Genomic DNA, 72089 nt, shown 5'->3' with positions numbered 1-72089 from the left:
ATGATGTCTGATGCTTGTGGATGTCTGATGCCTGATGTCTGATGCCTGATGTTTGTGAATGTCTGATGCCTGATGTCTGATGCCTGATGTCTGATGTCAATGCCTGATGTCTGATGCTTGTGGATGTCTGATGTTTGTGGATGCCTGGTGCCTGATGTCTGATTCCTGATGTCTGATTCCTGATGTCTGATTCCTGATGTCTGATGCTTGTGGATGTCTGATGCCTGATGTCTGATGCTTGATGCTTGTGGATGTCTGATGCTTGTGGATGTGTGTTGCCTGATGTCTGATGCATGATGTCTGATACCTGATGTCTGGTGCTTGTGGATGTCTGATGTCTGATGCTTGATGCTTGTTGAAGTCTGATGCCTGATGTCTGATGCCCGATGTTTGATGTCTGATATCTGATGCTTGTGGATGTGTGTTGCCTGATGTCTGATGCATGATGTCTAATGCTTGTGGATGTTTGATTCCTGATGTCTGATGCTTGTGGCTATCTGATGCCTGATGTCTGATGCTTGTGGATGTCTGAGGCATGATGTCTGATGTCTGATGCTTGTGGATGTCTGATGCCTGATGTCTGATGCTTGTGGATGTCTGATGCCTGATGTTTGTGAATGTCTGATGCCGGATGTCTGATGCCTGTTGTCTGATGCATGATGTCTGATGCCTGATGTCAATGCCTGATGTCTGATGCTTGTGGATGTCTGATGTTTGTGGATGCCTGGTGCCTGATGTCTGATGCCTGATTCCTGATGTCTGATTCCTGATGTCTGATGCTTGTGGATGTCTGATGCCTGATGTCTGATGCTTGATGCTTATGGATGTGCAGTGCCTGATGTCTGATGCTCGATGTTTGATGTCTAATGCCTGATGCTTGTGGATGTGTGTTGCCTGATGTCTGATGCATGATGTCTGATGCTTGTGGATGTCTGATGCTTGTGGATGTTTGATTCCTGATGTCTGATGCTTGTGGATGTCTGATGCATGATGTATGACACCTGATGTCTGATGCATGATGTCTGATGCATGATGTCTGATGCTTGTGGATGTCTGATGCCTGATGTCTGATGCTTGTGGATGTGTGATGCTTGATGCTCGATGTTTGATGTCTGATGCCTGGTGCTTGTGGAAGTGTGTTGTCTGATGCATGATGTCTGATGCTTGTGGATGTCTGATGCTTGTGGATGTTTGATTCCTGATGTCTGATGCTTGTGGATGTCAGATGCTTGTGGCTGTCTGATGCCTGATGCGTGTGGATGTCTGAGGCATGATGTCTGACACCTGATGTCTGATGCATGATGTCTGATGCTTGTGGATGTCTGATGCCTGATGTCTGATGCTTGTGGATGTCTGATGCCTGATGTCTGATGCCTGATGTTTGTGAATGTCTGATGCCGGATGTCTGATGCCTGATGTCTGATGCATGATGTCTGATGTCAATGCCTGATGTCTGATGCTTGTGGATGTCTGATGTTTGTGGATGCCTGGTGCCTGATGCCTGATGTCTGATTCCTGATGTCTGATTCCTGATGTCTGATGCTTGTGGATGTCTGATGCCTGATGTCTGATGCTTGATGCTTGTGGATGTGCGATGCCTGATGTCTGATGCTCGATGTTTGATGTCTGATGCCTGATGCTTGTGGATGTGTGTTGCCTGATTTCTGATGCATGATGTCTGATGCTTGTGGATGTTTGATTCCTGATGTCTGATGCTTGTGGATGTCTGATGCTTGTGGCTGTCTGATGCCTGATGTCTGATGCTTGTGGATGTCTGATGCATGATGTCTGATGCTTGATGCTTGTGGATGTCTGATGCCTGATGCTTGTGGATGCCTGATGTCTGATGCCTGATGTCTGATGCTTGTGGATGTCTGATGCCTGATGACTGATGTGTGATGCTTGTGGATGTCTGATGCCTGATGTCTCATGACTGATGTCTGATGCCTGATGCTTGTGGATATCTAATGCCTGATGTATGATGCGTGATGCTTGTGGATGTCTGTTGCCTGATGCTTGTGGATGTCTGATGCCTGATGTTTGATGCCTGATGCCTGATGCTTGTGGATGCCTGATGTCTGATGCTTGTGGATGTCTGATGCCTGATGACTGATGTCTGATGCTTGTGGATGTCTGATGCCTGATGTCTCATGACTGATGTGTGATGCTTGTGGATATCTAATGCCTGATGTATGATGCCTGATGCTTGTGGATGTCTGATGTCTGATGCTTGTGGATGTCTGTTGCCTGATGCTTGTGGATGTCTGATGCCTGATGTGTGATGCCTGATGTCTGATGCTTGTGGATGCCTGATGTCTGATGCTTGTGGATGCCTGATGCCTGTGGATGCCTGATATCTGATGCCTGACACTTGTGGATGTCTGATGCCTCATGCTTGTGGATGTCTGATATCTGATGCCTGATGTTTGATGTCTGATGCCTGATGCTTGTGGATGTATGTTGCCTGATGTCTGATGCATGATGTCTGATGCCTGATGTCTGATGCTTGTGGATGCCTGATGCTTGTGGATGTCTGATGCTTGATGCTTGTGGATGTCTGATGCCTGATGCCTGATGTCTGATGTCTGATGCCTGATGCCTGATGTCTGATGCCTGATGTTTGATGCCTGATGTCTGATGCCTGATGTCTGATGCTTGTGGATGTCTGATGCCTGATGTCTGATGCCTGATGTCTGATGCCTGATGCCTGATGTCTGATTCCTGATGTCTGATGCTTGTGGATATCTGATGCTTGATGCTTGTGGATGTCTGATGCCTGATGTCTGATGCATGATGTCTGATGCTTGTGGATGTCTGATGCTTATGGATGTTTGATTCCTGATGTCTGATGCTTGTGGATGTCTGATGCATGATGTATGACACCTGAAGTCTGATGCATGATGTCTGATGCATGATGTCTGATGCTTGTGGATGTCTGATGCCTGATGTCTGATGCTTGTGGATGTCTGATGCCTGATGTCTGATGCCTGATGTTTGTGAATGTCTGATGCCGGATGTCTGATGCCTGATGTCTTATGCATGATGTCTGATGCCTGATGTCTGATGCCTGATGTCTGATGCTTGTGGATGTCTGATGCCTGATGTCTGATGCCTGATGTCTGATGCCTGATGCCTGATGTCTGATTCCTGATGTCTGATGCTTGTGGATGTCTGATGCTTGATGCTTGTGGATGTCTGATGCCTGATGCTTGTGGATGTGTGTTGCCTGATGTCTGATGCATGATGTCTGATACCTGATGTCTGATGCTTGTGAATGTCTGATGCCTAATGTCTGATGCTTGATGCTTGTGGAAGTCTGATGCCTTATGTCTGATGCCTGATGTTTGATGCCTGATGTCTGATGCTTCTGGATGTCTGATGCATGATGTCTGATGCATGATGCCTGATGTCTTATGCCTGATGGCTGATGCCTGAAGTCTGATGGCTGATGTCTTATGACTGATGTTTGTGAATGTCTGATGCCTGATGTCTGATGCATGTCTGATGCCTGATGTCTGATGCCTGATGTCTGATGCCTGATGGCTGATGCCTGATGCTTGATGCTTGTGGATGTCTGATGCCTGATGTTTGTGGATTTGTGTTGCCTGATGTCTGATGCATGATGTCTGATACCTGATGTCTGATGCTTTTGGATGTCTGATGCTTGATGCTTGTGGAAGTCTGATGCCTGATGTCTGATGCCCGATGTTTGATGTCTGATGCCTGGTGCTTGTGGATGTGTGTTGCCTGATGTCTGATGCATGATGTCTGATGCTTGTGGATGTTTGATTCCTGATGTCTGATGCTTGTGGATGTCTGATAACTGATGTCTGATGCTTGTGGATGTCTGATGCATGATGTCTGACACCTGATGTCTGATGCATGATGTCTGATGCCTGATGGCTGATGCTTGTGGGTGTCTGATGCCTGATGTCTGATGCCTGATGTTTGTGAATGTCTGATGCCGGATGTCTGATGCTTGATGTCTGATGCATGATGTCTGATGCCTGATGTCTGATGCTTGTGGATGTCTGATGCTTGTGGATGTCTGATGCTTGTGGATGCCTGGTGCCTGATGCCTGATGCCTGATGTCTTATTCCTGATGTCTGATTCCTGATGTCTGATGCTTGCGGATGTCTGATGCCTGATGTCTGATGCTTGATGCTTATGGATGTGTGATGCCTGATGCTCGATGTTTGATGTCTGATGCCTGATGCTTTTGGATGTGTGTTGCTTGATGTCTGATGCATGATGTCTGATGCTTGTGGATGTCTGATGCTTGTGGATGTTTGATTCCTGATGTCTGATGCTTGCAGATGTCTGATGCTTGTGGCTGTCTGATGCCTGATGTCTGATGTCCGATGTTTGATGTCTGATGCCTGATGCTTGTGGATGTGTGTTGCCTGATGTCTGATGCATGATGTCTGATACCTGATGTCTGGTGCTTGTGGATGTCTAATGTCTGATGCTTGATGCTTGTTGAAGTCTGATGCCTGATGTCTGATGCCCGATGTTTGATGTCTGATATATGATGCTTGTGGATGTGTGTTGCCTGATGTCTGATGCATGATGTCTGATGCTTGTGGATGTCTGATGCTTGTGGATGTTTGATTCCTGATGTCTAATGCTCGTGGATGTCTGATGCATGATGTCTGACACCTGATGTCTGATGCATGATGTCTGATACATGATGCCTGATGCTTGTGGATGTCTGATGCCTGATGTCTGATGCTTGTGGATGTCTGATACATGATGTCTGATGCTTGTGGATGTCTGATGCCTGATGTCTGATGCTTGTGGATGTCTGATGCCTGATGTCTGATGCTTGTGGATGTCTGAGGCATGATGTCTGACACCTAATGTCTGATGCATGATGTCTGATGTCTGATGCTTGTGGATGTCTGATGCCTGATGTCTGATGCTTGTGGATGTCTGACGCCTGATGTCTGATGCCTGATGTTTTTGAATGTCTGATGCCGGATGTCTGATGCCTGATGTCTGATGCATGATGTCTGATGCCTGATGTCAATGCCTGATGTCTGATGCTTGTGGATGTCTGATGTTTGTGGATGTCTGATGCCTGATGTCTGATGCCTGATGTCTGATTCCTGATGTCTGATTCCTGATGTCTGATGCTTGTGGATGTCTGATGCCTGATGTCTGATGCTTGATGCTTGTGGATGTGTGATGCCTGATGCTCGATGTTTGATGTCTGATGCCTGATGCTTGTGGATGTGTGTTGCTTGATGTCTGATGCATGATGTCTGATGCTTGTGGATGTCTGATGCTTGTGGATGTTTGATTCCTGATGTCTGATGCTTGTGGATGTCTGATGCTTGTGGCTGTCTGATGCCTGATGTCTGATGTCCGATGTTTGATGTCTGATGCCTGATGCTTGTGGATGTGTGTTGCCTGATGTCTGATGCATGATGTCTGATACCTGATGTCTGGTGCTTGTAGATGTCTGATGCTTGATGCTTGTTGAAGTCTGATGCCTGATGTCTGATGCCTGATGTTTGATGTCTGATATCTGATGCTTGTGGATGTGTGTTGCCTGATGTCTGATGCATGATGTCTGATGCTTGTGGATGTTTGATTCCTGATGTCTGATGCTTGTGGCTGTCTGATGCCTGATGTCTGATGCTTGTGGATGTCTGATGCATGATGTCTGACACCTGATGCCATGCATGATGTCTGATGTCTGATGCTTGTGGATGTCTGATGCCTGATGCTTGTGGATGTCTGATGCCTGATGTCTGATGTCTGATGTTTGTGAATGTCTGATGCATGATGTCTGATGCATGATGTCTGATGTCTGATGCCTGATGTCTGATGCTTGTGGATGCCTGATGCCTGATGTCTGATGCCTGATGTCTGATTCCTGATGTCTGATTCCTGATATCTGATGCTTGTGGATGTCTGATGCCTGATGTCTGATGCTTGTGGATGTGTGATGCCTGATGTCTGATGCTCGATGTTTGATGTCTGATGCCTGATGCTTGTGGATGTGTGTTGCCTGTTGTCTGATGCATGATGTCTGATGCTTGTGGATGTCTGATGCTTGTGGATGTTTGATTCCTGATGTCTGATGCTTGTGGCTGTCTGATGCCTGATGTCTGATGCTTGTGGATATCTGATGCATGATGTCTGATGCTTGATGCTTGTTGATGTCTGATGCCTGATGCTTGTGGATGTCTGATGCCTGATGCTTGTGGATGTCTGTTGCCTGATGCTGTGGATGTCTGATGCCTGATGTTTGATGCCTGATGTCTGATGCTTGTGGATGCCTGATGTCTGATGCATGTGGATGTCTGATGCTTCATGCCTGATGTCTGATGCTTGTGGATGTCTGATGCCTGATGTCTCATGACTGATGTCTGATGCCTGATGCTTGTGGATATCTAATGCCTGATGTATGATGTCTGATGCTTGTGGATGTCTGATGTCTGATGCTTGTGGATGTCTGTTGCCTGATGCTTGTGGATGTCTGATGCCTGATGTTTGATGCCTGATGTCTGATGCTTGTGGATGCCTGATGTCTGATGCTGGTAGATGTCTGATGCATGATGTCTGATGCCTGATGCTTGTGGATGCCTGATGCCTGATGCTTGTGGATGTCTGATGCTTGTGGATGCCTGATGTCTGGTGCCTGACGCTTGTGGATGTCTGATGCCTGATGCTTTTGGATGTCTGATGCCTGATGTCTGATATCTGATGCCTGATGTTTGATGTCTGATGCCTGATGCTTGTGGATGTATCTTCCCTGATGTCTGATGCATGATGTCTGATGTCTGATGCTTGTGGATGCCTGATGCCTGATGTCTGATGCTTGTGGATGTCTGATGCATGATGTCTGATGCATGATGTCTGATGCCTGATGTCTTATGCCTGATGGCTGATGCCTGAAGTCTTATGCCTGATGTCTGATTCCTGATGTCAGATACACCAACTGAACAGTAGATGGCAGTGTCACATAAAAGAAGATTCCAAACTCAAGTTCTGCAATGTTATCTACAATTCCCCTATCAGAGTGACAGAGTGAATGTGGTTTACATTTTTAGGTCTCGCCTGGCTATCGCGTAAGCGAGCACCGCAGCGAGACTCTAGTAAGGGGCTCCCAAAAGTGCTCCCAAAAGCCGATTGCATGGCGAGCACGCGCACAATCACATGCATCGTGCCGCCATGCAATCCGTTTGGCATCCTACTTCAAAGGGTCTGCTCACCCGCCTGGAATGCGCTCCCCCGCCCCGCCAAGCATGCGCGCCACGCTCCGCCGGGCTTGTCTTGTTCGTCTTTTTAAACATTCACGTTATCATGTGCTTACAAAAGCCTGCATGTTCGAAATGGGTTTCTTTATTTTCAGAGCGAAGGGCTTTACGATGTACGTCTTTAACATTATTTAATGCCAACAGAGCGCGGTGTTTTTACATTTTTGTTTGTTTTTAGGTTGCCATGAGCACATAACTGCGCTGCACGCTAAGCTTTATATTAATAGCAGTGCACATACTTTTTGTAGTACAAGTTAGTCCTTTGCTTTGCTTTGTTTATTGTTTACTTTGCTATTATTCCAGCGGACATAATACAACTGAGCACACTGTCTGATGTCTGATGCCTGATGCTTGCGGATGTCTGATGCCTGATCCTTGTGGATGACTTAGGCCTGATGTCTGATGCTTGTGGATGTCTGATGCCTGATGTTTGATGCCTGATGTCTTATGCCTGATGTCTGATATCTGATGTTTGAAGCTGAAGCCTGATGCTTGTGGATGTGTGTTGCCTAATGTCTGATGCATGATGTCTTATGCTTGTGGATATCTTATATTTGTGGATGTTTGATTCCTGATGTCTGATGCTTGTGGATGTCTGATGCCTGATGTCTGATGCTTGTGGATGTCTGATGCATGATGTCTGACACCTGATGTCTGATGCCTGATGCATGATGTTTGTGGATGTCTGAAGCCTGATGCTTGTGGATGTCTGATGCATGATGTCTGATGCCTGATGTTTGTGAATGTCTGATGCCGGATGTCTGGTGCCTGATGTTTGTGGATGTCTGATGCTTGTGGATGTCTGCTGCCTGATGTCTGGTGCCTGATGTCTGATGCCTGATGTCTGATTCCTGACATCTGATGCTTGTGGATGTCTGATGCCTGATGTCTGATGCTTGATGCTTGTGGATGTCTGATGCTTGTGGATGTGTGTTGCCTGATGTCTGATGCATGATGTCTGATACCTGATGTCTGGTGCTTGTGGATGTCTGATGTCTGATGCTTGATGCTTGTTGAAGTCTGATGCCTGATGTCTGATGCCCGATGTTTGATGTCTGATATCTGATGCTTGTGGATGTGTGTTGCCTGATGTCTGATGCATGATGTCTGATGCTTGTGGATGTTTGATTCCTGATGTCTGATGCTTGTGGCTGTCTGATGCCTGATGTCTGATGCTTGTGGATGTCTGAGGCATGATGTCTGACACCTGATGTCTGATGTCTGATGCTTGTGGATGTCTGATGCCTGATGTCTGATGCTTGTGGATGTCTGATGCCTGATGCCTGATGTTTGTGAATGTCTGATGCCGGATGCCTGATGTCTGATGCATGATGTCTGATGCCTGATGTCAATGCCTGATATCTGATGTCTGATGCTTGTGGATGTCTGATGTTTGTGGATGCCTGGTGCCTGATGTCTGATGCCTGATGTCTGATTCCTGATGTCTGATTCCTGATGTCTGATGCTTGTGGATGTCTGATACTTGTGGATGTTTGATTCCTAATGTCTGATGCTTGTGGATGTCTGATGCATGATGTATGACACCTGATGTCTGATGCATGATGTCTGATGCATGATGTCTGATGCTTGTGGATGTCTGATGCCTGATGTCTGATGCTTGTGGATGTGTGACGCCTGATGTCTGATGCTCGATGTTTGATGTCTGATGCCTGGAGCTTGTGGAAGTGTGTTGTCTGATGCATGATGTCTGATGCTTGTGGATGTTTGATTCCTGATGTCTGATGCTTGTGGATGTCAGATGCTTGTGGCTGTCTGATGCCTGATGCTTGTGGATGTCTGAGGCATGATGTCTAACACCTGATGTCTGATGCATGATGTCTGATGTCTGATGCTTGTGGATGTCTGATGCCTGATGTCTGATGCTTGTGGATGTCTGATGCCTGATGTCTGATGCCTGATGTTTGTGAATGTCTGATGCTGGATGTCTGATGCCTGATGTCTGATGCATGATGTCTGATGTCAATGCCTGATGTCTGATGCTTGTGGATGTCTGATGTTTGTAGATACCTGGTGCCTGATGTCTGATGCCTGATGTCTAATTTCTGATGTCTGATTCCTGATGTCTGATGCTTGTGGATGTCTGATGCCTGATGTCTGATGCTTGATGCTTGTGGATGTGCGATGCCTGATGTCTGATGCCTGATGCTTGTGGATGTGTGTTGCCTGATTTCTGATGCATGATGTCTGATGCTTGTGGATGTTTGATTCCTGATGTCTAATGCTTGTGGATGTCTGATGCTTGTAGCTGTCTGATGCATGATGTCTGATGCTTGATGCTTGTGGATGTCTGATGCCTGATGCTTGTGGATGCCTGATGTCTGATGCCTGATGTCTGATGCTTGTGGATGTCTGATGCCTGATGACTGATGTCTGATGCTTGTGGATGTCTGATGTCTGATGTCTCATGACTGATGTCTGATGCCTGATGCTTGTGGATATCTAATGCCTGATGTATGATGCGTGATGCTTGTGGATGTCTGTTGCCTGATGCTTGTGGATGTCTGATGCCTGATGTTTGATGCCTGATGTCTGATGCTTGTGGATGCCTGATGTCTGATGCTTGTGGATGTCTGATGCCTGATGACTGATGTCTGATGCTTGTGGATGTCTGATGTCTGATGTCTCATGACTGATGTCTGATGCCTGATGCTTGTGGATATCTAATGCCTGATGTATGATGCGTGATGCTTGTGGATGTCTGTTGCCTGATGCTTGTGGATATCTAATGCCTGATGTATGATGCCTGATGCTTGTGGATGTCTGATGTCTGATGCTTGTGGATGTCTGTTGCCTGATGCTTGTGGATGTCTGATGTGTGATGCCTGATGGCTGACACTTGTGGATGTCTGATGCCTCATGCTTGTGGATGTCTGATGTCTGATATCTGATGCCTGATGTTTGATGTCTGATGCCTGATGCTTGTGGATGTATGTTGCCTGATGTCTGATGCATGATGCCTGATGTCTGATGCTTGTGGATGTCTGATGCTTGATGCTTGTGGATGTCTGATGCCTGATGCCTGATGTCTGATGCCTGATGCCTGATGTCTTATGCCTGATGTCTGATTCCTGATGTCTGATGCTTGATGCTTGTGGATGTCTGATGCCTGATGTCTGATGCCCGATGTTTGATGTCTGATGCCTGATGCTTGTGGATGTCTGATGTCTGATGCTTGATGCTTGTTGAAGTCTGATGCCTGATGTCTGATGCCCGATGTTTGATGACTGATATCTGATGCTTGTGGATGTGTGTTGCCTGATGTCTGATGCATGATGTCTGATGCTTGTGGATGTTTGATTCCTGATGTCTCATGCTTGTGGATGTCTGATGCATGATGTATGACACCTGATGTCTGATGCATGATGTCTGATGCTTGTGGATGTCTGATGCCTGATGTCTGATGCTTGTGGATGTCTGATGCCTGATGTCTGATGCCTGATGTTTGTGAATGTCTGATGCCGGATGTCTGATGCCTGATGTCTTATGCATGATGTCTGATGCCTGATGTCTGATGCCTGATGTCTGATGCTTGTGGATGTCTGATGTCTGATGCCTGATGCCTGATGCCTGATGTCTGATTCCTGATGTCTGATGCTTGTGGATGTCTGATGCTTGATGCTTGTGGATGTCTGATGCCTGATGCTTGTGGATGTGTGTTTCCTGATGTCTGATGCATGATGTCTGATACCTGATGTCTGATGCTTGTGGATGTCTGATGCCTGATGTCTGATGCTTGATGCTTGTGGAAGTCTGATGCCTGATGTCTGATGCCTGATGTTTGATGCCTGATGTCTGATGCTTCTGGATGTCTGATGCATGATGTCTGATGCATGATGTCTGATTCCTGATGTCTTATGCCTGTTGGCTGATGCCTGAAGTCTGATGGCTGATGTCTTATGACTGATGTTTGTGAATGTCTGATGCCGGATGTCTGATGCCTGATGTCTGATGCATGATGTCTGATGCCTGATGTCTGATGCATGATGTCTGATGTCTGATGCTTGTGGATGTCTGATGCCTGATGTCTGATGCCTGATGTCAGATGCCTGATTCTTGATGCTTGTGGATGTCTGATGCCTGATGTTTGTGGATTTGTGTTGCCTGATGTCTGATGCATGATGTCTGATACCTGATGTCTGATGCTTTTGGATGTCTGATGCTTGATGCTTGTGGAAGTCTGATGCCTGATGTCTGATGCCCGATGTTTGATGTCTGATGCCTGGTGCTTGTGGATGTGTGTTGCCTGATGTCTGATGCATGATGTCTGATGCTTGTGGATGTTTGATTCCTGATGTCTGATGCTTGTGGATGTCTGATAACTGATGTCTGATGCTTGTGGATGTCTGATGCATGATGTCTGACACCTGATATCTGATGCATGATGTCTGATGCTTGTGGATGTCTGATGCCTGATGGCTGATGCTTGTGGGTGTCTGATGCCTGATGTCTGATGCCTGCTGTTTGTGAATGTCTGATGCCGGATGTTTGATGCTTGATGTCTGATGCATGATGTCTGATGCCTGATGTCTGATGCTTGTGGATGTCTGATGCTTGTGGATGCCTGATGCCTGATGCCTGATTTCTGATGTCTTAGTCCTGATGTCTGATTCCTGATGTCTGATGCTTGTGGATGTCTGATGCCTGATGTCTGATGCTTGATGCTTGTGGATGTGTGATGCCTGATGCTCGATGTTTGATGTCTGATGCCTGATGCTTGTGGATGTGTGTTGCTTGATGTCTGATGCTTGTGGATGTCTGATGCTTGTGGATGTTTGATTCCTGATGTCTGATGCTTGTGGATGTCTGATGCTTGTGGCTGTCTGATGCCTGATGTCTGATGTCCGATGTTTGATGTCTGATGCCTGATGCTTGTGGATGTGTGTTGCCTTATGTCTGATGCATGATGTCTGATACCTGATGTCTGGTGCTTGTGGATGTCTGATGTCTGATGCTTGATGCTTGTTGAAGTCTGATGCCTGATGTTTGATGTCTGATATCTGATGCTTGTGGATGTGTGTTGCCTGATGTCTGATGCATGATGTCTGATGCTTGTGGATGTTTGATTCCTGATGTCTGATGCTTGTGGCTGTCTGATGCCTGATGCTTGTGGATGTCTGAGGCATGATGTCTGACACCTGATGTCTGATGCATGATGTCTGATGTCTGATGCTTGTGGATGTCTGATGCCTGATGTCTGATGCTTGTGGATGTCTGATGGCTGATGTCTGATGCCTGATGTTTGTGAATGTCTGATGCCGGATGTCTGATGCCTGATGTCTGATGCCTGATGTCTGATGCCTGATGTCTGATGCTTGTGGATGTCTGATGCCTGATGTCTGATGTCTGACACCTGATGCCTGATGTCTGATTCCTGATGTCTGATGCTTGTGGATGTCTGATGCTTGATGCTTGTGGATGTCTGATGCCTGATGCTTGTGGATGTGTGTTGCCTGATGTCTGATGCTTGTGGATGTCTGATGTTTGTGGATGCCTGGTGCCTGATGTCTGATTCCTGATGTCTTATGCATGATGTCTGATGCTTGATGCTTGTGGATGTCTGATGCCTGATGCTTGTGGATGTGTGTTGCCTGATGTCTGATGCATGATGTCTGATACCTGATGTCTGATGCTTGTGGATATCTGATGCCTGATGTCTGATGCTTAATGCTTGTGGAAGTCTGATGCCTGATGTCTGATGCCTGATGTTTGATGCCTGATGTCTGATGCTTCTGGATGTCTGATGCATGATGTCTGATGCATGATGTCTGATACCTGATGTCTTATGCCTGATGGCTGATGCCTGAAGTCTGATGGCTGATGTCTTATGACTGATGTTTGTGAATGTCTGATGCCGGATGTCTGATGCCTGATGTCTGATGCATGATGTCTGATGCCTGATGTCTGATGCCTGAAGTCTGATGTCTGATGCTTGTGGATGTCTGATGCCTGATGTCTGATGCCTGATGTCAGATGCCTTATGCTTGATGCTTGTGGATGTCTGATGCCTGATGTTTGTGGATTTGTGTTGCCTGATGTCTGATGCATGATGTCTGATACCTGATGTCTGATGCTTTTGGATGTCTGATGCTTGATGCTTGTGGAAGTCTGATGCCTGATGTCTGATGCCCGATGTTTGATGTCTGATGCCTGGTGCTTGTGGATGTGTGTTGCCTGATGTCTGATGCATGATGTCTGATGCTTGTGGATGTTTGATTCCTGATGTCTGATGCTTGTGGATGTCTGATAACTGATGTCTGATGCTTGTGGATGTCTGATGCCTGATGTCTTATGCATGATGTCTGATGCCTGATGTCTGATGCCTGATGTCTGATGCTTGTGGATGTCTGATGCCTGATGTCTGATGCCTGATGTCTGATGCCTGATGCCTGATGTCTGATTCCTGATGTCTGATGCTTGTGGATGTCTGATGCTTGATGCTTGTGGATGTCTGATGCCTGATGCTTGTGGATGTGTGTTGCCTGATGTCTGATGCATGATGTCTGATACCTGATGTCTGATGCTTGTGGATGTCTGATGCCTGATGTCTGATGCTTGATGCTTGTGGAAGTCTGATGCCTGATGTCTGATGCCTGATGTTTGATGCCTGATGTCTGATGCTTCTGGATGTCTGATGCATGATGTCTGATGCATGATGTCTGATGCCTGATGTCTTATGCCTGATGGCTGATGCCTGAAGTCTGATGGCTGATGTCTTATGACTGATGTTTGTGAATGTCTGATGCCTGATGTCTGATGCATGTCTGATGCCTGATGTCTGATGCCTGATGTCTGATGTCTGATGCTTGTGGATGTCTGATGCCTGATGTCTGATCCCTGATGTCAGATGCCTGATGCTTGATGCTTGTGGATGTCTGATGCCTGATGTTTGTGGATTTGTGTTGCCTGATGTCTGATGCATGATGTCTGATACTTGATGTCTGATGCTTTTGGATGTCTGATGCTTGATGCTTGTGGAAGTCTGATGCCTGATGTCTGATGCCTGATGTTTGATGTCTGATGCCTGGTGCTTGTGGATGTGTGTTGCCAGATGTCTGATGCATGATGTCTGATGCTTGTGGATGTTTGATTCCTGATGTCTGATGCTTGTGGATGTCTGATAACTGATGTCTGATGCTTGTGGATGTCTGATGCATGATGTATGACACCTGATGTCTGATGCCTGATGTCTGATGCCTGATGGCTGATGCTTGTGGGTGTCTGATGCCTGATGTCTGATGCCTGATGTTTGTGAATGTCTGATGCCGGATGTCTGATGCTTGATGTCTGATGCATGATGCCTGATGTCTGATGCTTGTGGATGTCTGATGCTTGTGGATGCCTGGTGCCTGATGCCTGATGCCTGATGTCTTATTCCTGATGTCTGATTCCTGATGTCTGATGCTTGTGGATGTCTGATGCCTGATGTCTGATGCTTGATGCTTGTGGATGTGTGATGCCTGATGCTCGATGTTTGATGTCTGATGCCTGATGCTTTTGGATGTGTGTTGCTTGATGTCTGATGCATGATGTCTGATGCTTGTGGATGTCTGATGCTTGTGGATGTTTGATTCCTGATGTCTGATGCTTGTGGATGTCTGATGCTTGTGGCTGTCTGATGCCTGATGTCTGATGTCCGATGTTTGATGTCTGATGCCTGATGCTTGTGGATGTGTGTTGCCTGATGTCTGATGCATGATGTCTGATACCTGATGTCTGGTGCTTGTGGATGTCTGATGCTTGATGCTTGTTGAAGTCTGATGCCTGATGTCTGATGCCCGATGTTTGATGTCTGATATCTGATGCTTGTGGATGTGTGTTGCCTGATGTCTGATGCATGATGTCTGATGCTTGTGGATGTCTGATTCCTGATGTCTAATGCTCGTGGATGTCTGATGCATGATGTCTGACACCTGATGTCTGATGCATGATGTCTGATACATGATGCCTGATGCTTGTGGATGTCTGATGCCTGATGTCTGATGCCTGATGTCTGATGCTTGTGGATGTCTGATGCCTGATGTCTGATGCCTGATGTCTGATGCCTGATGCCTGATGTCTGATTCCTGATGTCTGATGCTTGTGGATGTCTGATGCTTGATGCTTGTGGATGTCTGATGCCTGATGCTTGTGGATGTGTGTTGCCTGATGTCTAATGCATGATGTCTGATACCTGATGTCTGATGCTTGTGGATGTCTGATGCCTGATGTCTGATGCTTGTGGAAGTCTGATGCCTGATGTCTGATGCCTGATGTTTGATGCCTGATGTCTGATGCTTCTGGATGTCTGATGCATGATGTCTGATGCATGATGTCTGATGCCTGATGTCTTATGCCTGATGGCTGATGCCTGAAGTCTGATGGCTGATGTCTTATGACTGATGTTTGTGAATGTCTGATGCCTGATGTCTGATGCATGTCTGATGCCTGATGTCTGATGCCTGATGTCTGATGTCTGATGCTTGTGGATGTCTGATGCCTGATGTCTGATGCCTGATGTCAGATGCCTGATGCTTGATGCTTGTGGATGTCTGATGCCTGATGTTTGTGGATTTGTGTTGCCTGATGTCTGATGCATGATGTCTGATACTTGATGTCTGATGCTTTTGGATGTCTGATGCTTGATGCTTGTGGAAGTCTGATGCCTGATGTCTGATGCCTGATGTTTGATGTCTGATGCCTGGTGCTTGTGGATGTGTGTTGCCTGATGTCTGATGCATGATGTCTGATGCTTGTGGATGTTTGATTCCTGATGTCTGATGCTTGTGGATGTCTGATAACTGATGTCTGATGCTTGTGGATGTCTGATGCATGATGTATAACACCTGATGTCTGATGCCTGATGTCTGATGCCTGATGGCTGATGCTTGTGGGTGTCTGATGCCTGATGTCTGATGCCTGATGTTTGTGAATGTCTGATGCCGGATGTCTGATGCTTGATGTCTGATGCATGATGTCTGATGCCTGATGTCTGATGCTTGTGGATGTCTGATGCTTGTGGATGCCTGGTGCCTGATGCCTGATGCCTGATGTCTTATTCCTGATGTCTGATTCCTGATGTCTGATGCTTGTGGATGTCTGATGCCTGATGTCTGATGCTTGATGCTTGTGGATGTGTGATGCCTGATGCTCGATGTTTGATGTCTGATGCCTGATGCTTTTGGATGTGTGTTGCTTGATGTCTGATGCATGATGTCTGATGCTTGTGGATGTCTGATGCTTGTGGATGTTTGATTCCTGATGTCTGATGCTTGTGGATGTCTGATGCTTGTGGCTGTCTGATGCCTGATGTCTGATGTCCGATGTTTGATGTCTGATGCCTGATGCTTGTGGATGTGTGTTGCCTGATGTCTGATGCATGATGTCTGATACCTGATGTCTGGTGCTTGTGGATGTCTGATGCTTGATGCTTGTTGAAGTCTGATGCCTGATGTCTGATGCCCGATGTTTGATGTCTGATATCTGATGCTTGTGGATGTGTGTTGCCTGATGTCTGATGCATGATGTCTGATGCTTGTGGATGTCTGATTCCTGATGTCTAATGCTCGTGGATGTCTGATGCATGATGTCTGACACCTGATGTCTGATGCATGATGTCTGATACATGATGCCTGATGCTTGTGGATGTCTGATGCCTGATGTCTGATGCTTGTGGATGTCTGATACATGATGTCTGATGCTTGTGGATGTCTGATGCCTGATGTCTGATGTTTGTGGATGTCTGATGCCTGATGTCTGATGCTTGTGGATGTCTGAGGCATGATGTCTGATGCCTGATGTCTGATGCCTGATGTTTGTGAATGTCTGATGCCGGATGTCTGATGCCTGATGTCTGATGCATGATGTCTGATGCCTGATGTCAATGATGTCTGATGCTTGTGGATGTCTGATGTTTGTGGATGCCTGGTGCCTGATGTCTGATGCCTGATGTCTGATGCCTGATGTCTGATTCCTGATGTCTGATTCCTGATGTCTGATGCTTGTGGATGTCTGATGCCTGATGTCTGATGCTTGCTGCTTGTGGATGTGTGATGCCTGATGCTCGATGTTTGATGTCTGATGCCTGATGCTTGTGGATGTGTGTTGCTTGATGTCTGATGCATGATGTCTGATGCTTGTGGATGTTTGATTCCTGATGTCTGATGCTTGTGGATGTCTGATGCTGGTGGCTGTCTGATGCCTGATGTCTGATGTCCGATGTTTGATGTCTGATGCCTGATGCTTGTGGATGTGTGTTGCCTGATGTCTGATGCTTGATGTCTGATACCTGATGTCTGGTGCTTGTGGATGTCTGATGTCTGATGCTTGATGCTTGTTGAAGTCTGATGCCTGATGTCTGATGCCCGTTGTTTGATGTCTGATATCTGATGCTTGTGGATGTGTGTTGCCTGATGTCTGATGCATGATGTCTGATGCTTGTGGATGTTTGATTCCTGATGTCTGATGCTTGTGGCTGTCTGATGCCTGATGTCTGATGCTTGTGGATGTCTGATGCATGATGTCTGACACCTGATGCCATGCATGATGTCTGATGTCTGATGCTTGTGGATGTCTGATGCCTGATGTCTGATGCTTGTGGATGTCTGATGCCTGATGTCTGATGCCTGATGTTTGTGAATGTCTGATGCCGGATGTCTGATGCATGATGTCTGATGTCTGATGCCTGATGTCTGATGCTTGTGGATGCCTGATGTCTGATGCCTGATGTCTGATTCCTGATGTCTGATTCCTGATATCTGATGCTTGTGGATGTCTGATGCCTGATGTCTGATGCTTGTGGATGTGTGATGCCTGATGTCTGATGCTCAATGTTTGATGTCTGATGCCTGATGCTTGTGGATGTGTGTTGCCTGATGTCTGATGCATGATGTCTGATGCTTGTGGATGTCTGATGCTTGTGGATGTTTGATTCCTGATGTCTGATGCTTGTGGCTGTCTGATGCCTGATGTCTGATGCTTGTGGATGTCTGATGCATGATGTCTGATGCTTGATGCTTGTGGATGTCTGATGCCTGATGCTTGTGGATGCCTGATGTCTGATGCATGATGTGTGATGCCTGATGTCTGATGCTTGTGGATGTCTGATGTCTGATGTTTGATGCTTATGGATGTCTGATGCCTGATGCTTGTGGATATCTAATGCCTGATGTATGATGCCTGATGCATGATGCATGATGTGTGATGCCTGATGTCTGATGCTTGTGGATGTCTGATGTCTGATGTTTGATGCTTGTGGATGTCTGATGCCTGATGCTTGTGGATATCTAATGCCTGATGTATGATGCCTGATGCTTGTGGATGTCTGATGCCTGATGTCTGATGCTTGTGGATGTCTGTTGCCTGATGCTTGTGGATGTCTGATGCCTGATGTTTGATGCCTGATGTCTGATGCTTGTGGATGCCTGATGTCTGATGCATGTGGATGTCTGATGCCTCATGCCTGATGTCTGATGCTTGTGGACGTCTGATGCCTGATGTCTCATGACTGATGTCTGATGCCTGATGCTTGTGGATATCTAATGCCTGATGTATGATGTCTGATGCTTGTGGATGTCTGATGTCTGATGTCTGATGCTTGTGGATGTCTGTTGCCTGATGCTTGTGGATGTCTGATGCCTGATGTTTGATGCCTGATGTCTGATGCTTGTGGATGCCTGATGTCTGATGCCTGATGTCTGATGCCTGATGCTTGTGGATGCCTGATGCCTGATGCTTGTGGATGTCTGATGCTTGTGGATGCCTGATGTCTGATGCCTGATGCTTGTGGATGTCTGATGCCTGATGCTTTATCATTTAGTTTCCTGGTCACAACCTGCTCCAGTCCTCCGCTTCTGTCCTTCCTTTATTCCTTTCCATCAGTCCGGTAGGTAAGTATATTTGTTTACCTCTACTTGGAACTCCTTTTCCCTCCAGGGGACACGCGAACCAAGTTTCCAGCCTTGTCCTGATCTCACCCAGCTGGTCCCGTGATAATGTGTGGCAGTAATCACATAGTAGTAGGAGATGATTTTCAGGCAGTTAAAAACTCTTGGAGTGAGTGGCTTGCATGCCCTTTCAGCATCTGCTCGAACTGTTACTTTTACCAGTTCAAGATGGACTACCCCTTTGCCAAGACTAATTTGCAGATGTTTGGTACGTATTTGGTGTGTAATGTCTAATGTCACAAAACTATCGAATGCAGTGGGCTTTGAGCATTTGACAGTGGCTAACATGAATGTATTTAAGCCTTTCTATTCATCACATGTTGGAGTTTCTTAGTGGCTCTTTTGCGTTGTCAGGAAGAAGGCTTATGCTGATGGTAGATTTGAGATCAAAAAGCTCTCTTAACTTGCCAGGAGACATAGAATGCTTTTTAAGGTCTACAGTGACATCAGGGAGTCCTGTTTTGAAATCATGGAACCATGTTGAAATGGCAGTGACTCCTTTTGTGATATTGGAGAGACTTAATGTGGTGTTGTGAGGTATTTTTGCACTATTCTGCTTCACTAGTCCTCACCTCGTGTGGATAATACAACACATATAGTGTCCTACCCCAGGCATAACGTGAATATGGACTGAAACCAGGTTGCCTATCATATCCTAAGAACAAACAATGGGGCAATCCCCCATCTTGGTCTAGCATCTTGTGAAGTGATATTGAACGGGTTTTCCACCCTACCCTAAGATATGGCAAGCACAGAGTGATGGCCAATCCCCACCTCTTTAAGTGCTCCCAGTCCCACCCTGGTACCTTGTGAATAGAATCATTCATAACATTGTAGCCTTGTGTTCAATACTTCACTTGTTCACTGAGGTTTTTTTAATTTGTGCAATATATTGGTATTGTCCCTTTTTAATGCAGTTCAATTCATAAAAGCACTATTCATAAGGAGTATCAATATCGAGCTTAAATCAGCCCCCTCAAAAAAATTCTTAAAAAGAAAGCAAAACATTAAATGTTATCAACCATACCAAAACATGCTTTCCCTAATATTTGAGAATTTGACCATCCATAACTGATCCCCTAGTTACCTTACCCAAAGCTTTTTACACTCAGGAACTCTGTCATGTATTTCCCCTCTTCAGTCTTTTTCAAAATCGTCTCCCTCATTACTATGCAGATAAAAGTCTAAATATCACAAAATATATCCAGTCTCTTATTTAGGTCTTCCGGAATCATTGAAATAATGTTTCTAATCCAAAAAGCTTTGTATTATAATAGTAACATGGAACAATTACCTCTCTATGTACAAGTGGAATTAATAATAATATTTGATATGAAAGTTTTAAAACATTGTATTCAAATTCTATAAAAAAAGATTAGCTACTGATGATTTAATGTTTCCTAAGGGGATGTTACTCTTATGCTCATTTACGCGAATTTAGTTTTCACTTAATCTTTCCAATCTATGTAAACCCACATGGGAACTTCAATAGATAAATGCAAAGCATCGGATCACATGTATATTGCCAGGACTGGACACTGAAAAGGTCTGTTAACATACTTCTTGATTGCCTGTTGATCCAAACAGGAACCAACGACACAGGAAAAGATTCTACGTCATCTTTAATTGAGCAGCCCAGATAGAATAGAATTCTCTTAACAGATCCCTATCTTGGAAAGGGCGTCTTGTAGGGGTTGCCCAGGCCTTTTCCTGAAAATCATGGCATCAGTATGGGACTAATAGAAGCCCAAATTTCACATCCTTTACCCAGTTCTGAATTTTGTAGTCCTGCTGCCGCCTGTTAGAATCCGGGTTCTCTGGTTGGCACAGGTAGGTACTTGTGTCAAGCAGGGAACCTTTCCTCTAGTCAGGGTAAGGGGGTACACTCCTAAAACAACCCCTGCTCACCCTCTAGGTAGCTTGGCGCGAGCAGACAAGGCTTATCTCAGAGCGTTATAGGTTAAGTATTTGTGAACACATACAGTAACCCCGTGACAACGCTACAAATGGACACCACACAGGTTTTATATTAAAAATAAGGATTCTTTATGTAGAGTTACCACAAGACCATTAAACGACAAAAATACACAATACTGTTATTTTAGATGGTAGAATTTTGCTTAGTTCTCTTAAGTTCTTAAATGCAACACATTATGTCAATGTACCTTTTAGATGCGACACGCAGGGCAACGAAAGTGTTGCAACGATGTTGATGCGATGAAGTTTTTGTTGCAAAGAAATAAAGACGTGAAGATCTTCCAGATGCGTTACGCTTCTCCAATGTTGCGAGAAGGCTCGACTCGATGTGTCAGCTACAGCGGCGTCACCCTTTACGCGATGCGACGACAGCGGCCTTGGCAGCGGCACTCTTCTCCGACGTTTGCGAGACGCTTCCGCTCGATGCGATGTTGCAGCGGTGACACCACTTTACGCGATGCGACGACAGCAGCTCCGACGGCGGCACGCTTCTCCGTGGATGCGAGGCGCTTTTCTTGATGCGGTGCAATGCGACAGCTACGATGGCTGCGATGGCGACACGCTTCTTCCTCGATGCGAAACTCTTCTCTCGATGCGGTGCGATGCATCAGCTACCATGGCTGCGATGGCTACACGCTTCTTCGGCGTTGCGAGACACTTCTTGGATGATGCGAGACGCTTCCGCTCGATGCGATGCTGCAGCCGCGACACACTTTACGAGATGCGACGACAGCAGCTCCGACGGCGGCACGCTTCTCCTCCTTGAGTCGCGCTTCCAGCTCCTTGCGATACACAGTCCCTCAGAAGGCCCAACAATAGCAGCAGGCACTTCCAAAGAACTCAGGGGAGCTGGGGGTGAAGTCTGTTGTTCCTGAGACTTCAGCAGGAGGCAAGCTCTATTCCAAGCCCTTGGAGATCTTTTTAAGCACAAGTTGAAATAAAGTGTTGGTAGTCTTTCTCCTCTCCTTCAGCAGCAAGGCAACCACTGCAGGCCAATCCCCCACGTCAGGGCCAGTACTCCTCCTTACAGCTTTCCCAGTTCCTTCTCCTCAGGCAGAGGTTCTTCTTGTCAAGCAGGATCTAATTTCTTGGGAGCAGGGTCCCAATACTTATACCCCTTATTCCTTTATTCCTCTGGGGTAGAGGGGCCTTTGCCCAGTCCAAACCAGTTCCTGAGCACTTTGTTGACAGGACTCTGACTTTCCATACAGGGTGCAGGACAGAGACATCAGCCGTTCCACGGGAGGTGGAGCCAGCATTGTGGTGGCAGAGCACAGCCCTATTCAGAGTCCAGGTGCACTCGTCCCACCCATCTGGATGTCAATCTCTCTATTCACCACCAGGCTACCTAGCCCTGCCCCTCTGGGTTTCCCCAGCCCTGTCACTCACACAAACCAGACAGGCAGATACACATCATAGCAGAGGCGGGCTGAAATGGTTAGGCAAGCAAATACCAACTTTCAAAAAGTGGTATTTGCAAACACAGAATATTAAAATAAACTTTACTAAAAGATGTATTTTATTATTCTGAGTTCAGGCATTCTAAACTCGATTTTCTACCATGTTCCCTGGGTCTCTTAGGATCATAGGATGTAACAATTCTGGCCTATGGGAACAGGTAGCCTTGCAATAGTGAACAATGAAAATGGCTGTAATTCACTATTAGGACATGCCACACACATCAGGGCTTGTCCTACCTTATGCTTACAATGCACCCGGCCCTTGGGTCTATCATAGGGGTGACTAATATGAAGTTAAGGGAAGGTTTAGGGACTGGGAAGTGGGTGCACTTGCCCAGTCAGCATGACAGTACCAGACTGCACACAGGTTCTGCAATGGCAGACCTTAGACACATTTTACTAGGCCGCTTCTGTGGGTGGCACAACCAGTGCTGCAAGCCCACCCGCAGCATTTGTATTTACAAGCCCTGGGCACTCCTGGTGAACTTTACTGGGGTCTGACAGTAAACCAAATAAGCCAATTGTTAGACTTGGGAGCCTCTGGTTGGCACAAGGATGCCCTTGTGTCAAGCAGGGACCCTCTCCTCTACGTCAGGGCGCAGGATAACCCCTTTGGAATGACCCTTGCTCACCCTCTAGGTGCGTGGCGTGAGCAGCCAAGGCTATTCTCCAGGCGTTAGTCAGTTAAGCAGTTGTAATCATACACACAGTAAATACATCAATCCCCCCAGAAATGGACACCAGACTTGGATATGTAGAAAAATACGCTTCTTTCTGTAAAAATAAGTATATATATCTCAGCAGACTTATCACAAGACCAATAACGTTTTACTTTATGCCACCAGATTGTAAAGCAGGCGAAGGTTCTTTGGTTGCAATATCAAATGGATACTTTGTAGTCTCTTGCCAATGTTACTTGTGGTTCCAGTACTTCCAGCAAATCGGCCCGGGCCCTACCGCGGCTCACGCATCGGGCGTGAGCGCACCTGTGCCGCATACGGCTCTTCCCAGCGGCTCGGAGGCAGGCCGGGAGGTGAGACGGGCTGGTGGTGCGGTGGAGGCTACGGAGCGTCTGTCAGAGGGCCCGAGATCCCAGGGATGAAGACGGAGATACTCGCTCTCACTCACCCAGGAAGACTCTTGAAGACAGCACGGCCCTCTGGCACGATCGGCTCCTGCGGACGGGGAAATAAGGCGTTGCGGGCCCCGAGCCCGATACGGGAACTCTTAAGGAACGTGTAGTTGCTTTTGGGAGTCGGCACGTGAGGGTGCGACTCAGCGGTGATGGGGGCACCTTTGGATCCTCTTGAGCGGGTGCGTGTAGTCAGGCAGGCGTGGCCCAGGACCCTCAACACGGCAGTGCGGGGGTCTCCTCAGCGGGGCGGCGCGGCCTGATCTCAGGTCGAGATCGCGAAGCGGGGTCACAGGGCACGGTCCGTGCAGCTGGGTACACGGCGGGGATCACGATCGTCGGCTAGAAATTCCGGCGGAAGGGGCGATAGCGCTTCAGCGCGCTCCAGTAGCAGGCGGTGGCAGAGGCGCCGGCGGCCTAGCCCGGGGCAGAGAGTGACTCCGGTCGGAGCGAGGCTCTCAAGGGGGGCAAAGGCAGGCAAGCTCCCGAGTGTCACGGCCCTAGGTGGGGCGATGAGGGGCGCAGTCTTCCTCAAGCGGGATGCACACACGGCTCGAGTTTCAGGACGAGCAAAGGCACAAAGAACCCACTGGTCCTGGGGTTCTGTTCAGGGGGCAAGCTCAGATCAAGCCCTTGGAGAATGTTTAAAGCACAAAGCAGCAAAGTCTTTTCAGCAAGTCTCTTCCTCTCCTTTCTCAGCAAGGCAAGCAGCAGGCCAGTCCTTCCAGCGTCTTCTTCTCCTTCTAGTCAGGCAGAGGTTCTTTGTGGTAAAACAGGACTCTGATTTCTTAGGAGCCAGGCTCCTACTTTTATACAGTGATTCTTTTGTTCTTTAGCGCCAGGGGACCTGGGCCTGTCTCAGTCCAGTTCTGGAGCACTTTGTTATGGTGACTCTGCTCTTTCCTTTCAGCAGCAGGGCAGAGACATCAGCCGCTCCACAGGGGGCGGAGCCGGCTTTGTGGTGGCAGAGCCCAGGTCTATTCAAGAGTCAAGGTGTACTCCTCCCACCCATCCTGGTGTAATCTCTCTACCCACCACCTGGCAGCCAGCCTGTCTCTGGGGATTCCCCAACCCTGCTCCTTACTGTTGCTAGGCAGAACACACACACACAGCAGAGGCGGACTGAAATGGCCAGGTCAGTAAATACTAACTTTCTAAAAGTAGTATTTACAAACGCAGGATATTAAAATAAACTTTACTAAAAGAAGTATTTTATTATTCTGAGTTCAGGCATACTAAACTTGACATTCTACCATGCTCTATGAGTCCACTGGGGTCACAGCGTGTAGTGACTCCAGCAGCCCATTCTGGCCTATGGAGAGCAGGTAGCCTTCAATAGTGAAAAACTAAAAAGGCTGTAATTCACTATTAGGACATGCCACACACTCAGGGCTTGTCCTACCTTATACCTACAATGCACCCTGCCCGTGGGCCTACCATAGGGGTGACTAACATGAGGCAAAGGGAAGGTTTGGAGGCTGGCAAGTGTGTGCACTTGCCCAGCCAGCATGACAGTACCAGAATGCACGCAGGTTCTGCAGTGGCAGACCCTAGACACATTTTACAGGCCGCTTCTGTGGGTGGCGCAACCAGCGCTGCAGGCCCACTAGCAGCATTGGCATTCACAAGCCCTGGCACTCCTGGTGTACTTTACTGGGGACTGACAGTAAATCCAATAAAACAATCATGAATATCAATCAATGTATACATTTTACCATAGGGAGAGCATATGCACCTTAGCACTGGTCAGCAGTGGTAAGGTGCCCAGAGTCATAAAACAGCCAACAACAGGTCAGAAAAAATACAGGAGGAAGGCAAAAAGTTTAGGGATGACCATGCAAAAAGGGCCAAGTCCAACACAACCCCCTTCCAGCCAAAACGCAGGGTAGACCAATCACCACCGTGATGGTCTTCCCTGCTTGGGGCGATAGAACAAGGACCTGGCCCGCAACTGCAGGGGCAGACTCCAGTTCTAGGCCAATCTGAACCTATTGGACTCCCTCTGTCCATACTCTCAGGGCCCACCAAGCCAATCCATGGGGAACCCTTCTCCTCACCTGTGGACACCACCTGTGCAGCACCTAACCTTAACTGGCCCACAGGTGTGTCCCAACAGACAGACAGCAAAATGCTACAGTGGCCACTGACAGTAGTCAGGGATGAGACCCAGGCCGTATGGCTCTCAGGGCTCTCAATCCTCTGTGGCGCCAGGGAGCGGGGGGCAGTAGCCCCAGGTGCTTGGCACCCTTTGTCCATTCTCCCCCTTGTCAGGTCAGGTATGACATCCTGGCACTGATCCACCAGCCCCAGGACTGTACCCGGCGGCTGAACCCAAGACTGGGGTGGCCTCTCCCACACCCAGTCCTTCTCCTTGGGGCTCTGTACCCTCCCACCTGGAGTGGTACCCCCTTCCAGAATTGCCAGGGCACCTGGGGCAGGTGTCCTGCGCAATTCGCCCACCAGTTCAGGTGTTCTATCCTGCAACTGGGTGTCCAGGTCAGGGGGGACACCCTGAACCTGGCCCTCCAACCTAGGGTCTAAACCCTTCAGCTGAGCTGGGGTCAGAGGCGAGGACTCCCTCCCTCTGCACCCCCTTCCAGAGTACTGCCCACTCCCAACTGGCGTGGTATCCCCAGAAGCAACATGGGTCAGGACACTGATTACAGTAGTCCCACCCTCCAGGTCAGACAACACCTGAACCTGGCTTCCCAACCCTGGGACCAACCCATGCGGTTGAACGCTCGCCTGGCGCACCAGGACTTCCCGGGGAGCACACATGCCCCCCCTGAGGGTGACACATAACTCATGTGTCGTGTGACAGTCGGCCTGGCGCTGATCTCCCGACCCCTGTCCATCTGACAGTGCCTGAAGATCCCCCAGGACAGAAGTGGTGTCACCATGGTCACTCACAGGGGACGCAGCCCTTCTGGCTGGCCCCTGACCCACTGGTCCTTCCACTGGGGACTCTTTCCCCCTCTCACCCCTCAATCTGGACCTCTGCACCCTCCCAACTGGAGCGGTACTGCCAGACACCAGAACTGATGGAGGCCTGCTTACAGACATTCCCAGCTCACCAGACACTAGGGGATCCCCCTCAACGGGCGGCCCATCAGGACAGCCTAGGTTCCTCGCCTGGTGTTCCCTTAAAGAACCATCCAGGCTCTGAGACTGGGTTTCGGGCACCTGGGGGCACGCAGCCCCACACTCACTCCTTCTCCACTGAGACAGGACGTGAGCCCCTACACCCCTACCACTACCATGGGACCTAGCTGGGCTACTCTGCACCACTTCCACCACTCTGGGTTGGAAGATACCTGAGCCACTCCCCACAGGGTCACTCCCCAATGCCTCTCCAGACCCTCTGGAATCCACCAAAAGGTCTGCCTCCAATGTGAGTTCTCTGCAGTCAGAGAACTCACTCTCCAACAGGTGTTGGCATAGCTCTGGAAAACAGGGACTTACAATATGCTCTCCCACAATTGGATCACACAGCCCCCTAGCAGGGTTAACCAAACTATCCTTCACCTTACCATCCAGTGCCTCACACACGTACTCCACACCACTCTCCTGAGACTGGCAAGACAGTGTCTGACTGTCTCTGTCCCACAACCCACACTCTTCTGGGCGGTCTTCACACTCACCCACCAGGACTTCAATTTTGGGGGAACCCCTCTCCCTGTACCTCTCAGCTAGAGTCAGTAGAGTGTCCCTCCCTCCACTAGGACTATGAACCCCTGCGCCAGTTACCCTATTCCCTTCAGGGATACTGCGCACTACTGGAGCTACCTCATACCCTTGAACCTCCTGGTGTATGTTAACCCCCTCCTTCAAGTCAGGTGCCACATCTCTGGGTGTGCATACTACTCTCTCAGCACTGTAAAACTCAATATTGCTGCCACCAGAGGAAGAGCGGTCTAAACTCTTGATCTTGCGATCCAACTCCCTCATTTTTAGGTCATGATCCATTTGGCGTTGTTGTGCCTCCCAGGCCAACTTCTGCTTCTCCATTTCCATTTGTCCTGCCAACTTTGCCATCTCCATTGCATGCGCCCTGTCTGCTGCCCTGTCCGCCAGCTCCTCTGGGGACAGGACTCTGCTGGGCTCCACAAGGTTGTCGGGTGGAACGATGTCCCCCGCATTCTGTGGGTCTCTTGACTCTTTCCAGGCGCTCAACGCCTTGAGGTACTGGTTCTTCTTCTTGAATCCAGTATGGGGAACTCTGAATTTTACACTGTAGCCTTTCAATTGCTCTAGTCTGTAGCCTTCCAGTCTCTCCCAATCCACCTCATCCATTCCAGAAATCACAGAGAGTGCTCTTCCAGCAGGGAGTGAGCCAGGCATGGTTGCAATAATGGCTGATGTCTCAACAAAGTTCAAAAATGAAAACCTGTGGCTGCGTTACTTGGTCTGCTCTCACTATCTGGTGATTAATAATTCACTGTATGCAAATTACAAATGCAAATTCGAAATCCCAGCCGCTGCCAACAATGTTAGACTTGGGAGCCTCTGGTTGGCGCAAGGATGCCCTTGTGTCAAGCAGGGACCCTCTCCTCTACGTCAGGGCGCAGGATAACCCCTTTGGAATGACCCTTGCTCACCCTCTAGGTGCGTGGCGTGAGCAGCCAAGGCTATTCTCCAGGCGTTATTCAGTTAAGCAGTTGTAATCATACACACAGTAAATACATAAATCCCCCCAGAAATGGACACCAGACTTGGATATGTAGAAAAATACGCTTCTTTATATAAAAATAGGTATATATATCTCAGCAGACTTATCACAAGACCAATAACGTTTTACTTTATGCCACCAGATTGTAAAGCAGGCGAAGGTTCTTTGGTTGCAATATCAAATGGATACTTTGTAGTCTCTTGCCAATGTTACTTGTGGTTCCAGTACTTCCAGCAAATCGGCCCGGGCCCTACCGCGGCTCACGCATCGGGCGTGAGCGCACCTGTGCCGCGTACGGCTCTTCCCAGCGGCTCGGAGGCAGGCCGGGAGGTGAGACGGGCTGGTGGTGCGGTGGGGGCTACGGAGCGTCTGTCAGAGGGCCCGAGATCCCAGGGATGAAGACGGAGATAGACACTCACTCTCACTCACCCAGGAAGACTCTTGAAGACAGCACGGCCCTCTGGCACGATCGGCTCCTGCGGACGGGGAAATAAGGCGTTGCGGGCCCCGAGCCCGATACGGGAACTCTTAAGGAACGTGTAGTTGCTTTTGGGAGTCGGCACGGGAGGGTGCGACTCAGCGGTGATGGGGGCACCTTTGGATCCTCTTGAGCGGGTGCGTGTAGTCAGGCAGGCGCGGCCCAGGACCCTCAACACGGCAGTGCGGGGGTCTCCTCAGCGGGGCGGCACGGCCTGATCTCAGGTCGAGATCGCGAAGCGGGGTCACAGGGCACGGTCCGTGCAGCTAGGTACCCGGCGGGGATCACGATCGTCGGCTAGAAATTCCGGCGGAAGGGGCGATAGCGCTTCAGCGCGCTCCAGTAGCAGGCGGTGGCAGAGGCGCCGGCGGCCTAGCCCGGGGCAGAGAGCGACTCCGGTCGGAGCGAAGCTCTCAAGGGGGGCAAAGGCAGGCAAGCTCCCGAGTGTCACGGCCCAAGGAGGGGCGATGAGGGGCGCAGTCTTCCTCAAGCAGGATGCACACACGGCTCGAGTTTCAGGACGAGCAAAGGCACAAAGAACCCACTGGTCCTGGGGTTCTGTTCAGGGGGCAAGCTCAGATCAAGCCCTTGGAGAATGTTTAAAGCACAAAGCAGCAAAGTCTTTTCAGCAAGTCTCTTCCTCTCCTTTCTCAGCAAGGCAAGCAGCAGGCCAGTCCTTCCAGCGTCTTCTTCTCCTTCTAGTCGGGCAGAGGTTCTTTGTGGTAAAACAGGATTCTGATTTCTTAGGAGCCAGGCTCCTACTTTTATACAGTGATTCTTTTGTTCTTTAGCGCCAGGGGGCCTGGGCCTGGCTCAGTCCAGTTCTGGAGCACTTTTTTATGGTGACTCTGCTCTTTCCTTTCAGCAGCAGGGCAGAGACATCAGCCGCTCCACAGGGGGCTGAGCCAGCTTTGTGGTGGCAGAGCCCAGGTCTATTCAAGAGTCAAGGTGTACTCCTCCCACCCATCCTGGTGTAATCTCTCTACCCACCACCTGGCAGCCAGCCTGTCTCTGGGGATTCCCCAACCCTGCTCCTTACTGTTGCTAGGCAGAACACACACACACAGCAGAGGCGGACTGAAATGGCCAGGTCAGTAAATACTAACTTTCTAAAAGTAGTATTTACAAACGCAGGATATTAAAATAAACTTTACTAAAAGAAGTATTTTATTATTCTGAGTTCAGGCATACTAAACTTGACATTCTACCATGCTCTATGAGTCCACTGGGGTCACAGCGTGTAGTGACTCCAGCAGCCCATTCTGGCCTATGGAGAGCAGGTAGCCTTCAATAGTGAAAAACTAAAATGGCTGTAATTCACTATTAGGACATGCCACACACTCAGGGCTTGTCCTACCTTACACCTACAATGCACCCTGCCCGTGGGCCTACCATAGGGGTGACTAACATGAGGCAAAGGGAAGGTTTGGAGGCTGGCAAGTGTGTGCACTTGCCCAGCCAGCATAACAGTACCAGACTGCACGCAGGTTCTGCAGTGGCAGACCCTAGACACATTGTACAAGGCCGCTTCTGTGGGTGGCGCAACCAGCGCTGCAGGCCCACTAGCAGCATTGGCATTCACAAGCCCTGGCACTCCTGGTGCACTTTACTGGGGACTGACAGTAAATCCAATAAACCAATCATGAATATCAATCAATGTATACATTTTACCATAGGGAGAGCATATGCATCTTAGCACTGGTCAGCAGTGGTAAGGTGCCCAGAGTCATAAAACAGCCAACAACAGGTCAGAAAAAATACTGGAGGAAGGCAAAAAGTTTAGGGATGACCATGCAAAAAGGGCCATGTCCAACACCAATCATGGAATCCAACCAACATATACATTTTCAATAGGGAGCACTTGCACTGTGGCACTGGTTGGCAGTGGCACAGTGCTCTGAGCAGCTAACACCAGCAAAACACATGAGGCACGGCAACAAAAAGTGGAAGGGAGAAGCACGCCAAGGTGCCAGGTCTAACACCGCCCTTCTCATCCAACGCTCCATATGGCTTGAAGAGTATGTCCTTGTATCTATAAGTGCAGAACTGTCAGTGTGGTAAAGGGGGCAAGGATACTTAGCCACTCGCTGAGTGTGGCATCCAGCAGAATGCTGCTTGACTGTTTAAGGAACACATTGTCTTCTCCAATATGTTTGCAGTCTCTAGTAAGTTCTCTGTGTAGACGTACCAGGTAAGTTTCACCTTTCTTCTTGCCTAAGACCATTTGTGTATATTCTTTGGTCTTGTTGCATGTTTCCATTTGCCTATTAAGTTGCTACCATGGTCATATGCAAAGATAGCATCACGTACAACTATACTTTAAGTTCCTTATCACTTTTAATAAAGCTTGAGTGTTTCCATATTATTTGTTTTACTGATTTGTTTTGTATTGGGAATCTGGACACAACAAACTGTTTTAAAAGGGAATTACGTATTTTTGGTTTCAATAACTATTCACTTTAAATATTTCAAATCTTATTGACGGTTATCCAACAGCTGTATCCTCTGTGTGGCTGTGCATACCACTGAAGTCAAGCTAGTCTGGCTGATGAGGGGTGAAACCCTGAAACCGGTCCTAGGATGCTTGTTTCCAGTCCAGGGAGGATCTGGCCTGGCAGTTCGGGCTGAACTGTTCCCATGAAGCACAGGGTCAAGACTGATTTGCATATGGCTGCTTTCAAACTGGAACGGCATGGGGAGCAAAAAAACGATGGATTTAGGTCCAGATCTCTGTACTGGGGTGAATGTTTGACATTGTTCTGCATTCTGTCCATCAATTGTTCTTTTTGCATTCACCTTCAGTGATGTCATATCGCATATTGTGATCTAGAGTTTGTTGGAGGAACATTGACTGGACATTCCACAGTGCAGCACTTGAACGAACTCTTCAACATGTTCACAGCATTTTGATGAATGACAGGTGCGCATAACAAAACTGGTGAAAAGGACGTTGCGAAGAGACCATGCAAGGGATCCCCACCCTTGTACACCCACTAAGCTAAGGTTCTCCAACCATGCCTGTCATCTTGAGATTATTGACCAGTTAGGGAATGTTCTGTAGAATTTCTTAAGTATAGAGACAGGGGCGTAGCTTCAAGGGGGTGTCAGGGCGATGACGCCCTCAAAATAAATGCATTATTCGTTTAGTAGTTGGGCCAGGGTGCTGTGAGTTGAGTCTACTATCTCTGTTTTTGTTTCTCTTGCTGTGAGTAACGAATGAAAGACAAAACAATGGCCTTTGATGTAAATGAGAGGGAGACGAGGATACCAATCTGGTGGCAGAATTACAAAATGTGAAACCAGATAACCTGCAAAGAAGACCGGCTTCCTTGCTTGTCTAAATTGTGTGAGCCTAGGCAAATATTTTATTTCACAAATCCTCCTTTGTTCTTTATAATCACATATGAGGGCACCTTTAAATACTTGAGTTCAGGCTGTGCGCTGTACAAGCACCTCTTATGTTTGATTTAATAGACTATGATGTTGCTCCATCTAGAATAAGATTTTAGGCCAGGGATTACATGACTACTGATTGGCCGCTTAGTTCACTAATGGCATTATTCTTGCAGAGATAGCCATGAATGTTTCTAAAAACTATCACTTTTAATAAATGTCTGTCTGTTCAGTGATATAATCTGCTGGTTTATGTGAAACGCGATTTGCGGGACAAGCACCAATACACTTGGTATACAGGTGTTTGCCCTGCAATGATTGATGTGTGTTTTTTGTTTTTATTGGGTAGGGGTTTGCCCGTGCCTCTGCTGCCCTCCCGTCTCTGCCCACAGACATTTCGCAGACTACAATTGTAGCGCAATTTAATTATGCGCTGCAGTGCAAGCGGTGAAATGTCAGTTGGCATAATTCATGCGTCCCAAGTCCGTATACCGTGAAACTTTTCAGCATGTTCAAGAAATACACTTTTTGGAATTTTAAAGCATTTGTATCACATTTTTACATTGTTGCACGCACTATAAACCTGCTAAACGTTTTCATGACTGGGCTCATGCACTGACTCTTGGAGCCAAGCCAGAGCTATGACTGCTCTGCTTGCCCTATTAATTTGCTTGCATGCCTTCCTCTATTCACTTAATAAAATGAGTTCTAAAAGGCAAGGACTCAAAACATGGAGCCTTGCCCACATGCACCAATTTGAGAATTCTGCCAAGACTTCTAGTTGACAAGACAAAGAAGACTGCAGGCAGTAAGCGATCGCAGGGCAGGACTCCTGCCCATTGTGCTGTACAAGATGTGGTCATGAGATCTCAGGGAGAACTGCCAGGCCCAGGTGGGACAGTCAGGGGCGTCGACTAGATTCAGTGGGTGGGTTTGGGCAGGGGCGGCCTTAGGCATGTGCAAGCTGTGCACCTGCACAGGGCCACCAAACCCCAGGGGCCACCACGAGGAATCGGATACAATACATTTTCGTGGCGGCCCCTGGCAGGGATTTGGCGCATGAACGACTGAGGCGTGCTAAATCTAATGTGATGCACGCTGAATGGTTGTTCTTATACTCTTTTCCTTTCTAACCCAGTCTCGTCTTTGTGTGGGGTCGGCCTTGTTTCGGGCTCTTCTGGTAGGTCTTGTGCTTGTTTAGAACTTTTTTTCCAGGAGAATCGAGCTTGTTTTAATAGTCCAGATCTGGCACCTCCGGAGGCTCGCATGCGCGTGCATGCGCAGTGCTCGCGAGTCCTGCAGCGAAGGGGTTACAGAAGCACCATGCATCACTGGCGGCAGGAGGGGTGGCAGCACCCGTGCCCGGCGTGCAGCGAGCAGCACCGAGACCGGCCGAGGCCATGCACCGGCGCGCCTAGAGACCCTGGGCAAGAAAGGCCGCCTTGCAGAGGATAGCATGCCAGTGTGCAACCTTTGGTGCCAGCTGCGAGGTGAGCAGCCTGAGGGTCAGGGCATGGGGAGGGGGAGTGAGGAGGTCAGCGTGTGCCACTGCAGAGTGAACCCGAGGGAAGGTGAGCCATTGGACGAGGGCGTGGGGAGCCCTGGGGAGGAGGGCAGATCAGGCATAGGAATGTATCCCAGCCCGTGGGGGTGAGGAGCCGGGGGCGTGGGGAAGGTTGGGTGAGGATGTTATTGTAGATGGTTTGTGCTTTGGGTCTGGGTGGAGGTAAGCCATGTGAGGTGGCGAGCTGAAGGTATTCTGGTGGTCATGGGAAGGGAGGGCATGATGAATCGTGAGAGAGAGCCTCTCTCTCACGATTCATCTCTGAGAGGGCGCGGGTCGGAGAGGTGGTCACCGTGCGCCAGGGGTAGGGAGTGGTACAGATCGGCGCTGTATGTTGAGGGAAATGTGAGTCAGGAGTGCAGGGGCGGTGTTTACTTGTGGCTGAGGGGAGGCATGGTGACTTTTGGAGGTGTAACTTGGGAGGCACGGTCGTATTGGGGGAAGAGGAGAGCAGGGTACGAGGTGTTAGACGTAATGTTAAGGATTCATTAAAATGATTACAATTACTTATCAACAATCATGAAAACAGAGTATGAAGCTGATACTTGTGATCTAATGAGTGGATCTGCCTGCACAACTCTTTTAAAACATCGAGTGTTCGAATGTACTTGGCATTTGGTTATGTCTGTTTATATGGTGTTGAGGCAGACATGAAATGCAAGCACCTATGGATGGACGCCTGGAATAGGATGGCAGTGCCTACCCATGTTAACTCAATCTAATGCCCTTTTGCAGAGACCTTGGTAGGAGACTGGCTTCTTGATCATTTCTTTAATTACATTCCAGTGCTTGTCATGTGACTAGCAGAGAAAACTAGTTTAACTAGTCCTCAGTTTGCAATTGGTGAAGCAGCCTTCTCTGTCCATACTAGGGGCATAGTTACCATTGGTTCAGCAAGTACAGTGGTACTCAGACACAAAACCCTCAGGGGCCCATTGAACCCTGATAATTGCTATATTTTACTTCCTGAGCAGCAGCCAAAGGGGCCATTTTCCTTGCTTATGCCACGGCCCATGGGGTCGTTGGTACGCTGTGCTAGTGATTCGTACGTCTGCTTGAAAGTTGTCTCCTGACTGGATGTTCCTTGCACATTAATTTTGCTTCAGTGAACCTCTAGTGCCTTTTCATAGCCTTAGGACTCACTGTAATTAATCCTTGTTTAATAGGTGCTCTGTAAAGCGAGCAGAACTGGTTGCTGGAATATGGCACTATACAAGAAACCTTAATTAAATATATTGTATTTTGTCTTTTGACAATGTGGTAAAGTGGATGAGTCTTTGGTTACCTGTAGGCTGTCTTCAGGATCAGTTAGTGACGTACTGAGACAGGTCTCTGTGTGCCATGATTTCAAGGTAGCTTACTCTCTTCCTGCTAAGGTCACTTCCCAAATAGATCATGAACTATTCTCCAGGCTCTACTGTTCTCAGTGGACTGAGAAAACATACCTTGTATGCCAAGTCACATGATCTACCCTATAGTTTTATAACACTCTTCAAATAAACCTTCCATATGTGGCTAGTCCTCATAATGTGTCATACATGTAGTGGGAAGGGTAATTACTATCAATCAGTCAGGGTTTGTAAAGCTCAGCTGCTTCACACATAAGGGTCTCGAGGTGGTGTGGGATTCATGCTGCTGGATCATGCTGCTTGTTGGTTGAACAGCGAGGTCTTGTGGTCCTTCCTGAACTGCTGGAGCGATGGTGAGGCTCTGAGGTGCAGGGGGAGGGTTTTCAGGTCTTCACTGCCAGGTGGGGGAAGTAGCAGCCTCCACTGTTTTATCAGCGGCTGCATTGGGTGGCTGCTAGGGAGATGGTTCTGGAACATTTTTTCCTGGTAGGTTGGTGGAAATTCACTCGTTCATTAAGGTATGCTGGTCCTTCATTGTGTAGTCCAGGGAAGACATGGCTTGGCAGTTCGGGCAGGACTGTTCCCATGAGGCACAGGGTCAAGGCTGATTTGCATATGACCATGTCTGAACTGTGGTGGTGTGGTGAGCAAAAAAACGATGGATTTAGGCCCAGATCTCTGTACTGGGGTGAATGTATGACATCGTTCTGCATTCTGTCCATCAACTGTTGTTTTTGCAAGAAAATAAAAATGACACATCAAAATCTTTCAGCAGCCGCCACTGCTGATTGTCTCCTTTTTCCCCTACCCACTGCTAGCCTCGCCCGCTGCATTGCAAGCAAAATGAAGAGAATTCGAGTACACAAATCTGGTTATTCGAAACGAAAGAGAAAGGTGGCTCAGCAGGCTTTCGTAGTGTCACAGGAAGGAGCAATCGTGAACTTTATCACCCAAGGGAAACCTAAAGATGGAGAATCCTCTGGCCAGAGTACTGCTGATGCACTAGGTAAAACAGGCGCTGACGACCATAAAGAACAAAAAAATGATGATAGACATGAGCAGAATGATACTCATAAGCAGACCAATGAAAATGAACAAGGTGACTCTGAAATTGATACAAACATGCAGCAATTACCAACTCAGGATGAGGATTATTACAAAAGACCCTCAGACAGAGAAACTGAAACATCATTCATCGGTCCATCAACATCTGGCATTCTGAAGGAGGTTCAGAGTTTACAGACGGATGATGCTGGTATTGAAGAGGAAGCCAAAGAGCAAGACCATGTTACAGACCCGTGTTCTGAATATGATTTCTGTGATTGGAGGGATCCTACTTTGTGGCCGAACTCTCTTACGGGCGCGCAACATGTTTTTCTTGTTGAAAGGGGTCCCTCCAGAGACCCAGATTCTAAAACAAAGTATCCAAGTGATGAGCACTCAAAAAGTCAACGTCATTTTTCTGTTACCATGTTACTGGTCATCTAACGCCTTTTCTGGACGTTTTATTAAAACACCTTCCTGAGCTCCGCCCCGGCCGGACCCCCTCTTCCGGGGCCCCCTACCTGCACTCCCTGCACAGGGCCACCATGAGCCTAGAGCCGCCCCTGGTTTGGGGTGTGGCCCTGGGGGTCGCGTAACTAGTTGTTGTCCGTGCACAATAAACTGGTAAAATGCTGAGGAGCATATGCAAATGAGCCACCGCTCCTCTGTGCACGGCACATGGGTACTGTTGTCTTGTCCATCAGTGAGGTGTGCGGAGATAAGAGGCGCTACAGCGCAGGGAGGAGTCACCGTGTGCCTCGGTGAGTGCCACGGAAAAGACACTCGTTCTCCTGAGTAAGCAACGCAGACAAAGAAGGCGCTGTAGGCCTCAGTGAGCACAATGATGATATAGGCACCCCCTACGTTCAGTGAGCAGCTCAGGCAGGGAATGCAGCACGCGCCGCAATGAGCAGAGCGGATGAGATCCTATAGACTCAATGAGCGGCGCAGACCGAGATTTGAGTGTTTCAGTGAGCAGCGGCGTTCGCCTCAGTGAGCAGCAGGGGGACCCTGAGAGGCCTCATGCGCCGTCCCACGTTACTGGTTGCTATTGCGTCCCGTTGCTATGTAAACAAATTATTTTTGGCCTGCACTGCTGGGCAGGCCTCGGGCAGGAATCGTAACAGCACTGCTTGAAGCTCTTGTGTGATGGCTGCATTGCTAGACTGAATTTAAAGACCATAACGGCCTGCTGTCAGCCTGACCCTGTCACCCTGCATGCCCCGCGACCCTACCCTGCTGTGGTGATTGGGCCCTCAGGCCCGCATGCTGATAAGGACTGACACAGGACACAGGATTACTGGTGCTGTAAACTGGCCACGAGCACGTGCGCTCGGCCCCTTTTATTGTCAGGGTCACCTGACTGGTGACGCCTGTGGTGGGTGGGTGTTCAGTGTGGGTTACAGGCACAATGGAACACTAGACTGTATCCAGCCGGATACTACATCCCTCCCAAACTTTAATGAAAGTTCAACCAAATGAAAAGTCCGAACCTGTGGGAGTAAACACAAGTTACACACAAACCATAAATTGGTGATCAGGACTTCCACGTAGTCTTTTTGCTGATGGTCAACTGCCGGCGAGGGTGTTCTGACAGCCGGGACCACTCTGCTTCCTTGGCGCGATGTCTGAGTGCTCTACGGATGTGTTCTTTTGGACTTACACCATGGAAGTGCGCCTCACAGTCTCTTTCTTGTACCGCCGTCGGTGGAAGTGGGGGTGGAATGATGGTGGACCATTGTTATTCAATTTTCTGCTGTGCGCCCTGGTAGAGGTGTTTCCTCCGACTAGTAGTTGAGTAGTTGTCTTCTTCCCGGACTCACCGTTGCAGGATATCCCTCTCACGGATATCCCTCTCTCGTGGGTGTCCCCTCTCACTGGACGACCCGGAGGCCCTTTGTTGCCAGGTTTCCACTGGACCGGTGGACCGCCGCCTTGTCGCTCCCCTCGCGTTGGGGGAGTCACTACGGGTCCTCTTTCCGTGTCCGAAGTTCCGCCTGAAAGGGTGCTGTTGGCACTTGGTCCTTCGCGCTCTGCCTTTGTTCTCCCAGGAGCTCCAGAGCCAGCTTCAACAGTCCATCTCTCGTCTTGGGGATCCGCTGCCACCGGTGTCCCCGAGGCCTCTGCCCCTTGGATGTCCACGGTCCTGTTTCCGTGACGTCCCAGAGGTGGTTGTTACCAACGGACCGGCCTGCTCGTCTCTGTCGTCCCCAGGTGACCTTCGGGTTTGCGCATCGACATATACTCCCAGTGGTGCTGATGTTGTTCCCAGGTACTGAGTCCGGCTGTCCATGCACCTTCTCACTTCCCTCTTCGGGTACTCCCTTTCCGGTGTGTGTTGTGTTGATCTGTCACGCACACCTCTTTGCTCTTCTCCTTCCTTCTTCGGGTGTTCCCCTTCTGGTGTGTGTGTTGATCTGTCCCGCACACCTCTTTGCTCTTCTCCTTTCCTCTTCTCTTCCTCCTTCGTCGTGGCGTCATGCCACTCCGGATCTGTCTTCCTTTTCCTTTCTTTGCGACGTGATCCAGTCTTCCTGCCTCCTTGCACGTCCTTACCAGGCTTCTTCGTGTAGCGTGCACTCTACCCGTTTCTCTCTGGTCTTGTCCCGCCACTAGGACACTGTCTTCCTTTTCACTCTGTGACTGGACCGGTCGTCGCGACCTTCTGTCTCGTAGTTGCTTCTGATTTCGAGTGATGTTGATGGACCTCCTGTCCTTCTCCTCCTGGTCCTCTTTGCGGACCTTTCATGGGGTCCTCTTCATTGATGTCCCCTCGGACTTCCTCTTCTCTCCGGCTCTGACCCTTGGCAGGTCAGTGTGCTCTCCGACCTCTTGTAGGCCTGTATCCTCCTTGCGACCAACTGGTGGTCAGCGTCGTCCTCCTTGCGACCATCTGGGTGGTCGGCTTCTTCTGTGCGACCATCTGGGTGGTCGGCTTCCTCCTTGCGACCATCTGGGTGGTCGGCTTCTTCCGTGCGACCATCTGGGTCGTCGGCTTCAGTCTTCCGTGCCACCCTCTGGGTGGTCGGCTTCCTCCTCCTTGCGACCATCTTGCTGGTCGGCTTCTTCCTCCTTGCGACCATCTTGCTGGTCGGCTTCTGGTGGTCGTGCACCCACTCCTTTCATTCTCTCGCTGTGTCAGTGCTTCAGCGCGCTTCTGACTGCGCTCGTCAGTTGCTTCCGTGGACGCACTTGCTGCGCACTTCCTTCTGATCCTCGTGGGACTTGCTGCTTTGACGAGTCTCTTCAACCTTGCCACCCAAGGCTGGTGCCCTCTGGTGTCTTCACTCTTGCGGCGACTACCCCTGGCCAGTAGGCGTCACCGCACTCCACGCAACCTTGTCAGCAGGTTCTTTTCCTGGAGGGCCTCTGGTGTGCGCACTTGTCAGCGTTTGCCACTCGGGTGTGGGCGGTCGTGCCTACTCCACTCCGCTCTCCTGTGTTGCAGCTTTTCCCCTCGCTGCTGTGCATACCCCGTGGCACCTTTCCCTCCTTTCGCTGTACTCCACTTGCGCAGCCTGATCCTGCTCCTCAATTCCGATCAAATAGTGTGCCTCAATGCTCTTCCTTGTGTCCCGGTGCTGTTGCACTCACTGCTCCATGCATTCGCACCTTGATTGTTCCAGGGGGTGCAGTACCTTGAATGGCCACTAGATGGCGCTGCAGTTTCTTGTTTTTTCCGACTTGGGTCCTGCAGCTCTACTGCTCCAGGGCTGCCGGCCTTTCCCAGAGCCTCCACTACTTCCTTTGCCTTGGAAACGATCACCCCGGGAGCAGAGGGAAGGAGGGCAGTCCAACTCGTGGTGAGTGCACTTTTTTTTTTTGCTTATTTATTTTCGTTAGCGCACCCAGGCATTTGGTTTAACTGTTATCGGGGCACTTCTTTGCGGCCGCTATTTTATCACGGGGCTCAGTTGAGCCGTCAGGGAAATCCTCAATGCCGGTGCGCAGGGTCCAGCGCTTCACCGGCGCATCACCCACTCTCCCTCGCTGCGAACTCTGCCTTCAATACAAAGCCTGCCCCCGCCTATTGCTGCCAGGTCGCTCTTTGCCGCATGCTTTCACTCTCCTCCTCGTGGGGTGGGCACCTCGCGCTCTCTTTCAGTTCAACTGCGCGTTCGCTTGGGGGAGGGGCCCTACCTCTAACATCATTCTCTGCAACATTCCGCCTCTCTTGCGGGCCCCTCAGGCCTCCCGCTCTGTCTCCTTTCTCCTGCAGGCGGGGAGGGTGACACTCACAGGCTGTCAGTCCTGCTCTGTTTTCACTGCGGCCAGATATTCTCTGGGCCAGGCACGGCCACTTCTCCGGGCACTCGCAGGTCGACGGACATCGCCGGAGCACTCCGCTTCAGCCCAGTGAGTTGCTTTCCCGGGTCTTCGTACGGAGGAGGGGGGGGGGTGTGTGGGGTGGGTGTCCCTCCGCTTGGCCGCCTTCCGCTTCGCACCCCGCCGCCGCCGCCTCACCTTGCATACGCTGCGCGGCGAGGGTGTCGGCACTGTCCCCAATTACTGCGGGTGGGCTCCGCTGTTCGTTTCTGCTTCTTCCGCCCCCCGCGTCAGGTCTTCTAGCTGCACGGACCCCCGGGGGGGGGGGGGGTTTGCCGGTGCGCTCTTCCGCCGCCTCATGCGGCGACGGCCCTCTCCTTCGGGCACAGTCTCTCTCTGCCTCACTTCGCTGTCGGACGCGGGGTGGACTCCCGCGGACCGTGCCGCGCTCCGGGCAGGCCACGCTTGGTCGTGGGGGTTGAAGGCGCGGGGTGGGCTCCCGCTGGCCTTCCTTTACTTCTCGGGTCCACCGCTTCACCACCGGGCACGGCGACAGGCTCGTCGGGATGGGCACCCAACCTCCTCCTATTCACCTTGGGGCATTTGCTCGCCCGCAGGTCTCCGCGGCGGTGCGGGGTGGGCTCCCGGTCACCGTCTTCGCGCCTGGGGCTCCTCACATGCCCGCAGGCGATCGGGTGCTTCTCGCCTGCTGGGGGCCTTCACGCCTGCGGCCCTCTCCCCCCCTTCATAATTGCTGGGCTGCTGCACGCCGGAGCACAGCCCCCTCGTCGCCAATGTGGTGATTGGGCCCTCAGGCCCGCATGCTGATAAGGACTGACACAGGACACAGGATTACTGGTGCTGTAAACTGGCCACGAGCACGTGCGCTCGGCCCCTTTTATTGTCAGGGTCACCTGACTGGTGACGCCTGTGGTGGGTGGGTGTTCAGTGTGGGTTACAGGCACAATGGAACACTAGACTGTATCCAGCCGGATACTACACCTGCCAGTGGGGTACCTTATCGATGTGGGATATCGGGGTTGGGTTTGGGGAGACTGACCGGGGTAAGATGGGCTGATTGCAACAAGCTGTAGAATACATACCTCCCTCTCTGTTCATCGGAAGTGAAATATTTGTATTAAATTATCACCAGCACAGTTATACAATTAAAAAGGCGTGTGCTTTAATTGAAAAAAGATAAGTGAAAAAAGTGCTAGTGATAGACTGTGGGAGCAGAGGTGACCAAAAACCATACCAATATTAAAACACAATTCTCTAGAGATGGGGAGCAATACAGAACCCTTAGTGTCAACAAACCTTTGAGCTCAGACATCGTTACTGTGTTAAAATGAGGAGGCAGGCACTGGCAACAGGCCAGAACCGCTTCATCAGAAGCAAGGACTCCAATTGAAGCAGACCAGCCATACTTTTTAGGTCTCGCCTGAGCCAGCGCATGCGCCGCACTGGCGAGAGTTTTAGTAAGTGTGCTTCAAGCCAACCACAGCTTTTTGTGTGGCCTAGAGCGTGCGGTTACGCACACAGTTACGAGCACAGGCGCCATCTGGCTTTCCTGTCTCGTCATGGCTCATTAAGTGCATCGCTCGCGGGCACCCTTACAGCCCGCGATCGCGATCACTTTCAAGGCCGCGTCACTTTCACAGCCCCGCGGCCAATGCTTGTTTTTATTTCATTTTAGCGTGCACGCCTCCTCGCTCGCACCTCTGCCCGTCATTGCATCCATCCTTCCGGCGCCTGTCACTCCGTCTGAGCACACTCGCTGAGAGTAATGGGCATCCGCTTTTAAGCAATGCTTGTTTTATTTGCCGATTGCTTTGGTGTTAAAATAAAAAAAGAACATTGTCATTGTATATGTGGCAACATGCGCCATAATTTGTATTTTCTTGTTCCATAATTTTGCCATTCTTGCCACACAATATGTTTTTTAAATGCCGCAAACTTTGTGTAGGGCCCTTATCACACTTTTGGGCACACTCAAAAGGGAGATGTTACGGAGACAAGTTAACATCCCCAAACTAATTTCTGGACGTGGTCGCCTATTGCCACCTGCAGGCCAAAACTATAATTTGTATGCTGTAATCATATGTAATCGCCACAAGAAAGATCTGAATGGCATCTGTTGATAGGGTTGAACATGTGATTTTAAGGAGTTCTGCCTACAAAAGGTATTCCCTGTTCTTGTTTCCAAACATCCTCTCTTCATTCTTCCCTGGTTTATGTCACCCTTCCATGTTCCATTCCTTCGTTCCTTCTTACATGTTCGCTCCCTCGCTTTCTAACACTCTTCTCGGTCGCCACCATGTTTCTTAATTTCCAGCCTGTCGTTCCCCTTTCTCATTTTCTATTGTGCTCTCTGTCACCCTCTCACTTCCCTCTTAGACCTACCATCCTATCTTCTCTGTTTCATCCCTTTCTTTATCGGGGTATCTCTTCTTTTTCTTTGATGCTCTCCCGAACTATTTTCTGTCCCTGTCGACCCAATCTACCGCTCTTTCACACACTCGCATGAAGTTCCTTTTCTCACCCTTTCCTGCTCCCTTGACATCTCTTTCTCTCCCCTCTTAGACCCCTTGTTCTCGCTGGTCTTTTTCATTCCAGACTCTCTCCCCTCACTCTCCCAGAATCTCTGCCCAATACATGAACGAGCCAAGACATCATACATGGTCTCACTAGCTCCTCCTTTTCTCATTGCTTTCCCTGTCTTCTCAATCTCCGCTCTCTTCATACTTTGCCCCGTCTCCACCTTTTGTCTTTTTCATTCCAGTTTCCCGCCACTCTGTCCCCCTTTACATCTCCTGCTCATCACTCTTCTGAACCCTTCTTCTCCCTGGTCCTGTTTCTACTTCGTGCTTTCTTTGCCCCCTTTTCTCCCTCACTTCACCATCTTCTCGGACCCTCATCTTCTCCTCTTTCCCTTTCCTGTTTTTATATCTGCATTGTCCTTTTCCATCACTCACTCCCTTACGTTGTCGCCTACCTCTCTCCCACTTTATATGTCTACCCTCTTCTGACCACTCCTTTTGTCACACCTTTCTTCCCCTTTATAGCCCATCTCTTTATCCCGCCCGTCTTTCATATTCTGCCATATTTAGCCAATAGGTCTCTCCTTTGGGACCTTATAAGTATTTAATTATGCAGCACAATATCCTTGGTGCAACATCAACTGTTGAAAGCTAAACACTTATAAGGTCCCAAAGGCGAGACCTATTTGCTATGCCAATGCTTGTTAAAATAAAGAAGGTTGCCAAAGCTGGTTTTGTGGCCCTGCAGAAACTGTCTCTGTTCCAGGACACTGAGGTCTGCTTCAGAAGGAAGAACTCAGTCAGTATGTAGCTCGGCAATAAATAAGGAAATATGGTAAAAACCTGGGTCCAACCGCTTCACCAAATGTCTTTTGTTCAATAACACTCTAGTACCTTGCTGTACAAATTCTCACAGCACGCATGAGTTTGGCTGGTGGTGATCGCCAGCCGCAGTGTTTGCATTGCCATGTCTGTCCCTGGTGTCACTGATGTGGAAAGCCTCGCTGGCACAAGGCAGGCGTGCTGCCTGTCTCTGGTATCACAGGCAGACAGTGGAATGTAAACTGCCCGCCTCACCGGTCACATGTACACACAACAGCAAGGCTAGCGCGCTCCCTGCGCTTCTGTCCATCTGCAGGGCCTCTGCACCACCAGGACATAATGGGGAAAGCATCTCCATAATTAGCGCATATTTTGGAGAAGCGGACGTGCCAGCGCCCGTAGACATGTCATATTATTCTGAGCTGTTACTCACAATTGTCTTCCGCTGAAAATTTGTAGATTTGTACTTATCGTTTTGTAAAGTGCCTATTTAATATTTTCATAAAGCAGAAACGCGAAAGAGCTCTAGAAGGCAGGCGTAGGATGGTGGCCTCTACATTTAACACTTTATCAATGAAACACTGCAGAAAACAACCAGCGTCTGAATACATTGCTATAGCGCCTACATATGAAACGCCTCCAGGCACTGAAGTCTGACACGTGATTGTGAACGACACTGGGCTTTCAGTCAATTTCTACGCGAAAAACCCTCTAACACAGGAGAGACCAGATCACTTCTGTGCACAAGGAAATTACGCGAGGTTGTAGGAGTTCGCGGGGCAAGAGTTGGGTAGAAGGGTGCTGGGGAGGAGGAAAGAATGAAACTAGAGTGGACAGAAGAAGTTCTGCAAGATGAAAGGAGAGAAGACAGGATAACGCCTACAGGAAAGAAATGAGATTGGGAGTTAGGTTTAGGGAAGTGTGGATGGGAAAAAGAGAAACATTTGAAAGGAAACGATGCGAAATGAGGGGCGACTAGAGAAAACAAGCATTGGCATAACCAATAGGTCTCGCCTTTGGGACCTTATAAGTGTTTTGCCAGAGCTATTGGCTTTGTTAATGTGTTTAAGCTATGTTGTAGAGCACTTATGACTGCCTGTTTAGTAGTACAATATTTCAATAGTTGGTGGTTAGAGGGGCTCCTAGAGCTTTGGCCCCAGTGCCACTACACCTGCTGCACCATCTAAATAAAGCCTCTTTCAACTGCAAGGTAACTGCAATTTGACTGCCCGTTTAGTAGTAAAATATAGCAATATTAGGTGCTTAGAGGAGTTCTGACAATTTTTTGGCCCGGTGCCATTGTCAATCAGTACAAGCCTAACAGAATGTTCCTACATCATAGTATACCAATACTGAAATGCGTGATTTGTGATGGATCCCTGACACTTTTATCACAATTTAAATTCCTGAGAAAGTTGTTGGGCCCTCGTAGTTCAAACAAAAAAAACGATGACTGCAAGCACATTTTTGTTCTAATAAAATCACACATTCCCATAGTGGTCCCAGGCACCGAAGGGCACCTCTAGTCCGTTTGCTCCACCACCAAGATGTGTTACCGTTCGCTATGTTATAGGGGTGCCAGCCTTGGATAGGGGAAGTCAAGGTGGGATAGGGTTGTGATCAGAGGCCCGGAGGCTGGTGGGGGCACTGGATGCATTTATTGCCTACTTTAGATAAGTTAAGAGTCTGACCTGTAAAAAAAACTGCTATATGTAGTAAAATCCGCATCTCCTTTTTATGCAACCTTTCTGAGGCTGCGCACCATATAACTAAACTGACCCGGTTGGGGGCTGTCTCACTTGTCCCCTAAGCAAACTCCTAACACGCACGCGCTGCTCTTACATGATTTCACAGGCACAGAAACGGCCAAAAAATGCACGGGATGAGGTTACTACATTCGTGCGCCTTCTTGGCAAACATGAGTGTGCCAAGGTAAACAACGGCCTGCAGTGGAACCAACGGCAGGGAAAATATAGAGCTGGGGTCTGAGGCAAATGCAGTCTAACAAGAAGAGCGAAGAGCAAAGAAAATAACAGAAGCGTCCCTAGCCCTCCACCGCGTGCTTCCTATAAGCACCGCTGTCCACAGAGGACATCTGTTGGCGCGTAGACGCACACTGGGGCCTATTCTGCGTTGCAGTGGTTTTTCCCTCACCGTTTGTCCCCGGGCGTTAATAATAACAAGCTAGCGCCAACAGTTCGGCGCTGTGGAATAATGCCAGGACTGTGTGTGTGCACACACGACTGCAGCCAGACATGTGTTTTAATCTTGTTCTTTAAATCGTATTTTAATTGAATGACATCTCGTTACAGCTTTGTTAATGTTCTGTTGTTTCTATGGTTACTGTGAGAGCTGGACGTTCTACTCCTGTTAGTTGGCGTTGAGCTGGCAAGGAGAGAGGTCACGCTCGACTATGAAGCACAATAAAGTTATCTACTTCAAAATCCATGAGTTTCAGTGCTTCATATTCACAACATATTTTGGCGACAATTTGCCGGCTCAGGGACGAGGTTGAGGTCGCAGTGTGAACTTCATTTTTCTGCGATAGCAATCAGGACGAAAAAGTAAAGAAGAGTGACGAGAGATGATTGACAACCACGTAAGATTTAGGAGAGACTGTCTGCGTCTTCGTGGTAAGTCAAACAAAGTGCAGAGCAGCGGATAATTTAAGCCCAAAGTAATGCGCGTAATACAGCATGAGAAAGGTGAAAGTCTGTGGAAGTGAGGCAGCGACGCGACAAGCAAAAGCTTCGGTGAGGCAGTCTCATGTTTTTTTAACTGCAGGTCTTTGTGCATCAAGACGAGTTAAAGAGGAATTAAGAATTTTACATTGACCTATGTAAAAGGCTGCAGTGGCGCAGTTCAGAATTGATAAGCGCTGCGGATAGAGCGAAGCATTGAAGCTGTAGCGCAGAGTGCAAGAAGGCAAGTGCGCGTATAGCCACTCAAAAGGAAAGACAGCTGGTGAGGCAACGATTTAAAATGCTAAAGAGACAGTAAAATTAGCAAGCGTGAGGAGATGGAGTGCACAGAGTAAAAACAACTTGGTTGACTGCAGCTCTATTGTATATCGAGACGAGGAAAAGAAGAATCAGGGCGCTGTGGTGCAGTTTGAATTTGAAATGCGCTGTGAATAGAGCGAAGCAGGAAGCTGTAGCGCAAGGAGTAAGAAGGAGAGTGCGAGCTAATTCACTCACAAAGCTAAGACAGTTTTGTGTCAAGCGACTGTTTCAGTAAAGCAGACCTCTATTTAAAACAAGCATTGGCCGCGCGACAGTGAAAGTGACACGGACGCGCGGCCCGTGAAAGTGAAAGTGATCGCGATCAAAGACAGATGGCGGCTGCGCACGTGCACGCTCGCGTGAACGCAAGCGCTAGGGCACCAAAAGCCTGTGGCAGCACTTTGAAAACCCACACACTAAATTTCTCGCACTGCAGCGCATGCGCTGGCTCAGCGAGTCCTAAAAACTGAGATAGGCAAGGGGAGGGAAAAGAGAAGATGAGAATGAAATGGAGCGTAGGCTACAGGAAAGATAAAGGAATTTAAGGGAAGAGGTAATACATGAAAGAGGCGAAGAGGAGTGATGAGGTGAGGTAAGAAGAGAAAACAGAAGAGAAAGGAAACGGGAACTGAAGTAGAGGTGGGAGTGAGAAGCGAGGTGTGAGGAACGCGGAAAAAGGAAAGAAACAAGAAGAGAGAATAAAATGTGAGTTAAAAAAATGAAAAGGGAGTGTAGAGAAATGAAGAAGAAGGAGGGTGAAAGAGAGGAGAGCTATAACAGAAGAGAGAAGGAAGGATGAGACGTGAAGACGAAAAAGGAGATGAAAGAGAAAGGGGGAGGAAAGAGGAGGAGCTGTGGACGGTGGGAGAGATAAAAGCCATAAGGAGAAACGAGTAAAAGTTGGAGGATTTGAACTGAAATTATAGAAAGAAAGTAAGCGAGAATGGAGACAGCGGAAGGACGGCACAATGGAGGGAAATAGAGGCGTGGGGTAGAAACGACCAGAGATTGGTGAAATGAAGTCGGACACAAGAGAGTGTGTGTGGTTGGGTTTTACAGCGAAAGTAAGACAAGAAGAGCGAGCAAAAACGTGTGGGCGAGGAGAGAGGCGCGCGCAGGTCTCTCTCCTCGCGTGCAGGCTGCAGCGGGAGAGAGAGGCGGAGGGGTGCACCCGCGAGTGGTGCGCGCCTGCTGGGGATTGCAGTCTGCTCTTTTCAAAGCACATATTCGTGGCGCGCCGCTGCGCACTCCCGCAAGGCGCATGCCGCCACAAGCACGAGTCTGTGCTTTGAAAAAGAGCTGCACGACGGCTAAAGGTGTCCTAAGCAGCGCATGAGCCCTGCTTAGGCGAGACCTAAAAAATAGGTGCGCTCCACTGTTTATATTTACATTCTGAGAAATACTTCTTAATTCTAGTATGCTGAGATTTCTATACAAGTCTCAGTTTCAGAAACAAGAGAATACTGGGGAATCGCCTTACTTAATTGTAGCCATTGTTTCCACACCTGTATTTTCCTTTATTTGATGTTAATTAAGAAAAGCGCTTAATGTTTAATGGACAATATGTCCTATCGACAGCTTCTTCTTTCTTGCATTCTGGCAGCTGATTTCGTGAAAATCAAAGTCACTGTGATACGTTCGTTTGCAAATTTCCACTGTGTTTTCCAATTTGGAACTCTGGATTTGTGACCCTCCTCTGGAGTCTGCTACACAGACTTGTCCTCGCGCTCTGGAAAAGAATCATCTAATGTGTCCTTCATTGTAGCTCCTACTACTAGGATGTCACTGAGATCAGACCTCTTGAATTATGAATAACCAGCTCATTGTACGTTTGTCAGTGGTTTTGCTGCTGAGGAGTCAGTCATGAAAGCGTAGGTGCAGGATATAGTATTCCCCAATTCATCCTTTATCGGCCAGGTCATGCTGTACTTGTAATTGACAGCCTCACTTTTGTTTCTTTTTAATAAAAAAAAAAAACATTTTTTCATTAATTTGGTTCTCTGAGTTTTAAAGATGTACTCGACCTCAAAATCATACCTCAGGTATAATCTGGCATGTGACAAACTTAAATTCGTGCTCAAACAATTGAGAAATGGGAAGTTGGTGCTTAATTCAGCCAGAATGGGCTAATGATATGCATGAATCCTTCATAATATCTATGTCACGCTTCAGCTACAGAGCCTGTCTTCCTTTCCTGGAAGGGCGTCTGTTTCAGAGTGAACTACTGTAGCCTGGAAGAGGGCTAGAGGCCTGATCGAGGAGTTCTGCCTGGACATGTGGCAGTGACAAAAAGTGCTTACACTGACACTCCGTTTTCTTCAAGAAGTGGCTGAGAGACGGCCACTCATCTGCATCAGCTAACAGGAGTTTCTGAGAGAATGTCAGCAAGATGAACTGCATAATGTGGTATTAAGTGGGAGAAACGAGGATCATACAGCTCTTTGGCTCCAGAGCAGTCTGTGCTAGCCTGGATGTTAGAGCACGCAGCACCCCGGAAGAGGCTGGCTGCCACTTGGCACAGGAGCTACATCAATGTGGAGTGAAAGCAGGAGCCAGGTACTTGGGAACTTCAAACAGTACCAGCTCCCTCTTTAAGAAGCTTTGTTTTTCTACTTGGCACTTCAGAGCTTGCTTGGAAGAAGACACCTCCGTGCCTGCTTAAAGTAATGCCTGTCCAAAGAATACAGGAAGATTCATCTGCCCCCTGGCCCAATTATTTGTGTCTGGGACCTTGTTTCAACACTGAAGAAGCCAGTTTTACACGGTTTTGCTATTACACTGCGTGCCTCCCATGCTCTCTACCAAGATTGCCATGTTGCTCTGGCCCAGTTACCAAAGGTGATTCACAATACCCTGAGGCAACCCTGTTGACCTCTATGAACTCGACTGTATGACATTATTCAAAAGACAAACTTCTCACAGAAACAAGTGACATTCAAAAAAGAACATAAATGCAAAAAAGTAAATTACTGTTTAATTTGTTAAATTTCAATGCTTAGTGTTGTGTTGGTTCTTAAAAAAAGTAAAAGCCAATGCCACTGTATTGTATTAATGACCTACCGCTCGACACTTGTGCATCAGATTACTTCTCCTATTGTGTGATTCCCTCATGGTAGTTTGCTCCCATCTCTCTCTCTCACACACACACCCACCCTCTCACCACCCCAACCCCTCTTGTGCTGTAGTCTGGCCTTTTTCTCTGCAGCATGCTCCTCGCCCTCAAAGTGCCTGATGTAATTCACCTTGATCATGTCTGCCCTTGTTATAATGGCGCCCATATCCATCAGCTCCTGTTTGACCCAAGGCCTTTGAAGTTCTATTTGGCAGATATTAAATGAATTGTCAGGTCTCTTCAGGAATATTTGGCGGTCACTATCAATTTGCAGTACAAAAGTGCACTGATTCACACACACCCACACTTTCTCCCAGCCATGCCCCAACAAGAATACCACTCACCCCAATACCACTTACTCATCCACACCCTCATGCCTACACACCCTCATCATACCCACTCATGCTGCCATACCTCACGGGCCTTTCTTCAGTCATCCCTCACTTTACCTTCACTGGAACAACGCATCCCTGTGTAACACCTCTTGCCATTCCCCCACAACGCTCTATCTTGTTGAATTCCCCTCCTTCCCTGGCTATCTAGGACCCTGTCACCCCTCCCCATGTTACTCCTCAGTTTACCACCATTAAGGTTGTTGTCTTACAAGTATCAGTAGGAAATGCTGTTTTCAGTCCTAAGCTTTTCTTTTATAAATCATGATTTGGTGCATTAGTTCACTGGTTGGAATGGAAGCAATCTAAGACCACCGCTCCTAGAATATACTGATGTCTTAAATGAAATCCTTTCACTGCTTTCCTGGTGTGTTATTTGATATGCAAGCTTAAAACAACAGTTACAAGATGTTAGAAATGGGGTCTCTAGTTGGCAGACATATGCACACTGTCCAAGTATGGACCACCACTCTAGTCAGGGTAAGTGTAGTACACACTAAAAGTTTACCTGGCTCACCCTCTAGTAGCTTGGCACAGAGCAGTCAGGCTAAACTAAAGAGACCCCCACATTTCAAAGTTAACCTCAGCCACCAAATATTAATGCTCACTGTTGTCTACAGCAACTACTTGGTGGACCACATTAGGGACTACCTGCTCTGGAGGCACCAGATGACACCGGACGGATGTCATGCTGTCTCCTGTGTCTCTCAGAGCCTCCACCCTCTTCCCATTGAGGGTCACCTACTGCCTTTGCTTCCTAGTGTTGTCAGGTATGAGGGTTTTCTGGACCATTTCGCTGTAGCCATGGGACACTGGGGTAATTTCAGCTGGCCTCCCACCATTAACTCGTACCAACTCCTCCCCAAGCACTACACTAGCCATTCCCAGTGTCTGCCCACCGGTGGGGGGCTGTGCCTGCTTGGGACACTTGGGATCCTCCATGAAGTGCCATTCCTGATTACACTCAAAACACTTCAGGGGTCCTTTCCCTGCAGTCTTTCCTGTAGGGAACCACTTCTTCTCCTCAACAGAGGGTTGGGAACCCTTATCCTGGGAACTAATTTGGGACCTTTAGAGGACTCCTTACTTTTATCTTTGGCCCCCCTCCTTCTTCTGATGGGGACCCTTCCCACCTTTGGTTGAGTCTCCCACATACAACTTCTTGTGGACCCTAGTGCTGATCCAGCAGTCCGCCTCCTTAGCAAGCTTCCTTAGCAGTCAGGCTAAACTAAAGAGGCAATGTTTAAAGCATTTGTGCACACACACAGTAACACAGTAAAAACACCACAAAAGTACTCCACACCAGTTCAGAAAAATGACCAATATTTATCTGAGTAAAACCAGAACAATGCAACAAAAATCCAACATACACAATTCAAGATATTAATTTTGCAAGATGAAATCAAAACGCAGTGCATAGAAGTCAGTAGCTCCAAATGGGGCTCTCTGGTCGTGCTTGACCGGGACAAATCCAAAAGTTCGGTCAGACAGCGATGGAGCACAGGCCGGACACAGGAGTCACACAGACCTGCTGACAGTATGTTGGATGTGTCAGAAATCGTAGACGACGCAGTGGGTAGAGGAGGTGATGCGTCTCGGATGCAGGTGATGCGTCGGTTCCTGAAGGCGGTGCATAGTTGTTGAGGCGGTGGCGCTCGGAGACGATGCGTTGCACAACAGAGGTGATGCATCATTGCTGGTGCAAGGCCTCGGCTCCTGAAGGTGACGTGGCATTGATGATGTGTCGATGTCAAGAGCATGGTATGTCGGTTCCGTGGTGTTGATGTCGAACCACTGGGCTGAAGGCGATGCATCAGTTGGAAGCTGTGCAGGGCCAGGTATGCTATGGAGTCCGGACGGTGCACCACGGACATCGGTGATGCGATGTACAAGACTCACACAACAGCGGTTCTTTGGAGGAGCTGCGGCAAAGTTGAGATAGTTGCATCATGCACTCTGCAAGAGGTGATTACGACTTTAGTGCAGGCAGCAGTAATGCGTCGGCAAAGTCGGGGCTGTGTTGTAAGTCGAGGTCAATGCGTTGCACAGTCAGTGAGTGGGGACCATAGCTTTGATGCAGGCAGTGGCGATGTGTTGATTTTGTAGGGATGCGCCGGTTCCAAAATGACTCTATGGAGTTGATACGTTGATTTCTTGTGTTGTAGCACAAACACTCACTTCCAAGGGCCCAGGACTGGATTTGGCACCACTTGGCAGAGCAGGACTCACAGCAGAGGCGCTGGTAGCAGGATGCAGGTGAACTCTTTGCTGTCCTTAAGACTTCAACAACAAGAGGCAAGCCAAAACCAGCCCTTGGAGAGCCTTTAGATGCAGGTTGTAGAAAGTAAAGTCCAGTCCTCTCACTCCCAGGCAAGAAGTAGCAGGCTAACACAGCAAAGCAGGCAGCAAAGTGGCAGGTCCTCCTGGCAGCACAACAGTTCTTCTTCCTGATAGAATGTCCTCAGTCCTTAACTGTTCTGAGTAGATGGTATCAGAGGTCCAGTGCGTATACCCATTTTAGTCTTTGAAGTAGGGAGACTTCAAAGAAAGGTTTTCGTAGTGGCCAATACCCTGCCCTACCTGGCCCTGGCTCCAGACACACTACAGGGGAGAGATAGGCCTTGCTGTAGTGAAAAACGAATTTAGCAGTTTTTCACTACCAGTCAGTGCTTAATTTGTAAAAACAAATAAGTACCTGAGCTCTTGTCAGGAGGCCACGGCAGCTTGCACCAGACATTGCCCCATCATGCTGCCAAAGATAGAAAACAAAACAACTGCTAACCATCATACTCCTACAAGTGTGACAATTCTGGCTATTCTAGGTCCCAAAGCTGCAAGAAAGGTTTGGGCAGCAGATAATAGTCACTTTTTGTGTATATTGAAGTAATAATTGGCTGTAGTTGTGGGCATTTCTAAATTAGCCAGACAGCGCCACCATGTGGCAGTGTGTCATAAGCATCAATGTTGAAAATTAAGTGCTGGTGCAGAGCACCGGAAACCACCGGCAGAAATTAAGCACTGCTACCAGGACATGTAAAACTTAAAAGCACATGTCCTACCTTTTAAATGCACTGCACCCTGCCCATCGGGCTACTCAGGGCCTACCTTAGGGGTGCCTTACATGTGATAAAAGGGAATGTTTAGGTATGGCAAGTGGGTGGACTTGCCAGGTCGAAAAAATGCAGACACAGGCTCTGCAGTGTCAGGCCTGAGACATGTTTGAAGGGCTACTTATGTTGGTGGCACAATCAGTTCTGCAGGCCCACTAGTAGCATTTTATTTACAGGCCCTGAGCACATGCAGCACGTACTAGGGACTTACCAGTAAATCAAATATGCCAATCATGGAAAAAACAAATGTCATTACGTTTTAGACAGAGAGCACGTGCACTTTAGCACTGATCAGCAGTGCAAAAGTGGCCAGAGTCCTAAAACCCGCAAAAACGAAGTTCAGCACACAGTCATAAAACAGGATGTTAGAAGCAAAAAGACTGTAGAAACCACTCCAATAGATGCCATCTCTAACCCAAGCAAAAAATCACTTATGTGTTAGCTGCTCAAACTGTTCATTAATGAACATCAAAAATGCAGAGGCAGAATTGCTATGTTAAAAAAGAAAGAACACAGAGGATTTTAAGCAACTGGTGACTTGCGCCTGGCCTTTCCAGAAGCTGAAAACATGAAGAAAGGACCGGTATTTTTCTCTGGGAAAGGCGGCAGCCCTAGCTAGCATCATTGATACAGAACTTTAATCGCTGCTTGTGGGGACTGTGAGAAGTTGGCCTGGTATATGCTGTTCACTAGTTAAAGTGGACACCTTGCACCAGTACAATTCGACTCTTATGGTAGTAGGTTTAAGACAACCTTTAAAGAAAGCTATCCTAGTGGTAGCTGTGGAGAGCAGCCTTCAGGCTAAGTCTTTAGAGGAATGTAAAGCAGCTTGTTTTACCTTATAATCTCTTGAATTACTAAATGAAAGGACACCACACAGGTATATATATATCAAATATATATGTATTTATTACTAGACAACTCTCTACTAATCTCTTTATGAGATTAGAAGTCAGGAACATATGCACAAATCAACGTTTCACAATAAATTAAGCACAAATATGGCTGGGGCCCTAGGGGCGTACCAGACCATATACTAAAAAAGAGACTTAGCGATAACGTCTTGCAAAGGGACAAGGCCGAGGGCCTTCAGAAGCGTTGGGACCTCACGAAACCAACCACGACAGGTAAGTAAAGGACCCACGGGGGACGCATGCAGTGTGTTAACCCAGCTGCAAATCCCCGTTGACTTCAATGGTACAAGTCGCGGTTGGAAATTAAGAGTTTATGGATACTTCGGGAGAGTCTACAAGCAAGTCACTTACAGGGTAAGTAGTTCTAGAGCCAACACCCACAGGAGCACCATAGTGCTGGAGTTACCTCACCCAGGGGAGCCGGGTGCATAGGTGTCTTTTGGTGTCGGGTCGCGGCGTCGTTTTCAATGGGAGCCACTGAAGACTTGCTGCTTGTGAAGACAGAAGAAGTGTCCGGTGGAATCCAAGCCTGGATTCAGAAGAAGGAAGACCTGAAAGCAGAGGGGACAATGTTCAAAGTCGCTTGGCAGTGACCCGGGGCCAGGAAGCTGGATGCCCACAGTCATCGGGTGATTTCAGGTAGTTCACGGGTGTCTTGACTCTTCAGCCACGAGGTCCAGGAGGCGTCGGCGATGACCAGGAGCTGGATTCGGCATGTCCCATGAAGCCTGCAGCTCCCTGCGGTGTCGGTGACCAGATTGGAGCCAACAAGCCTTGGTAACAGCAAGTCTCATGGAAAGGACAAAAAGTCAGCGGTGCAGACCGGCAATGTCTGAGGGACTCACCCAGCGAGGGTAAGTCAGGGCAGGCCTGGAGCAACCAGGGGAGCCCTTTGAAACTGTAGGAAAGTCTTCAGGGGACCCACAAGCCAACCGGCAAGGGATCGCGAAGACGCCTCGGGAAGATCCACTCAACAGGGGCCCGCGGTCACTCGGGACGGGGTAGGCCTCTGATCTTTGGAGGGATTCCTGTTAGAGGCTTGGACCATACGTGGCCCAAAGCACAGGTTCGTAGAACGTCGTAAAGGGGTTGCTCTCGAAAATAGTGCACGGTACCCAGGGATTACGGTTCCTCGGCACTCGTGGGGTCCACTTGCCTCAGCGTCGCTGGGGAGTCACGATGGCCTTGGAGAAGTCAGGAAATCCTCGTCCTGGGCTGCAGGGACTTCGGGCTCTGGCAGGAGCGATGGAGTTTGCGACCGTTGATTGCAGTTTTGGGTGCCTGCCAAGCAGGGGAGTCACTCCTTGACTCCAAGGGAGATTCTTCCGTCTTCCAGAGGTAGTGGAACGTCGAAGGTCCGGGATTCATCTTCAGAGCGTCGTCCAGGGGTATCTAATTTGCAATGGCAAGAGTTCCCTAACTTATACTAGAAGGAAGGGAGGGTCTAACTCTATGACCCCACCTATGGGAGGGTCAGGGGAGTGGGTGGCTACACCCACTTCAATTTATCCAGTTTCACGCCAGAGCAGGGGCAGGTAGCCCCTGAGCCGGTTTGAACTGGTGTATGCACAGAGGAGCCTACTGCTCCCCCAGTGCAGGACTTCAAAGCACTCTAGTAGTGCACCCACCCAGCCCCAATACACTAATCCCTGTCTGGGAGGTGGTCACACCTCCCTGTGACAGGATACCTATTGTTGGGCCTCCTCCACTGCGAGTTTTGGTCATCAGCAGGAGGGCAGCCCGTGTCTGTGACTGGTGGCATCCATTTTGTGATGCCAGGGCTCTTCAGGATTATACCGCGTTTCCACAGTAGGTACATGTCTATCCCTCTAGAAGGGTGGGATCATACTCCCACACCAGTTACTGGTGTGGGGGTATGATTCCAAAGCGTTTAACACCAAACACAACATGTTTTGATGCAGCCATTCCATAGTTAGCATTTACCGCGAGGTTATAATGCACTTAAGAGTATATGGTTTGACCGCATTCACAAACAGCCCCAGAGAATGGACTCTGAGAGCTGCCGAGGGGCCCTGCTCAGGCAGAGGCACCCCCTCACATGGAAACCAAGCACCCTGCCCTCAGGATTGATAGGGGCCTGCCTTAGGGGTGACTTATAGGTTTAAATGTGTGTGCAAGAGAGATATAGTGAACCTATATCTCAGTGAGGAGTGCTAGCACCACCTCACCCAGGCTGCAGTAGCAGGCCTGTGGTGTCAGATTTAGTCTGCCTACCAGGGGTGGCATAATACATGCTTCAGTCCCTGGTAGGCCTGTGAAGTACCTATGCCCTTGGTACCTAAGGTACCATATAATAGGGACTCATAAGGCACCACAGTATCCAATCACTAGTGCACCTAATATGCGCTCCAGGTTGTTTAGTGAGAACAGAGAGGCTGGGGCCCTGATTAGCAGGGTCCCAGACAGACTATAGCCAGAAGCCAGTGTAAACATCAGAAAAAAAGTGGGGGCAACATAAGAGGCAGAACTACTCTCCTACAGGGACTGTTTAGGTCTCGCCTGACCCAGCGAATGCGCTGGTCTGGCGAGACTTTTTGTAAGGGCTCAAAAAAATGCTACCATGGCCAGCCTAGAGCTACAGTGCATGTGCGCGGGCGTGCGCTTAGAAGCGGAGGCTGGCAAACCTCGTCATGCTCATTAAGCGCCCGCGATCACTTTCACTTTCGCCCGCGATCACTTTCGCGTCGCCCCTTTGATGTTCTCGTTCAAAGAACATCAAACATCAAAGAACATGTTGTTGTGTTAATGCTTTGCTGCGCCCGTTTGACTTACAATGTACTTTCTCTTTCCACAAACTCGATGTTTGTGTTCCTTTATTTTGAGATGCTTTTAGTATTACTGTTTGTGACTTAAAGAACATTAAGGAAATGTTACTGTGAAACTGGAAAAACGTTCACAGTGTTTATTTGTGATCGCAGCAGCTGCTTCATGTCCGTTGCACCATTCAGGGAGTCCTTTCGTTGGCGCTTTCATGAGGACATGATGAGGAAGCTGGAAACTTTTGGCACATTCTCTTTAAAAAGCACAGCATGTTGGCGACTGGTTAATCGATTAGACCTATGTAGCGCTTTAGATCTCAAAGCGCTATGGTGGGTGCAGCAGTTACAACTCATGAAATATGGGGTGCATCTCACCAGAAGGGGGCAGGTTTGAGTGCACATTGGCTGCAATCCAACTCTTAAGATGATGGGCTGTGTGTATCCATTATCAGCACTCGGTCTTCGCTAAGTGATCTTGTTTGTTTTGTTGTTGTGTTAATTATCTGCTGCGCCCGTTTGACTTACAACGTGCTTTCTCTTTCCTCAAACTCGATGTTTGTGTTCCTTTATTTTGAGATGCTTTTAGTATTACTGTCACACACACAACCACACATGCAACCACACACACAACCACACACACAACCACACGCACAACCACACACACAACCACACACACACACAACCACACACACAATCACAACCACACACACAACCACACATACAACCACACACACACAACCACACCCACACAACCACACCCACAACCACACACACTTAACCACACAACCCCTACACACAACCACACACACAACCACACACACAACCACACGCACAACCACACACCCACAACCATACACACACACAACCACACCCAACCACACAACCACACACACAACCACACACACACAACCCCACACACACAACCACAGACACAAACACACACACACACACAACCACACACACACACACAGCCACACACACAACCACAACCACACACACACAACCACACACACAACCACAACCAAACACAACCACACCCACAACCACACTCACTTAACAACCACACACAACCACACACACACAACCACACACACAACCCCACACACAACCACACACACAACCACACACAACCACACACACACAACCACACACACAACCACACCCACAACCACACACACAACCACACACAACCACACAACCACACACACAACCACACATACACAACCACACACAACCACACACAACCACAGATACAAACACACACAACCACACACACACAACTACACACACAACCACACACACACAACCACAACCACATCCAACCACACCCACACACACACACAACCACAAACAACCACACACTGACGACCACAACCACACTCACACACACACACACACACACACACACACCACCACCACACACACAACCACACACACAACACCACGCACACAACCACACACACCACACACACAACCACACACAACCACACACACAACCACACAAACAACCACACACGCACCCACACACACAACCACACACACAACACACAACCACACACACAACCACACACACACACACAACCACACACACACACACACACACAACCACACACAACCACACACCCACAACCACACACACAACCACACCCAACCACACAACCACACACACAACCACACACACACACAACCACACACAATCACAGACACAACGACACACACACAACGACACACACACACAACCACACACAACCACAACCACACACACAACCACACACACAACCACACACACACAACCACAACCAAACACAACCACACCCACAGCCACACACACACAACCACACACAACCACACACACAACTACACACCCACAACCACACACACACAACCACACACAATCACAGACACAACCACACACACACATAACCACACACACACAACCACACACACAACCACAACCACACACACACAACCACACACACAACCACACACACACAACCACAACCAAACACAACCACACCCACAACCACACACACTTAACCACACAACCACACACAACCACACACACACAACCACACACAAAACCCCACACACAACCACACAAACACAACCACACACACAACCACATGCACAACCACAACCACACACACACAACCACACAACCACACACACAACCACACACACAAACACACACAACCACATACACAAAGACACACAACCACACACACACACACACACACAACCACACAACCAAAACCACAACCACATCCAACCACACCCACAACCACACACACACACAACCACACACACAACCACAACCACACACACACAACCACACACACACAACCACAACCACACACACACACAACCACAACCACACACACAACCACGCACACAACCACACACACAACACCACGCACACAACCACAACCACACACACAACCACACACACAACCACAAACAACCACACACACAACCACACAAACAACCACACACACAACCACACACACAACCACACACAACCACACACACAACCACACACACAACCACACACACCCAACCACACACACACCCACACCCAACCACACACACACCCACACACAACCACACACACAACCACGCACACAACCACCCACACCCAACCACACACACAACCACACACAACCACACACAACCACACACACTCACGCAACCACACACAACCATAACCACACACACACAGCTTCTGATCAGATAAGACCTTTACTTTGGTACCCCAAACAAGGTTCTTAAATTTCCTTAGAGCCCAAAAAATAGCCAACGATTCCTTTTCAATAACCGAACAATTAGACTCTGGGCCTCTCAGACACCTAGAAGCACACGCAATCAATTGTTCTACACCCTCATGTCTTTAAATTAAGACTGCTCCTAGTCCCTTTATACTTGCATCAGTCAAAATGTAAGTATCACGTCCTGGCACAAACGCTTGTAACGACGGAGCTTTCATCAAATCCTTCTTTATGGAACGGAACTCATTTTCACACTCATCAGACCACTGGAAGATGACACATTTAGCTGTAAGTTTTCTTAAATTTTGAGTTTTGTCTGCGTAACCAGGAATAAACTTACTATAGATCTCCACCATTCCAAGAAAAGATAGAAGTTCCTCTTTGCTGATTGGTTTATTCATGTTCACAATCGTATCTACCAACCCTTTCTTTGGAAAGACACCATGACCTGTAATACAATGTCCAAGGTAATTGACCTCTTCAACCCCAAACCTGCACTTTTCCTTTTTAATGTTAATCCTGAATCTCTTAAGCGTTCTAACACAGCACATAATCTTGAGTAGTGTTCTGATTTCGAGCTTCCAAAGATTAACAAATCATCCTGATAGCATCTGACACCACTGAGCCCTCTCAAAATTCTTGACATGATACGTTGGAAAACCGCAGCTGCGGAAACAAGCCCAAAAGGCATTCTACGAAATTTGTAAGTACCCATAGGTGTGACAAACGCAGATAACTCTTGTGACAACTCATCAAGTTCAACCTGATGATAAGCTGATGCCAAATCAAGAATGGTGAAGAACTTTGCTCCCACTAAAGTTCCAACCATCTTGTCAATGTTGGGCAACGGAAAACGGTCTACTATAACCTCTTTAGTAAGGGATCTTTAATCTATGCAAAGCTGAAGCTCTCCATTGGCTTTCTTAGCTACCACTATGGGAGCCAACCATTCCGTTGCCTCTACTGGCTCAATGACACCTATATCTATTAAACGTTCAATCTCTTTCTGAACAGCCACTTGTTCACTGAGAGGTATCCTTCTACTCTTAGTGACTACTGGTACTGCATTCTTTCTTAGCCTAATGCTATGTCTGTAACACTTGAGACATCCAAGTTTATCTCGAAACACTTCCGGAAATTGTTCTGCGAACATGGAGCCTAAATCATCAACTTGTTGTATCTGAACTTGAGGAACGGTATTGGGGTTAAGAGTGACACCTAAAAGACGTTGGTGAGGCCATCCTAGAAGTGCATCACCTCGCTTAGCTACATACACCTTACCAGCAATCATGCGTCCACTCAGCTCTATTGTTGCTAGAAAATACCCTACCATTTTAATGGTTGTGCCACCATAACCCTGAGGGGACACATCACTTTTGACAAGTTTAACAGAAGTCTTGAAGTATTTTGTAAAGGTGTCCTCATTAATCATGGTTAGATGAGAACACAAATCAAATTTGCATTCCAACTCAACCCCTTCAATGTTGACTAGATGAGATGGGTGAAAGGCTTCTAGAACATCTACTTGAAAATTTACTACTTTAACTTGAGGTTGGACTTTAGTTGCAAATTGATCTCCTTTACCTACTTTACTTTTGCAACATTTTGCAAAATGACCTTTTCTTCCACAGGTACTACACACAACCCCACGATCGTCGCCAAAATTATGTGGTATCTTCGATGAAGGAAGAAGCCACCAATCAAGAGTAACGTAAGTTGGGTTTATTAACCTCATCCATCAAGTCTCTTTCAACTGTCTCCAATAGAATCCCTCAATACATTCTTACACAGATATTCTACATAGAATTCCTAGACGAGTGTTTCAGCCAGCTTAAAGGTACAGTACAATGTCACACATCTTCCTCCTTTACACAATTAAACACAAAAGAATAAATAAAAATAAACATGTTGAACAATGTTTCCAATGTATGAATATATAAAGAAAACATGTAATATCTAGTATTTCTTGCAACCTGGAAAACTGTGAAGAAAAACATATCATACATAGTCTTTCATGTACTCTGGAAGTCTCCGCACCCTCTGACTCCTTTCCCTGACACACGTTAGTGAATCAGAAGGCCTAGTTGAAGAAGAAGCGGTGTTTGTCCTGGAGTAAGAAGGATTACCCAGAGCTTCCTCCCCATTAAGAGAGGACAAATTAGAATTAACCACAACAACACGATTTTTGTTCCAAATCCTGCCATCATCAGTTTTAACAGCATTCCTGAATAGTTTGATTACAGATTTACACCGTGAAAACTTAGACCAAGACTGACATCCAACTGGAGCTTTAACTTTTACCGTATCACCTAACTTCACATCACTAAAATAAGCAGATTTCCTATTATCAAAATACACTTTCCTCTCAACCTGTTTTTTTATCTCCCTGTTACGCCAAACACCAATTTGATTGTCAACTAGCCCTTTATTTAAATTCATCCATCCTGGACATAGTTTTGAATTAGGTGCCCTACCCTTAAAGAGTTCAAAGGGTGACCTCCCCGTAGTTAAATGTGGTGACATACGATAAGCTGTAATTCTGTCCTGTAAGACCTCTTTCAAGTTATTGACCCTTGCAAGTTGAATACTTTCTTTCAGAGTTTTATTAACTATTTCTACTGCTCCATTCGTTTCTGGGTGATAAATAGCACTTTTAGGATCAACCAACCTAGAAAGACAGTCAGCAGAATGATTGATAACCCCAGGAATATAATCTACCTCAAAATCAAATTCCTGGAGAGAAATAATCCACTTCCTAATCCTTGAAGATATCGAATCCAACCCTTTTTTTGAGAAGACCTCGTTAAGCGGCTTGTGATCAGATAAGACCTTTACTCTGGTACCCCAAACAAGGTTCTTAAATTTCCTTAGAGCCCAAAAAATAGCCAACGATTCCTTTTCAATAACCGAACAATTAGACTCTGGGCCTCTCAGACACCTAGAAGCACACGCAATCAATTGTTCTACACCCTCATGTCTTTGAATTAAGACTGCTCCTAGTCCCTTTATACTTGCATCAGTCAAAATGTAAGTATCACGTCCTGGCACAAACGCTTGTAACGACGGAGCTTTCATCAAATCCTTCTTTATGGAACGGAACTCATTTTCACACTCATCAGACCACTGGAAGATGACACATTTAGCTGTAAGTTTTCTTAAATTTTGAGTTTTGTCTGCGTAACCAGGAATAAACTTACTATAGAACTCCACCATTCCAAGAAAAGATAGAAGTTCCTCTTTGTTGATTGGTTTATTCATGTTCACAATCGTATCTACCAACCCTTTCTTTGGACACCATGACCTGTAATACAATGTCCAAGGTAATTGACCTCTTCAACCCCAAACCTGCACTTTTCCTTTTTTAATGTTAATCCTGAATCTCTTAAGCGTTCTAACACAGCACATACTCTTGAGTAATGTTCTGATTTCGAGCTTCCAAAGATTAACAAATCATCCTGATAGCATCTGACACCACTGAGCCCTCTCAAAATTCTTGACATGATACGTTGGAAAACCGCAGCTGCGGAAACAAGCCCAAAAGGCATTCTACGAAATTTGTAAGTACCCATAGGTCTCACAAACGCCGTTAACTCTTGTGACAACTCATCAAATTCAACCTGATGATAGGCTGATGCCAAATCAAGAATGGTGAAGAACTTTGCTCCCACTAAAGTTCCAACCATCTTGTCAATGTTGGGCAACGGAAAACGGTCTACTATAACCTCTTTAGTAAGGGATCTTTAATCTATGCACAGCCGAAGCTCTCCATTGGCTTTCTTAGCTACCACTATGGGAGCCAACCATTCCGTTGCCTCTACTGGCTCAATGACACCTATATCTATTAAACGTTCAATCTCTTTCTGAACAGCCACTTGTTCACTGAGAGGTATCCTTCTACTCTTACCGACTACTGGTACTGCATTCTTTCTTAGCCTAATGCTATGTCTGTAACACTTGAGACATCCAAGTTTATCTCGAAACACTTCCGGAAATTGTTCTGCGAACATGGAGCCTAAATCATCAACTTGTTGTATCTGAACTTGAGGAACGGTATTGGGGTTAAGAGTGACACCTAAAAGACGTTGGTGAGGCCATCCTAGAAGTGCATCACCTCGCTTAGCTGCATACACCTTGCCAGCAATCATGCGTCCAGTCAGCTCTATTGTTGCTAGAAAATACCCTACCATTTTAATGGTTGTGCCACCATAACCCTGAGGGGACACATCACTTTTGACAAGTTTAACAGAAGTCTTGAAGTATTTTGTAAAGGTGTCCTCATTAATCATGGTTATATGAGAACACAAATCAAAATTGAATTCCAACTCAACCCCATCAATGTTGACTAGATGAGATGGGTGAAAGGCTTCTAGAACAACCACTTGAAAATGTACTACTTTAACTTGAGGTTGGACTTTAGTTGCAAATTGATCTCCTTTACCTACTTTACTTTTGCAACATTTTGCAAAATGACCTTTTCTTCCACAGGTACTACACACAACCCCACGATCGTCGCCAAAATTATGTGGTATCTTCGATGAAGGAAGAAGCCACCAATCAAGAGTAATGTAAGTTGGGTTTATTAACCTCATCCATCAAGTCTCTTTCAACTGTCTCCAATCGAATCCCTCAATACATTCTTACACAGATATTCTACATAGAATTCCTAGACGAGTGTTCCAGCCAGCTTAAAGCTACAGTACAATGTCACACACAGGTCACGTCTTGTCGCAGACAGATGTAAACAACAGGAGGTCTAAACGCGAGGCGCTACGGCGCCCAAGGGTTTGGGGGTGTTTGACTGGACTGTGCCCTTGACAGGCAGGTAGTGCTGGGGACAGGGTCAGACTGCAAAGGACAGCGCACAGTCTGAAATATAATTCACTTTACCGTAACCTCAATAAGTTTTTGAAATTGTGCCGTCCAGTCCTCTCTGGCATGTCACTGTTACATTAGCAGCCCTTCAAACTAGCGTTTCGGAGGCTCCGGCTTGTCGTGGAACTAGTGTCTATAGATGACACAAACTTTTTAAAAGCGCTATATTATGGCCAAGCGATGGGCAGTTGAGCACCCACAACCAAGGGAAAGTACTTCGGGAGACTCGCCTGTACATAGAAAACACCATACGTCCTTACTAGATCGAATTCACTTTACTTTCACAGAAACAATTTTGACTCTTAACCCTAAACAAGCTCTAGATTAACTACACAACCATACACCAACAGAAGGAAAGACACGATGCCTCTTCCATTCTGATTTTACCATGTCCGCCCTAAGACAGAATGCGCTTCGATGCCGTAGCAATGTTGGTCAGCGCTACACAAAAGCGAATAACACAACATCGACTCATTCCCCTCTGATGTAGTGATTGTTTTTGCACCCATATGGGCCATGTGAATACACTCTCTTATGACGGTCCTTTAAGATATCTTGCCGCCAGGGAGGAAGGGATTGGCAAGCACAGAGCCAGTCTGGGCACACGAGTTCATGACCAAAGTTTAACATTAGTGCGAGACTTAAAAAGAGAGCTACACTTACGGTTGCAAAGGCCAAGCCATCAGTCAAGCTCCTAATGAGAGAGACCTCTTAGAGGAACAGGTGAGCGGCCAAGGGCCTGTTGTCCCAAACACCACAAGACATTCGATCCCGGCTCCTAGACCCCAGTAATGACCAGAAATAGCTGGCTATGTACACATTATCCTATATCGCCCTGCGCCTGGACGTGCTTCTCGGCTCATTGCCCATTGGCCGCTGGACGCCTTTGGAGCTGCTTGCTATTCATTGGGATTTGAACCTCTGACCTTTCGATATGACAAACCCTGGCCTTAGATGGTCATCATGCCTCCTACATGTGTTCGTGCTCAAGCCGAGCAGCGGTTCTGCTGCCCTGGTTACACTGACCGAGAGGGCTCACAGTGAGGATGGCAGAGTGAGCCACCCTGGGGCTGGACATTATAGACTTACGTATTGCAAAACACACGTACTCCTCACTTTACATAAATGTACAGTGTTCGGGCTTATGCAATGTGTGTGTCCCTAGAAGATGAAGCTGCCTTAGACTGCAGAGCTAGCATTCGGCTACACTGTCCTATTACATGCTGTGTCCTCTGACCTTCCTGTTACAAGGCTTTAACAGACCCTGACTTTAAAGAGCAGGACTACTCCTCGGGTTACACCGATACTATAGACTGGGGCACATAAGGACAAGCACAGCTCTCTATACATCTACACGGATCCTGTGCTCCAAAGCCAGAGTAACACATGGTTCCGTAAGGTTTCTTAACACTTACTGGTTCAGATCCCAGAAAGCATGACTACTCTCTACTTTACACAGCCCCCACATATACATGCTTTCACACTAGTGTCTCTTAAAGCTGTAGCTGTTTGCAGGGCTGGCCTTCAAATGACATGAGTCTTACAGGCTATGTCCCTGGACAGCCGAGCAATCTCTGGTTACACAGCTCATTCAGGCTCAGGCATTGAACCTTATGTTAAATAGTTTTAAGGGCTTAGGTCTGAAACTGCAAAGATCTCTCATATACCTAGTTCTTAACTGCTCTAACGCCATAGCTATTTCTCATTTTTAAAGACATTGCATGTTCTGTCCTTAGATCGAAGAGTTTGTACAAGTTTGTGCAGAGTTATCCCTTAGGTTACATAGCTCTTGTATGGTCAGGGCTCGTGCTGCAGCTGTAGCTCTACCATTATAGGCTAATGTTTTTAGATTATGTCATTTGTATAGCAAACCAATCCATCAGGTTCCAAAACTCTATCACACTTGGTAATCTCAACATGACATCTCATACGAATGCTGATATTTCTCAAACCATGGTCAGTCCAAGAGCCCTCCATCCAGCATGCAATCATAAACACTTTTCTTAAGAAACCAACATCTGACCCAAAGCTATTCTGCAGTTATCACCCTGTATCAAAATCTCCCTTATCACTCCTGCAGAAACTAATACTTTTGTAATAACCCATCAGTTGCTACACAGTTGATAATTGAGTATTATGCTTCACGGAGAAACACAGAACACGCTATTTAATGTCAGAGAGTAAGTTCTCTTCGCACTAGATGTTGTTACTCTGGTCCTGCTGATCCCAACTTAACTATCAGTAGCCGTATACATCATAGTAGGTCATGAGGTACTCCTGAACACATCGAAGGTGATGGAGCAGGTAGTGCAAAATTTTGTATACCTCCTCTATTTTTGTATGAAAATACTAATTATATAATCTATTAATTATAATATTATTAAACAGGTGTTGCATGTATACTAATCAACATTATTAATACTAAAATACACATGGGATTTGCTAATTGCATGGCTAAATAACTCTTATAACTAACATCTGTACGCATATTAACAATAGTATATGTGGTAATAGATTACTGCATGATATCTGTTGCTTTGTGATGTTGCACCCTTGAGGAGGATCGAAAAAGGTGAATATAATGGCTCTAAATGTCGCTATATGCTAGATAAATACAAGCACATAGAGAGATTAGCAAGGGGTTAACATTAGGATCACCATTTCCATGAATTAATTATTCTTTTGTGTTTGTTTCGCCTAAGTTGGCATTTGGGCCTAAGTCCAATATGGCCGCTGTAGGAGAGTAGGGTCTGCTTTCTATGTTCACCCCCACTTTTTGCTTTTGCTTCACTGGTTTTCGACTTAGATGTGGCTGTGGGCCTGCCAATCAGACCCACAGCCCAGCTGTTCTCTCTCTAAATTGATACTATGTACTTTAGGTGCATAACCCAATTGGATAGGATCACCTTATTGGCCCCTGTATAGTGTACCTTAGGTACCCAGGGCATATGTGTACCCTAGGCCTACCAGGGGCTGCAGCATGTATTGTGCCACCCCTGGGCTGGCCTTCCATTATGACACAACTGGCTGATCACTTAGCTGGGGCAAGGTTGTGTAATCACTCCTTGCTTAGGTGTAGTATTCCTATACCTACCTTATATATAGACACATGTGTACCTATCAGCCACTCCTATGGCAGGCCTTAACAATCCTGGAGGCAGAGTGCTTGGTAACATGTGAGATGGTGCTCTAGCATGAGCTGAGCCTGTCTGCAGCTTTCGGATCCATGTCCTTATAGCTGTTCTATGATATAGCCTACCATATACTCTTAAAGTACCTTATAATCTTAAACGATTATGGTAACTATGGTTTGGCTTTATCAAAACATGTCGTGTAAGGTGTCTAACACTTTGGAATAATACCCCCATACCATTTCTGGCAATGAGGATATTATTCCTCCCTTCTAGAGGGAGAAGACATGTTGAAACCTACTTACCCGGTTAAAGTTAACCAGAGCCCCAGCATCACAAAATGGATGCTGCTGCCACAGACACAAGTCTGACCTCCTGCTGCTGGATGTCCTTCCAACGAGGGAGGCTTGGACAATAGGTTTCCTGCCTTGGGAGATGCGGGCACCACCCCAGACAGGATTTAGTGTATTGGGGCAGGGAGGGATGAAAGAAACTAGACACTGCCTGGGGCACACAAGGTGTCCCATGCATAGTCCAGTTCAAACCGGCGCTGGGGCACTCCAGCCCCAGCTCTGGCGCGAAACTGGACAAAGGAAAGGGGGTGTAACCACTCTCCTTCCTGGTCCCACCGATAGGAGGGACCTTGCTGGTAGCCCAGCCCACTAGCCCAGTATATCAGTAGGTAGCTGAGCCCTGCTAAATTAGATTAACCTGAATCTGCAACTTGAACAGAAACTCTAGACCTTCGACATTCGACCTCAGGAAGAAGACTGAAGAAATCTCCCTTGTGGCCAAGGAGTGACCACCCTGGGCAACCAGGCACCATCCAGCGACCGCTGCTTGCTTTGCGACTGATCCTACGAGGGACGACTGCAGAGACTGACCAGCGCCGAGACTTCCAGACACCTCTGACCCAGATCCACATCTGCAGCGAAGCTGAGACCCGTGGAGGCGACGAGGGACGTGGGACCGGCAACTTGGTAAAAGTGGCTAGTACCTGACTATCGCGACTTCTGAGGCTTCCTCGAGGCTGTGCTTGGGGAATTGAGAAGCCCCCATCCCGAGCACCATCTGCAAAGAAGACCAGCTCCCCACACTTCACGTGTTCTGCGTGGGGCCTTTCTGCACCTGAGTTGCTCGACGTGTTGTCCGGTTGCTGGCCCGTTGGCTAGTGACCTCTGCGACGATGAACCTTTGTTTTCATCTTGCTGGTCCGGCTCCTCCAGACTGGCACCCGCTCCTCTGTGAAAGAGAGGCACCCCAGACCTTCCTGGTCTGCACCAGAAGCAAGTCCTCCATCCTGCGTGGGTTCCGCTTGCCAAGGCTTGTTGGGTCCTGACTCGACTTCGACACCGCCGACAGCAAGAACCTTCGTGGGACAGCTCACCTCCTGGTCGTCCTCGACGTCTCCTGGTACCCATGGCTGCTGCGACAAGCTTCACCTCTACACCTGCATCTTCACGACATCGCCTGGTTCCTTCCCGGCTCCTGGCTGGTGACCTAGACTCTGTCCCTTCTGCTTACAGGTATCCTTCCTTCTTGATTCCATCCTTGGGATCCACCGGACACTCTTCACTGATTGCCTGTCAGCAACTTTCCTTCAGGCATCCATAGGAGTCCACGACGAAACCCGACGCAAGTTCACACCTATGCACCCGCAGCCTGTGGGCTAGGTAACTTGAGTACTCCGGTGCTCACAAGGGTATTGACTATCCTAGGGTCTAGTTTCCAAGTCTCGACTTCCTAGCTATTCCAGAAGTGTCCTAAAACTGTTAAATTCTAATAACTTCCATTTCTATCGACTTTTACGCATTACGCTTGAGTGTTTCCACTCTGCACTTGAATCCCGTGGGCCTCCCACTTCCTAACCTTTGGTAGTATAGTGTAGCCCCAGCGATTCCCTAGGCCTAGGCCTATCCTGTGTTCGTGACAGTGGTTCTTATACCACTTACTTAGTATATGGTTTGCGTGGCCCCTAGGGCCTAACTGTATTACTTACCTGTGTGACTTAATGTATGCTTAAATAAGACTGTGTTGTACTTACCTCGAAACTCATAAAGAGTGCTGAGGGTTTGACTAGAATAAATACATTCTATTTTTATATATCTCTTGTGGTGTCCTTTCATTTCGTATTCAAGGGATTACATATGGTATAACAGCTGGCTTCACATGCCATACAGAGTTTAGCCTAAGACTGCTCTTGTCCATGCTACCACTAGGATAGCTGGTCTATAAGGTTGACTTTACAACCAATCACCATAAGGGTTGTTTGGACTGATACAAGGTGTACACTAGAACTAGTGACATCATATATCAGGCCAACTTCTCACATTGGTGAGCAGCGGTTGGCATCTGAGCTTGCTGTTGTAATACCATTGTAATCTTGAGATACTAAATTGAAAGATCACATAGATATTGTTAGGTACATATAACATAGATTATAAATACTTAAGTCCTACTGGACTTAGTTGTTGTAGGTTGAAGGGCCTAGCACACCCTAACTACAACTACTAGAGAGGTTTAGTAGATACAACTAGTGTAGGTAGGTGCATACACCACACCCTCACTAGATCATGTCTCTGAGAGGAGATCAAGTTGATTCTCTCCCAGGAGGGGTAGATCCTAGAAAGATCCCCTCTAGATATGATACCCTAACTTTTCAGGAGATGAGTCAATTGTGTACCTCCAGAAAGTTAAAACAGGGTTCAAACCCTACCCTTATTCAGCTAGTAGAGATCCTAGAGGAGTATGATGCTCATAGGGCCTCCCAGGCTAGTACCCTAGGTACAGGTGAGGGTCTACCCACTACAGAAGAGTCAGATGGGACTTCAGAAGATGAGGTAGACAGCCAGGTCAAAGTTAAGAGACTTAGCCAGGCTAACTTAAGCCTACATGGGAGTCTGACTGGGGTCCCCCCATTCAGACCCTCAAGTGGGCGTAACCAGAGAAGCAGGAGAGACAGATCCCCTTCAAGGGAATCTATCCACTCCCATGTCTCTAACAGCTTCAATGCCTCTTCTCACAGGGGAATGACTTCCCCACAGAGAAAAGAGCATCAGGCCAGAATGAGGGAAGCCAATCTGAGGATTGAGAGGGAAGAACTTGCCCTTGCCAAGGAGAAGCTTGCTCTTGCCAGAGAGCAGAAGTTAAGTGGGTTAGATCCCACTGGTGGCAGCAATATCCCTAAGGATAGAGACAGGACCTATGATAATAGAAACCTGAGCAAGATTGTCCCTCCCTACAAGTGTGGGGATGACATCCACAAATGGATAACTGCTTTGGAGAGGGCTTGCAAAGTACAGCAGGTACCCCAAAGTCAGTGGGCAGCTATCTTGTGGCTCTCCTTCTCTGAGAAAGGTAGAGACAAGCTCCTCACAGTTAGTGATGAGGATGCTGACAATTACACTGTCCTGAAGAGTGCTCTGATTGATGGGTTTGGCCTAACCACTGAACAATTCAGGTTGTTGTTCAGGGATACCCAGAAGACACAGACTCAGGACTGGACTGACTTTGTAGATTGTGCCAATAAGGCTCTGGAAGGCTGGTTATTGGGTAGTAAGGTTAAGGACTATACAGGATTGTATAATTTGATCATGAGAGAACAAATCCTTAATAACTGTCAAAACCAGCTGTTGCATCAACACTTGATTGACTCTGACCTAACTTCTCACCAGGAATTGAAATAGAAGGCAGATAGGTGGGTCAGGACTAGAGTTAAGCAGAAAAACCAGATCCAGGGCGGTGATCAGAAAAAGGCAGACCAGAAGGGTAATGATCAGAAACAAAAAGACCAGAAGTCTTCACCAGGCCCCCAAAAGGCTCAGGGGGAGGGTGGTTCCAAAAAGGATAAGAAGAAAGATGGCCAAAAGAAACCCTGGTGCAACTATTGTAAGTCAAACTCACATTGGTTTAGTGAGTGCACCAAAAAGGATAAGCCCCCAGCCACCATTGCCCCTAAGGCAACTGTACCCCCTAGTCCAGCTGTAAGTGGTGGTTCCCAGCAAAGGGTGTAGTAGGGTTAACCCTGCGAACTGAGGAGGATTCTGGCCTAGTCAGGATACCTACTCAGGCTGTTCTGATCTGTGATGGGGACATAGCTTTGTCCT

This window comes from Triturus cristatus, chromosome 1_1 (genome assembly GCF_964204655.1).
Source record: "Triturus cristatus chromosome 1_1, aTriCri1.1, whole genome shotgun sequence".
Taxonomy (NCBI): Eukaryota; Metazoa; Chordata; class Amphibia; order Caudata; family Salamandridae; genus Triturus; species Triturus cristatus.
Note: the sequence above shows the minus strand (reverse complement) of the source record.